This window comes from Magallana gigas, chromosome 10 (genome assembly GCF_963853765.1).
Source record: "Magallana gigas chromosome 10, xbMagGiga1.1, whole genome shotgun sequence".
In the NCBI taxonomy this organism is placed as follows: domain Eukaryota; kingdom Metazoa; phylum Mollusca; class Bivalvia; order Ostreida; family Ostreidae; genus Magallana; species Magallana gigas.
The window spans coordinates 12,581,025-12,653,113 of NC_088862.1; the positions used below are offsets into that span (position 1 = coordinate 12,581,025).

The 72,089-nt window shown below is 32.6% G+C and overlaps 3 protein-coding genes and 1 long non-coding RNA gene across 6 annotated transcripts; 2 read left to right on the forward strand and 2 right to left on the reverse strand.

The window, feature by feature from the left end:
- Positions 1–7,145: 7,145 nt before the first annotated feature.
- LOC117683956 (allene oxide synthase-lipoxygenase protein) lies at positions 7,146–15,481 on the forward strand. Its single transcript, XM_034454273.2, has 15 exons — positions 7,146–7,731; positions 7,969–8,013; positions 8,742–8,870; positions 8,962–9,059; positions 9,735–9,867; positions 10,104–10,199; positions 10,285–10,381; positions 11,164–11,281; positions 11,478–11,570; positions 11,760–11,820; positions 12,562–12,673; positions 13,054–13,145; positions 13,229–13,405; positions 13,629–13,792; positions 14,289–15,481. The coding sequence occupies exons 1-15, from the start codon at positions 7,270–7,272 to the stop codon at positions 14,401–14,403; spliced, it is 1,992 nt and encodes a 663-aa protein (XP_034310164.2). The 5' UTR covers positions 7,146–7,269; the 3' UTR covers positions 14,404–15,481.
- Positions 15,482–18,302: 2,821 nt separating this feature from the next.
- Positions 18,303–34,171, reverse strand: LOC105319593 (uncharacterized). The gene is made up of 15 exons (XM_066074181.1): positions 33,504–34,171; positions 32,773–32,978; positions 32,290–32,435; positions 30,128–30,275; positions 29,735–29,871; positions 26,716–26,851; positions 25,890–25,985; positions 25,011–25,150; positions 23,921–24,012; positions 23,421–23,505; positions 22,939–23,010; positions 22,569–22,664; positions 22,176–22,334; positions 21,423–21,518; positions 18,303–21,077 (listed from the first exon to the last, which is right to left on the reverse strand). The coding sequence occupies exons 2-15, from the start codon at positions 32,927–32,929 to the stop codon at positions 20,943–20,945; spliced, it is 1,695 nt and encodes a 564-aa protein (XP_065930253.1). The 5' UTR covers positions 32,930–32,978; positions 33,504–34,171; the 3' UTR covers positions 18,303–20,942.
- On the forward strand, positions 33,783–37,947 carry LOC136272515 (uncharacterized). The gene is made up of 2 exons (XR_010710523.1): positions 33,783–33,922; positions 37,668–37,947. It is a non-coding gene; the product is annotated as an uncharacterized lncRNA (long non-coding RNA).
- A 2,246-nt stretch (positions 37,948–40,193) lies between these two features.
- Positions 40,194–60,349, reverse strand: LOC136272508 (uncharacterized). Of its 3 annotated transcripts, none has more exons than XM_066074184.1 (15): positions 60,106–60,127; positions 50,473–50,688; positions 49,999–50,162; positions 48,944–49,091; positions 48,449–48,585; positions 48,042–48,177; positions 47,386–47,481; positions 43,919–44,058; positions 43,142–43,233; positions 42,567–42,651; positions 42,071–42,142; positions 41,593–41,688; positions 41,087–41,245; positions 40,723–40,818; positions 40,194–40,507 (listed from the first exon to the last, which is right to left on the reverse strand). In XM_066074184.1, the coding sequence occupies exons 2-15, from the start codon at positions 50,630–50,632 to the stop codon at positions 40,409–40,411; spliced, it is 1,680 nt and encodes a 559-aa protein (XP_065930256.1). In that variant the 5' UTR covers positions 50,633–50,688; positions 60,106–60,127; the 3' UTR covers positions 40,194–40,408. The 3 variants fall into 3 exon arrangements, with proteins under 3 accessions (XP_065930256.1, XP_065930257.1, XP_065930255.1); XM_066074185.1 differs by lacking the exon at positions 60,106–60,127 and adding an exon at positions 58,694–58,715; XM_066074183.1 differs by lacking the exon at positions 60,106–60,127 and adding an exon at positions 60,244–60,349 and having other exon boundaries at positions 40,195–40,507.
- Between the last annotated feature and the right edge of the window lie 11,740 nt (positions 60,350–72,089).

Consider the following 72,089-nt stretch of genomic DNA (forward strand, 5'->3'; position numbering starts at 1 on the left):
AAATATTGATTCTATGATTTTCTGCAATTGTCCGTATACACAGATCATACCAACATGTAACCCGTCATCGCTTCTCTTATCTGAACTAAGATCGCGTGTGTAGTCAACATATGACTATTAGTTTTTGTTTTTCCGTTAAACTATACATGTACATGTACAATGTAACATATTTCTTACGAAATGTACACAACTGGATATACACAACATGTCAATGATTTATATATATAATGGCGATATTTATCATTCTGTTGAACAAGTGTCCGCTCTTCACTGAATGCATGCGATTTAGCTGACGTTTTACAAATCCTGACTAACCGGTTTATATTTTATTTACCTTTTTACACACATACTTGTTGTAAACAGGACACGAAAAATTACCCGGTTATCAACAAATGAATGCTAAAAGTGATAAATATATAAGAATTTATCTAGTAACAAAAATAATACGGCAGCGAGGGAAAACGACTCAGTATATGAATTATAATCATGAAATCGGAAAGAAATTATTGTTGAATATAATTTAAAATAGGAACACTCTTTTCAATAGGGATTTAAGAAAACATAAAACAAAAACGTTTCATTCGATGATTTTTTTCTAGTCATATAGTAGGAGTCAAGTAGCACGCGGTGCATGGCGTGATCTGTACTGTTATACCTAAACTGATTGACAGGCGAAGCACGTAGAGTCCTGAGATAAAAAAGCTGTGTTTGTGCTTACATGTACTTGTTATCTCATTCAACTGTTTATGATGTAAAAAATCATATTTTGGTACATTAATGTATTCGGTAAATGATATTTTTATCGCAAGTTAATATGTAAAAATTCCTCATGTATAGAGTCGCTGTATTGTTCTACGGATTCTTGGACCGATAGTCTTACGTGTAATTGTTTGTGTCTATTTCTACAGACAGTTCTTTTGGGTTTTTTTTAGAGATTAAGAAAAGCCATGAAACTAACAAAGTAGAAGTAAGATATATTCAGACTATACACACGACAGATTGTAATGAGTTACCTAACAGGTGTCCGTGGAAAGGTGTGAATACCGGCATCTCGTGTACACCTGTTTAAGCGTCCAAATATACAGAGTTAGTTGTAAAGTACAGTAACTGCTAAAACAAAGAAAGACAATAACACCTGTTGTGTATAGAACCAAAGATCAGCTTCTGTACACGTATTTCGCACGAGTGATTTTTGTTCAGGTGAAATCACGACGCCATTACCAGCTATGCGGGAAGTAAAGTTGAAAGTTATTTTATGGAATGCGTGTACTTTTTTCCGTTCAATGCTTGCATTTAATTTACTAAGATTTTGTACATGTATATATTTACAATTTATCATATGAGTGATTTTTTGTTTATTTATTGGTACAAAAATAGCTCAAGAACAAATTACTCGAGTCACCGGTAATATGTAGTTGTCATTTACTACAGCACATATATCAAATTGGTTTAGAAAAAAAAGCGCATGTCTTAAATTGGTTTGAATTCTGATAATATATCAATTGACTAATAAATATATTTGGTAAATTAATTTGAATTTATCTAAGAACAAATTAATTAAAAGGTACCCATTTACGATTACAGATCACAACTTCGCGTTGAAAGGCCCGACAATTTTCTGGGTCTGCGTAACTTAAGTCGACATTTTTTCTTTTTTTAATTTAAAAAGGATATAAAATTATATATATATATATATATATATATATATATATATATATATATATATATATATATATATATATATATATATATATATATATATATATATATATTTCAACCCTTGTTTAGCCATAGTGTATTTATTTCTAAACATACCCTACTTTTTTAACGTCTCGGGTAACGATCTCTCTTTCTCTCTCTCTCTCTCTCTCTCTCTCTCTCTCTCTCTCTCTCTCTTCTGAAAATCACTTAAAGCTATGTAAAGTCCAGTATGTACCCATTGTTTCAAACATTTCATAAAAATAATCAAAATAGTATAACTACGAATTGTGTGAACGTTAATATTTTACAATGTTTAAGAAATCGGCGATGCAAGTTTTGTCGAAAAACAAAGAAATGATTTCGATCTAAGAAAGGAAATATTTTTGTGACTGTTTTAATAAGAATAACAGTTTTAAATCTTAGTATGTGTTATCTAATCCCGTATAAAAAATCTAGCAAAATATCAATCTTATCTGGTCAGCGATAATCGCAGCAATGTTAAGCCGTCCCGATGCTAAAATACGGCTGGAAAACGGTATTTTTTTAATCATCGTAAAAATACTTTGACCGGGAGTATTTCTTAAATCTATGATACATTTATTGACACCGATGTTAAACATAACATTTGATGCATTTTTGTAACGTCATATGTACTTTGTAATCACGTGACGGGCGAATCCTGATAATGCGTATGATCTATATAAATCGCATCGGCGCAGGTGATTAATGACATTAAATCATACATATTTTTAATAGAAATCCTTTGTTAAGTCATATACTTTGAAGTTCCTGCTTGGGAAAGAAATAGATATTTCGTTTATGGAGGATATTGAAACATTCCACAAAATCATCAAAATAATATAATGCACATTTTTACTAATCAAAAGCGATTTACATAAAATTGGGGTAAATCCGTAGGTTTGTTTCCCAAGCACGATTCACTTATATTCTCTACCAATATTACGTAAAATATTCTAAAATTGTGTTGATCTTTCACCTGCACCAAGCTGGTTTTACATGCATGGAAATTTCTTCATTCAGTTGTTTACACGTAGCAGGGAGAGTCTCTGGGACAAACCATAGTCTTTTACTTAAAACAAAGTTTTAAAACTGCCGATTATTTGATACTTACGGTGGCGTGGAAGGGCCAGATGAAAAAATAAAAAAATCTTCTTTGTTCGGACAAATAAGCTATTTGTTCGGACGAATAAGTTATTTGTTCGGACGAATTACGATTTGTTCGGACGAATTACGATTTGTTCGGACGAATGAGTTATTTGTTCTGACGAATTAGGATTTGTTCGGACGAATTACATATTTGTTCGGACAAATAAGTTATTTGTTCGGACAAATAAGTTATTTGTTCGGACGAATTAGGATTTGTTAGGACGAATTACGATTTGTTCGGACGAATAAGTTATTTGTTCGGACGAATTACGATTTGTTCGGACGAATTAGATATTTGTTCGGACGAATTACGATTTGTTCGGACAAATTAGGATTTGTTCGGACAAATAAGTTATTTGTTCGGACGATTTAGGATTTGTTCGGACGAATTAGGATTTGTTCGGACGAATTAGATATTTGTTCGGACAAATAACTTATTTTTTCGGACGAATTAGATATTTGTTAGGACGAATAAGTTATTAATAGTGGTACATGTATGAGAGAGAGAGAGAGAGAGAGAGAGAGAGAGAGATGTCATAATCATGGATACATAAATGTGAAAAGTCTAATCATTTTACATGATCATGCTTGGATCCAGAAACATTTACCGGGGTGGTGGTGGTGGGGGGGTCTGATAGATAGTTTTGTTTGCGGGGTGGGGGTCAAGGCCCCCCGACCACCCCGGCTCTAGATCCGAGTATAGATGTATGCCAACTCTAGGCAGCGCAGGTTTTTTCTTTGCTAACTATAAGTTTTATTTCGCGCAATGCCAGAAGAAATGATTCCAATAGTCATAATTATATGATTCCGCAGGTGGATTTCGATTGTTGATGTTTATTTTGAAAATGTAGTCATTCTCCTGTTTACTTGGGACACTGGACATACGAAATTATCTTTCGCCTTAACTTTATACATATACATGTATACGATCAAAGTTAACTGATATACTTCGTGAAATTGTGATAATCGCACAATTAGTTAAGTGACTTATAAAACAAACTAATTTTTACTTATACTTTATAATATAAAGACTACATGTATATTTAGACTACATGTATCTGCTCTGGTTATAATGTAGATGAAAGGGGGGGGGGGGTCAAGCCACCCCTTTCCTTCAAATAATAAATTGCTAATGATATAGACATTGGTGTTATACTATCTGACATGTATGCAATATCTGACATATTTTGCTGTCAAGCTCAATTTTCAAACTCTTTCTATCTAAAGGATTGTAGTTATATTATCATGGTGCCATGGGTTTCCGATAGTCTAAAACTAATGTTAACCTTAATGGTTGTCTCATTAGTCAACTTTGAATCTATTTCATTTTTAAAATCAGACATAGCATCAAAAATCGTCGATACAAAATCAAAGTTAGTCGTCATCATATGCAGTTTCTATCTATAAATAACCTGGATGCCACATTCGACCGATAAAAATAGGCGTCAGATGTTTCCGATAGTATGATTCATAAACAATATTTTTCAATAATAGTTAAGAAATATGAGATACAACCTTTTGAAAATATTGTATAAAATTGTCAATTGTTTTGTAAGCTTTTATTTCACCTTAAATCGTCCAATTATTTAAATTTTCCCCAGAACTTGATTCAATCAGTTATGATTATTCAATCAGTTATGATTATTGATAATGTTTTTATTTGCGCTCCTAAGATTCCAAACATAAGAAAACTTTACAAAGCCATATGATAATTTTAACATGCAAATACGTCATCAGAGGTCTATTTGACGGACAATAAGTATTTTTATCATTAAATTCTATTTTCATTACTTTTTTGCATTATAGTTAGGATGTTTGGTTATTTTGCTGACTTTATATTATAAAGTATAAGTAAAAATTAGTTTGTTTTATAAGTCACTTAAGTAACTGTGCGATTATCACAATTCCACGAAGCATATCAGTTAACTTTGATCGTATACATGTATATGTATAAAGTTAAGGCGAAAAATAATTTCGTATGTCCAGTGTCCCAAGTAAACAGGAGAATGACTACATTTTCAAAATAAACATCAACAATCGAAATCCACCTGCGGAATCATATAATTATGACTATTGGAATCATTTCTTCTGGCATTGCGCGAAATAAAACTTAGAGTTGGCATACATCTATACTCGGATCTAGAGCCGGGGTGGTCGGGGGGCCTTGACCCCCACCCCGAAAACAAAACTATCTATCAGACCCCCCCCCCCCCACCACCACCACCACCACCCGGTAAAATTTTCTGGATCCGCGCATGATCATGTAAACTGATTAGACTTTTCACATTTATGTATCCATGATTATGACATCTCTCTCTCTCTCTCTCTCTCTCTCTTTCTCTCTCTCTCTCTCATACATGTACCACTATTAATAACTTATTCGTCCGAACAAATCCTAATACGTTCGAACAAATCCTAATACGTCCGAACAAATAACTTATTTGTCCGAACAAATAGCTTATTTGTCCGAACAAATAGCTAATTCGTCCGAACAAATCCTAATTCGTCCGAACAAATCCTAATTCGTCCGAACAAATAATTCATTTGTCCGATCGAATCCTAATTCGTTCGAACAAATCCTAATTCGTCCGAGCAAATATCTAATTCGTCCGAACAAATAGCTAATTCGTCCGAACGAATAAGATTATTTTTTTTTTTCATCTGGCCCTTCCACGCCGCCGTAGATACTGGTTTTTAATATGAATGAATTTTGTAGGTCTCGCATTAACGGCAGCATCTATGTAAAGGAAACGTGCGGTATTATACTGGTTTGATATAATTCACTTTTAAGGTTAAGAAACATTCCCTGAGAACTATCCACAGGAATGCAGATCGTGACGTCAAAGTTAATTATAACGTCATATCGTATGCAGTACAGACAAGTGACTTTCTACATATCGCTGTAAAATCCATCGGGAAGCCTTAACATGCCCGCGATATCCGTCCGCATTCGTCGAAAGACATTAGGTCAATGAGCCGTATATGGAAGTTGCACGCTAATTGCACGGTACGATACGCTTTTTTGTCCGTCTGGAGGCGGGTCTTGCATAAATTATATTGCACGCTTTTTGCACGGTACGGTTCGTTTTGTGAACGGTACGGTACGCTTTGTGAACGGTACGTTTCGTTTTGTGAACGGTACGGTTCGTTTCTTGCACGGAACGGTACGGTTTGTTTTAGAGGTGAAGTAGCACGTTTCAGGGTCTAAAAAAACAACGAATTTTTCACCTCTCTCTCTCTCTCTCTCTCTCTCTCTCTCTCTCTCTCTCTCTCTCTCTCTCTCTCTCTCTCTCTCTCTCTTTTAGCTTGAACTCTAACTTCAAATTTGGGTCATTCATTCAAAATTCACAAGTACAACGGTGTATTCATTGTACAAAGTGATTCTTAACCGAGTCTTAGCCTGTTTAAAAATTTGAATAGTCTCAACTCATTGTCTACCCAAGTTCTACGAGTATTACCTGGGTTGGGGCAGTTTACGCTTTTTAATCCGTGAAGCGGATTACAAAAAAGCGTAAATTACTCCAACCCAGGTTAAACGAGTATATATATATATATATATATATATATATATATATATATATATATATATGTCTCGAGCTTTGTTTATAATTAAATAACAACAAATTCTTACCCTCCCCCTCTCTCTGTCTCTCTCTCTCTTTCTCTCTCTCTCTTCAAATTTGGATTATTCATTCAAAATGCACAAGTAAAACGGTTTATTCATTGGACAAAGTGATCTTAAACCGTGTCTAGGCCCGTTTAAAAGTTTGAATAGACTCATTATGTATATGTAATTTATTTTTTGAAGGATGTGAAACAAAGTTCAAATTAAACAAATATGCTGTCTCGCCAACCAATGTTTGAACTAGCTAACAGCAGGGGGCAGGAATCAAGCAAATGATAGTGTTATCCGGATCTCTCTCTCTCTCTCTCTCTCTCTCTCTCTTTCTCTCTCTCTCTCTTGCAGCATGAACTCTAACTCTTCAAATTTGGGTTATTCAATCAAAATACACAAGTAAAACGGTTTATTCATTGGACAAAGTGGTCTTAAACCATGTCTAGGCCAGTTTAAGGATTACGTTTACTCAGGGGCGAAAAATAATCATCTAATAGGAACGAAAAATTACTTATTCTACATTGTAGCCCCACTATTGTGGTGCTATTTATCAATTTCAAATAACCAGGTCAATGACCTACTTTTTCCTCTTTTTTTTTTAAAACAAAGTTCAAATTAAACAAATATGCTGTCTCGTCGACCTAGGTTTGAACTAGCTAACAGCGGGGGGCAGGAGGCAAGCAAATGATAGTGTTATCCGCATCTGTGTCATTTAAAGCATATGTCGTATATAAAAAGGCTAGTTCACACCAACAAATTTACTGAAAGAACATCCACGTTGAACAATGAGTACCTACGAAATCAAAGTCAAGACTGGGGACCGATTGGGAGCCGGGACTGATGCCAAAGTGGAAATAGTTCTACTTGATGGCTCTGGAAGACAAACTAAACCTGCCTATCTAGACAACTGGTTCAGGAACGATTTTGAGGCCAGACAGTTAGATGTTTTCACTATTAAAGATGACACAGATATACCTGATGTTACAGAAATCAAGATACGAAGAGATCAGGCCGGGTTGTTCAGCGATTGGTATGTTGAAAAGATAGAAGTGCTCAACAAGAGGATTGGAATTGCCTCGGTTTTTCCAATTCTTCGTTGGATTCGTCCTGATGTGGACTTGTACGTTGGGAAATTTGATACGCTTCTTCCCCAGTTTGACCCTAGAAGAGATCAGAGAAATGCTGAGCTTGAGCTGAAGAAAAAGCTCTATGAATATGAGGAAAAGGTTTCTGGCCTACCGGTTCAGGTTAATGTTTTACATAATTATTATTTAACATTAATTTTGCATAATATTGTCCGTTTGAAACCACTGTATTGACTTAACAACATACTAGTTTATTAGGTCGTATAAGATGACAGGTATGAATAACAGTATGATAATTTTTTGAAATTTTATGGTAAAGGTTTGACTTAATAAAAAAAATGCCAGTTTTAAATATTAGTAAAAGTATTTACTATTTAGTAATGCAGTTAATTTTATCAGGTTAAAAAGGTTCCCGAGGATGAGGAGTTTTCAATATCTGCAAAGGTAAGATGCATTAATATATTGATCAGCTTTTTTTCTACGGATATTGCTAAAGACCAATTAATTGTCGTATTTGCTAATTTGTAAATAACAATGTTATTATTCTTTAAAAATATTTTTTTCTAAGTGTTAAAAATTGGATTTCCTAATTTGGAAAATTAAATGTAATTGAACTGCGTATACTTTTTAACTTGATACATGTAATACCGGTATTCGATAAAAATTGTCTAGCGCTCTGAGTTTTTCTGATACGGACTTCTCGGTACAGGTAAATGTTCTAATGTCAGGCAACTACAGGACCTACTTACAATGACGTTTGTGAAGATTCACGTTTTTAAGTGCATTTTCCAAAAAGTAGTTTAAACATTTGAATAATTTTAACGTTCAAAAAGGAGGTATTCAGTTTACACAAAAAATAGGCGAACAGAAATGGGGAAGGGCGCTTCAATCACCTTTTGTTCATGCGTCGGTTTGAGTTGTCTGATGCATCATATCTTTTGGTAATCTTTCAGATTATTTGATGGAATAGCTTTAGATGTTCACATCTAATTTACATCAAGTTTGATTCCTATAAGACCTTCAAAAAAATACATATACTTCAAACAACAAAAATTATTATTATTTTTGAAAACGTATGAGGGGTCTTAGTTATAGAAAGCCACGTGTCTTTGGAGAAATAATAGAAGCAGATACTAAAAAGTCGTGTTTCAACTTTTTTTTCTTGAATTTAGTGGGATCTTCTTAAAAGGAAATTCAGCCTTCTGGCTGGAAAAAGCGTGGAAATGATTTTTGGAAGTGGCTCATGGGAAACATTAGAGGACTTGACTGGTGTCTATTCAAAAACATTCGGAGATCCAAAGGTAAACATCCTTTATGCTTCTATTGTTGTTGAATGTGTTATGGTGTCTATATAACATGCAAATTATGATTTACAAGTTTGTTGTTAAATAGGAAATGGAGAACTGGAAAAGTGATGAGCATTTTGGATGGCAGCGTTTAAACAGTGTCAATCCAAACCTCATTCGTCTTTGCACAGATATACCATCCAAGTAATAATTATATTTGAAAATATTTTACATTAATCATACGACTGTATCAATGGTATTTGATTTGCTACATATAAAACAATTATTGTGATTGGCTTCGGCCAATCACAATTGTGTCAGTATTGGGCATTCGACAGGTTTTAATATTTGCGCACGCATTGCGCCTCGCACTACTTTGTTTACCATGCGACGATGCGAAGACAGCTTCATGTCAATCTTAAATGACTTGTATTTGACTAAAGACCATTATTGTAATGCGTTTTCCTTGATATTAAAACAGTTATACAGTTGCATGATCATTCCAATCACGCTTTTCTTCACAACAACTAATGAATAGAAGTACATTTCGCCTACCAAGAGAAATTTTATTCATTCATTGCTACTCCGAAAATGAACAAAAAACAAAAAGATTTGTCCTATTGATCATGTTTATTGCTTTGAATGCTTTCGCATTACATTAACCTGAAGCTCACCAGTGATATCACATACCGATCATATTTTAAAAAGGACTATTTGTTAACACTTGAGCATGATTCTAAATAACAATAAGATTATATGTATACAAAGTTACATGTATACGCACTCGTTTTCAATACATTGCAAGAAATCATTAACTTATATTAGTTTTATATACTTTGATAGCGGCTTCAAATGACCAATCTATTTATTTACCACTAGGTTCGGGGTGACAGATGAATGTGTTAAAGAATGTCTCGATGGACTGACATTGTCGGAAGCCATGTCCAAGAAGCGATTGTTTATCGTTGATCTTGAAATACTTGATGGAATAACTTGTGTTGAAGGTTACATTGTGCGTATAAATTATCCAACAATTACTTGAACATGATTTCATTAAAGCATCTGCTTAAGATTTATTTTTTTAAGTTAACCATGATAACTATTTTATCATTTGCAGGTTTGTTGATAAACTTAACTATGCTTTTTAAATACTCTTCGTGAGTAAAGATGAGAAGAAATATTTACATCTTAGAATACAATAAAGATATTTACAATGTTCATTTATTTTTCTTTGCGTTTATTGTACAGTCCCCAGTTCCGACAGCCCTGCTCTTTGTTAACGGTACTGGGAAACTCATGCCCGTAGCCATCCAACTTTTTCAACAGAAAGGACCGGAAAACCCCGTAAGACTCTTGCATACATTTATTTTACATCATTTTGTAATACATGTTAAATGGGCTGTTCACTAATAAGATGATTTTCATTCAGGTTTTTGTACCGACTGATCCACCGTATACCTGGCTTTTTGCCAAAATGTGGTACAATGTTGCGGATGCAAATTATCACCAAGCCTTAACCCACTTAGGTATTGAATTTATCTAGATAAAAATAAACCTGTCGAGCTTTAAAGTACATGTAGTAGATAACAATTAACACTAGATAACACGATCTGTTTTCATATATCCGAGTCTCTTTCGGGACCAGACATAATTGTATTAATCCTTAAATTCTTTATGTATTGTTAATTGTTCGTCAGAGTCACGCATATGTTGATTGAACACGTTTAGTTTTTCTGACTAATCACAAGATAACTGGGACCAAAATTAGTAATACTGATCGTTACAGAAAGAAAAACATGAACTAGGGACTTCGTAATTCCCAAACAACAAATCGGATTTAATTCTTAAAAACATATAGCGATAAGATTAAATATAGTGCTATTATTAGGTGTTAAAGGTAAAACTATGTACACTACTGAGATTAAGAAAAAGTGAGACAAATATTTTCATTTTAAGGGCCATTGACTATTGATACATGTAATAGAGTCATTTTGCAAACATGAATATGAACGTATTGATTTGTTGATTATGTGTTTTTACAAACATTTATGTATTTTTAAACCATATTTTGCGCAAAAGTACGAAGAAATCGAAATACACGAAAATGGGATAAATGGGTGTAATATTCGTAACATATAGTCCACTTTGATAATACAGCAAACGTTTGAGTATTATTTGCATAGCCATTGTGTTCAATCCTATATTTAAGGCGTTAAGACTTATTATGAGGGGATATTGAAATATTTAAAATGCAAATGTTAACCCAAATATTACAAACAAAATCAACAACAATATAATTTTTTTGAAGGTTTCACACATTTATTAATGGAAGGGATATGTGTAGCAACAAATAGATGTCTCTCGCCATCACATCCAATGTTCAAATTGTTGGCGCCTCATTTTCTTTTTATTATCGCCATTAACAGGTAAGTGTACATAAATGTTACAGTATTAAATTATTTTAAAAAATATTTTGAAATCAGTATTTCTTTAGCATTTCAGAAATATTGCGAACGTACCGAAAAATGTATGAGGCATCATATGAATTATTTATACAAAAATTTAAAAAAAATTACATATAAGTCTATGAAATAAATTCTCTTTCTTTATGTTGTTTGGTAGTCGTGGTCTCAACTATTTGGTCTCACCAGGTGGATGGATTGATAAAACAATGGCGATTGGGGCTGTCGGCATTTTGGAACTTACTAAGAAAGGGTTAGTTCTTGTATTCACCTTTATATTCCGAAGATTCACTGACTTGCACTTGCGAACAGAGCTAATTCTTCCAACAATCGTACCACGTGGATTGGGGCTTGATCCAAAACACGCAAACATTTTTGTTCGTTTTATTTGACCCTTTATTCGAATTGAGATTTATTCTACACTTTGTTTTGAATAAAATAGTGCTGACTCCTGGAGGATGAACATCGAGGGAAACTACGCAGAGTTTCTAAAAAGCAGAGGAGTAAGTGTTTTTTTTCTTCCACAACAAAAATTGTTTGTGAATATTTATGTTTAACTGATATGGTGGTGTTCTGTTTGATACAATACAACTGAAGCCTTTGACAAAAAAATGAGAATTGCTATTTATTAAATAACATAATAAATGACAAAGTACAAAATGCCAAAAAAAAAACAGCAAAAATTTAAACTACAAAAATCACAATACTCTTAATCAAAGGAATAATCCTAATATAAAAAACTAAATAAATAACGCAGAATTGTAACTAGAATAAACAGAGAGCAAATGACAATGGAACATGGACATTTCTATTTACAAAAAAGATGGAGTATCTACACAGAACGTAAGACAATAAACCATGGCCATTTCATATACAAAAATGTGAAACTTTGCAGATTTTCTAATAGCAGAGGAGTAAGAGTTTATTTTGTCTACCATAACGAAACACATGTAAATTATATATATATATATATATATATATATATATATATATATATATATATATATATATATATATATGTATGTATATTCGTGGGATTCGTTGGTACCTCTCATCCACGAATTAACATCCTCCACGAATTAATAAATTAGGGTAATAAAGTCATATTTCCTTTGTAGGTTTAAGAGAATACACGAAATTACGTCCCCATGAACCTGTAAAATTTAGGCAATCCATGAAAATTGGCCCTCACGAAATTAAATGATTCCACAGTATTGTAATTAACTTTTTAAATATTTTGATAGGTGTATTGCAATGATGGGTCAATTTTGCCGACCTTTTATCAGCGGGATGACTCGATGATGTTATATGAAGCAATTCGTGACTACGTGACTAAATATGTCAACTTGTATTATGGTGAGTGTAGAAATGAACAGAAATATCAAATGAGTTCTATAGGTTTGTAAAAAGATTGAAAGTATATATTTTCACTGTATAATGTTTATTCCCTTACAATAATGATAATTAAAGGTTACTGTTCAAATGCCACGTTTTAATGTCTTGTTTTTTTTTAAATCAGATTTTTAAAATAGTTACCAAGAACCATCAAGTCAAAATGTTGTGTTGAGATTTTTACTCTTTTGAAATTAAATAATGTTAAATCCACATTTATTAAAAGAAAACAGTCATAACATATATAGTGAGTCACGTTCATCAATACTTTAAAATGCATCTTAAATGTCATTAGATCTTTTCTTCACTAAGTTTACGTGCATATATAATTATGTTGTCTTTAGACACTAATGACAAGATCATTCACGATGTGGAAATTCAGACGTTTGGACAAGAACTGACCAAGTCAAAGTCAGATGGAGGGTGTGGAATTCTGGTAAGTCATTATTTAATATTTGCACTATGTGGTTGACAGTTGCATTTGTTTTTAATTTCAATCATTTTATTTGTTTATTATAGGGCGTCCCTTTTGAAAACGGAAAGTTCAGCAAAGCGGATCAGCTGATAGAGGTTTTCACATCCGTGATATTTTCCAGCAGCGTTTTACATGCTGCTTCAAACTTTCCTCAGTATGATGCTTACGGATTTCCCCCCAACTATCCTACAAAAATTAGAGGAGTTCCGCCGAAGAATAAAGTACGTCAAAATGATAATAATAAATTTTATACTTTCAAATTGTCATAATAATCGTATAAATTTGCAGCGCTATTTCTAAAATATATCGGATAGTTCAAAATTATTTTCACTTTTTTTTTTTTACAAATTAAATAAAAATGCTTACAAATGAGCCTGAAATTCATGTTGATCCATAAAATATGAGCTTTTATTTTTTTTCTCAACCCGGTTAATATATGTTCAGAACCCACTGAAAGAGGAAGACATCGTAAAAAGGTTGATAGATAAGTCTACAACACTGGACGCAATGGTCATCACTCGAATCCTCAGTGAAAGAAGTACCAACGCTCTAGGAGACTTTGAAGTCACCTACACGTATGATCCCGCTGCAGTCAAAATTGTAGAGGAGTAAGTGTCATGGAATAATGTATGCAGGGTTATTTTCGGTCCGTGTTATTTTCGCCCTTCTTCCCTGCAAACGGCTTTGCCTCGTCTTAAAAACGACCAAACATGGGGCGCAAAAAATGGGAACGAGTATTGCCCTGCCTACATTACATGTATATATAAGTTTCAGCACTTATTGAACACGAAATGGGATTCTTTGACGTGATAGTCGAAAAAGTTTGATAAAAAGGGATATCTCGTTTTATTTTCAATTATTTCTTCTTATTAAGTTCATTACAATAAGGCGGTGCAAATGAACTTTTGTGATAGAGAATGAACTGTAAACAGACAAACATTGATGCTGATCATAAATCAACATTTATATGTTTCGTTACATCAACATTGTGTATGTATATGAATTTATAATTTTAAGTTCACCACCTGTTGGACACGTAAGTTACGAAAAAATCATCGTTTTATTACCTTTTTCATATTTACATTTTTTTAAAATTAATTTCAGATTTAGACAAAACTTAAAGGACATCAGTTTGAAAATGCATCAAAGAAATGAAAAATTGGTGCAAAAATATGAATATCTCTATCCGGAAGAAATTCCAAATTCCATCAGTACCTAACCTACAATTGAGAATCCAGAGGTGATTCACAAAACTGAAAACGAAATCATATGGAACATGATACGAATGAAGTTCACATTCTTTATTGCATGTATTAAAAACAAAAATAATATCTTTAGTTATCTGTTAGAGACTTTTTTTTAGATTTCTTTTTCTTTTGAGATTTGGTGATGGGAATATTAAAATATATTAAATTCAATTCATGTTATGGTACATGTATGGTATTATGATATTTTCGTTATTTTTAATTTTATGATATTCATGTTTGAGCATATTTTAATTTGTAATCAAAGGCTAATATTGAGCTTTGTATTTAATATGCTTGTGCAAGTTCATGTATGATAATATCAATAGCATATACTTATAATTTGAATGTACATGTGTTAATAAAGCAGAAAATAAAAAAAAGAATAGGAGAAAAAAATCTTCGTTCATATTTTTCAAAACCACCTTATAAAAATGTTGTACTTTTAAAAGTTATTTCAGTGCAAACCCACTTAAAGTACTAGATTTCTATAGAGCTGTTGTGTAACAATATTTTGTGTAACATTAACTGGACATCTAGGTCCCAAAATATAAACATTATTTTGCTAATCCTTTTGTGTAAATGTAAAGTTCGATCACAAGTAAGCTGCTGAATACTATAAATGTACAACTATAAAAACTGTATTCATAGATCATACAAATTAGAGTTTTGACTAAATCTAATTTTCGATTTCGACATTCCCATCAAAATAGGCTACATTGAACAAAATACACAATATTTTGATACTTCTTGACCATTTTATTAATAACTGATCCGGAAACTTTACTGGACTTTACATCCATTATTAAAATACAGAAATATATATTTAAAAAATAGCTATATGTAATTGTACACAATAATTCAATCAGTAAAGTGTTTTGAATCTCCTCAGTGATAAAAATATTAGTGCAACCCTTGGGTCTCCATACCTGTACTCGCTAATCTTTTAATGGAGATGCTCACGATTTTGGTCAAATTCCATTGTGCTATTCTTATTATTGTTAAGCTTTATGAATGTAAATCTAACGATCAAGTGATATTTTAGAGTCTGTCATGGAGTTATGAGCAAGGTACAAGTCTCACAACTCTTTGTCATGTAAACAAGGATCGTGCCCTGTTTCTGTTTACATAGTTTTAATATACCAGGACAAAAACAATTGAAGCTGATTTGTCTATCTTCTTATTCATTTTAAGCATAAATAAACAGTTTTTACCGTTAAACACATTTCTTTTAGGTCTAAAACTGGAATTTTCCCTTCAACATTCAAAATGTAAAAAAAAAGCTTTGTTTACATAGCAAAGATTTGTAAGCTCTGTAACTCGCTTAAAACTCAACAAATGATACTCACAATTTAATTGCCTATTAAAATGCCTTACTGAAGCATTGTAAATATTAAAATCTGAAAAATAATGTTTGACTAAAATCATGGTTATGCCCCTTTAAAATGTTCTTCAGTGAAAGTAAAACAGGTTTAGAATATGGCAAGCATATTTTTAAATTTTACTATTGCTTTGAAAATTGTCATTGTTGGATTCTTTGTACTCGTAGATAATAATAAAACAACATATATTATATGTAAATCCATTTATGCTATGGATTGTTCGTCAAAGTACCTTTATTTATAAAACTTTGAATATTCTTAATTTCTCAATTATTGATTTCACTTTAGAAAGTAAGCTTAACAATTTCCGTCTCCTTTTGATTTTTTTTGTGAACAAAACATGAGATATTTTACAAAAGTTCACGTTCGTTGATGTGTTTTTGGTACTTGTGATAAAGTCCCTATATTTTCAATCTACTTTTATCAATCAGATATCATTTTAAACTAAAGCTTATGGTCCCTTTCCACCTAAATATTTTTGTTTAAGTAATTGATTGGGCCAAATAAATCTCATTTCAAGATTCTCAATAATTTATTGTATACTTGCTGCACTGCCTTCACGTCAAAATTCAATATTCCGTCGTAGTCAAACTGTTAAAGCTTAGTTAATAGACTTACATTATTTCCGTATCTTAACTCGAACAAAATTGAAACTTGTGCCAAGGTAAGTCAAAATTAATTAGAGTACAATTTCTTTTTCGAATTAAGCTCTACAGAAAATTTGTATGTAGACAATTAACGTTTATACTTATCACCAGCCATCGACTATTTCATGTACTGTCAAACACAACATCCTAATTATTTTTAAATACTACTTTTTTAATTATATGTTTGGGTTTGCTCAAAGTCTAAGCCTAAACTCAATAACATCCGTCACTTAGAAAACAAAAATATATGGACTATCTCAATAATCTCCGAAAACCTACGTACAACCTTCTGTTGAGAAAAAGGTCGTCCATTTAAGTTCTAGCTTTGTCTCAAAATAGGGTACCTTATTCTTAAAATAAGTCTCAGAAACTATCAGTTGGCACGATATATATATTTGTGTCTATGGAGGTACATTAAAGAAGTATTTTAAGGGGGAAATATATGTATTTTTTTTTCTTATTTACGGCAAATATTTTTATACCCTTCCCCCACTTCAAAAAATAATTTTGATTTATAGAACTGAAAAAGAAATTGGAACTAGTATAAAGAAATGTGTCGTATTCAACAATGACTGTTTTGAATTGACATCAATTTGTCTATGAACATACAACGTCAATATACCTTCATGGAAACAGGAGTTCTAAGTATGGACTGAATATTTTTCTGTTCCAAATATAGACCCCATGCCGACTGATAAAAATGAGGTACCATATTTTGAGACAAAGCTACATCATTAACGTGCAAGATTCAATCTTTTTCTCAACAAATGGTTCTTCAGTGGACACCAATCAACCCCTTTTATATATTGTACCAATTTTTAAGTCTTCAAGATAATTCTCAAGCTGTGCAGTTCTAAAGTTGTTCTAAGTGATTAAAATTGCATTATTCTGGTCTTGTGTAGGCAATTTGCATTTTAAAACAAGAGGCCCATGGGCCACATCGCTCACCTGAACAGCAGTTCCTTGTAACATTACATTTCGTAGCATATGCTTTTTCTATTTTAAACATTGAACCCCTTTCTGGGGACCCAGTTATGGTCCGAGGTTTATGGTTGGCTTGAACAACATAAACAGTAACATAGGAATGAAAATGTGTAGCACTGCGGTAGGACCGCACGTACACAACCTGAAAAACTGAACGTAGCAGAGTTCCACTTCAAGAGAAATAACTCTCAGACTGTACAGAACATCAAGAAAGATAACTATTGGTTCCACTACATTAGAGTTTACACAATTTGAGGATCCTTGCATAATAATCTCACAAACTGTAGCATTATAGTTCTCGAGAAAAACTTTTTAAAAACATTTTCAATATATCTTTCTATGTTAATCTTTGAACCCCTCTTGGGGCCACAGTATTAGTCCAGGGCTAAAGTTTTAATTATTTGGAATCTACATTATTTAAGGATGCTTGCATAGTTATCTCACAAGCTGAAGCATTATAGTTCCCTAGAAAAAGATTTTTCAACATTTTCCCTCTATATTTCTATGCTAAACTTTGAACACCTCTTGGGGCCCCAGTATTAGATTGAGGTCACAGCTTTTATAATTTCGAATCTACACTATTTGAGGGTGCTTACGTAGTTATCTGACAAATTGATGCATTGTAGTTCTCGAAAAGAAGATTTTTAAACATTTTCCATATATACCGGTACTTCTACATTTAACTTTAAACCCATCTTGGGTCCCTAGTATTAGTCCAGGGGTCACTATTTTAAAACTGTCGAACCTTCATTATCCAAGGTTGTATGCATGATAGTAATCTCACAAATTGAGGCATTGTAGTTCTCGAGAAGAAGATATTTTAACGTTACCTTTATATTTCTATAATAAACTTTGACCCCATCTTGGGGCCCCAGTATTGGTCCGGGGGTCACGATTTTACCAATTAGGAATCTACATGAGCGAAGGCATAGAAATTCCACAAACTAAAACATTGTAGTTCTTGAGAAGAAAATTTTTAAACTTTTCCTTTATGTTTTTTAAAATGTTTAAATTTTGAACCCCTCTTGGTGCCCATCAATTGTCCGGGAGTTACAATTTTTTGAATCTACATTATTTAAGGATGTACATGTATGCATAGTAATATCCCAAACAGTTGCACTATAGTTCTTGAGAAGAAGATTTTAAAACATTTTCCTATATATGTTAAAATCTAAACCCCTACTGGGGCCCCACTTTTTGTTCAGGGGTCACTATTTTTACAATCTTCACTATATATACAACCGTTTGTGTATGTATTGGCATTTTTGGTGAAGTGGTTTTTGAGAAGAAAATTTTTAAACATTTTTCATATGTAGTTCTATGTTAAACTTTGAACCCCGCCTGGGGCTGCAGTTTTGATTTGAGGGTCACGATTTCTACAATTTAGATTCTTCATTATACATACAAGCTTTTGTGTAAATATTGGCATTTCTGGTGCAGTGGTTCTTGAGAAGAAGATTTTTTAAACATTTTCCTAAGGTATATCTATGTTAAACTTTGAACCCCGCCTGGGGCCCCAGTTTTGGTCCGAGGGTCACGATTGTTACAATTTAGAATCTTCACTATATATACAAGCTTTTGTGTAAATATTGGCATTTCTGGTGCAGTGGTTCTTGAGAAGAAGATTTTTTAAACATTTTCCTAAGGTATATCTATGTTAAATTTGAACCCCGCCTGGGGCCCCAGTTTTGGTCCGAGGGTCACGATTTTTACAATTTAGAATCTTCACTATGTATACAAGCTTATGTGTAAATATTGGCATTTCTGGTGCAGTGGTTCTTGAGAAGACGATTTTTAAAAAATTTTCCTATGTATTTCTATGTTAAACTTTGAACCCCGCCTGGGGCCCCAGTTTTGGTCCGAGGGTCACGATTTTTACAATTTAGAATCTTCACTATATATACAAGTTTTTGTGTAAATATTGGCATTTCTGGTGCAGTGGTTCTTGAAAAGAAGATTTTTAAAACATTTTCCTATGTATTTCTATGTTAAACTTTGAACCCCGTCTGGGGCCCCAGTTTTGGTCCGAGGGTCACGATTTTTACAATTTAGAATCTTCACTATATATATAAGCTTTTGTGTAAATATTGGCATTTCTGGTGCAGTGGATCTTGAGAAGAAGATTTTTAAAGACATGCATCCTATACTTACTGTTTCGCAATTATCTCCCTTTTGAAAAGGGCTGTGCCCTTTATTTTTACAATTTATAACCCCCTTTCCATAAGGATGCTTTGTACCAAATTTGGTTAAATTTGGCCCAGTGGTTTTTGAGAAGAAGTTGAAAATGTGAAAAGTTTACAGACGGACGGACAGACAGACAGACGGACGGACGGACGGACGGACGGACGGACGGACAACGGGTGATCAGAAAAGCTCACTTGAACCTTCGGTTCAGGTGAGCTAAAAACACGTAACATTTCAAATTCATTGCTTTTTAATAACTTTGACAACCGATTTGATCTGTTTTCTTTTTTAAAAGTCAATTAAAGAAATGTTACATATTTATTCAAATGTGTACATATAAGATTGCCAAACATCCCCATTAATAAAAAGAAAGTTTGATTTTCAATTACATTAAGAGATAATGTACAATTTTGTGATATAAATATATATGTTTTTAATTTCCTTTAAATACAATTCAAACTAAATGATTTAAATAAAATAGATTTGAACACAATGAATAAACAGTTCAACAATTAACTGCACACATTTTATGCTATCATGTTAGATCGACATTATACATTTCATACTTATGGTTTTCTCTCTCAATTAGATTTTCAAAGATTATTAATGTTTATTAAATCTCGTTTGTTTTATGTCATCTAAGTCACTCATGTTATTTATTCCAGTTAGTCTTCGTCCATCGTCGTGCGTCGTTCGTTAACAATTTTACAGTTTTAATTTCTTCAAAACTACAACGCGAATTAATGCCATTTTGGTGTGAAGTATTTTTATGGTAAGAGGATCTTAATTGTAAAAAACATGGCTTTATTCCCCCCGGGCTTCATAGACGGGCCCAAATAGGCATTAAAAGGTCAAGTTTCAAATAATCTTCTTCTCTACTCCCACACATGTTAGGGAAACACTAAATGCATGCATATGGTTATGCTATTCATGAAACTATCTACCTAAATCCATGGCCCCTGGAACAGGGGTTTAGGAGTGTCTTATTGTGAAGTAGTTAAAAGTTTTGTTATGCGATATAAATGCATATCTTAAGCCAATCAAATAAGGTAATATAACCAGAAATAAATCATACCCGTATAAATTGGGTAGATATTGATTCAGAAACAATTATCTAAATAGCGAACTTTTCTAAATGAGTAAACGTCATCCGAAACCAAAAATCTTTTTGGGGTAAAAATAAGCCAGTCAAATGAATCCTTCTTTATGTTACACACTATTATGACCTATATTACTAGCGTTAGCAACGGTACCATCCTTAGCATCTAACTCGGTTCCCTTAATGAAGTCATCATGTGTGTCGTTTTCAATTTCCTCCTAATCTTTGACTTCATATTCCAAAGTGCTAGATTTAGACTGGATTCGTTTTTGAAGTGATTCGTCAGCATTCTTCAGAAGTTCTTCTTTGGCGGCAAAGTATTTCAAAAAAGTCATTGTCGATTTGTAACCTTGCTGTAAAAATGATTAATAGATTAATGTTCAGTATGTTTGATAATTAAATGTAACTTAAAGCTGACATGAATTGATAAAAGCATTAAGAGGCCATATTAGTCTCTATCGCTCAACTGCCACTGGAGTATATATAGCAATCGAGCAAGTTAGAGTCTACTAGTAGGATGTACTAGTAAAAGCGCTTATATGATTTTTTTATGTTTTTGCAAAAAAAACTTTAAAAGTTTAATCGCTTTACTGTGATTTCATGGGAAATCTTCCAATTTAAGTAGCTTGGACCCAACTATTTTTATTCACAAGGTTAAGGAAACCAAATGAATATTATTTTAGTCGAAATCAACTAACATCAATAACAAATCTCATATCTTCTTCTTCCAATTTAAAATCAGTGAGTCCCACGTGGCCAGTATTAATGCCAACAGTTCTATCCAAGTCTTGAGGCTGTAAATCAAATATGAATTATAAATTTCGAATCAATCAACATGTTTGAAGTTCTAAATAAAGCAAGTTTTATTTAAAAAGCATAAGACGCGGGGTTTGTGGATAAACTGTCGGACAATATTGGTAATATCTGCTGTATATAGGGAAACATTTGCCACTGGTTTATTTCACCGCTTTTGCCGTTTTGTCAGCGGCCTTTTCAACGGCCGAATTTAAGACTGAGTGAATTCCAATGTCTCAAACGATCTCTCTTTAATCACGAGTTTGCCCGGTCGAATTCATGATGGGGTAAACTCGTTTGCAAGTAAAGAAGGACGAAATTAACACTGGGTGAAAATAACACTGTACACATTATTTCACTATATAATACAATGTATCAGAATAAATCATAATCGTTATCAACATGTATACTGTGAAATCATTTTATTTCGTGGGGTCAATTTTCGTGGATTGTGGGTTTTTTGTTTATTCGTGGGGATGTAATTTCATGGATGTTTCAGTTTTTAGTTTAAGTAGGTAAACTAACTCTTTTATAATTAGTTTATGTGAGGATATAAATTCATGGGTGAGGGCTACCCACGAATACCACGAAAATTGAGCCACCACGAATTCTATGACCCAAATATGAAGGTACATGTAACACGAAGAGGACCTTACAGTGACAAATGCCCGTTGAACGTTTGTTTTGAAGGCGCTTTGAATCGTTCCAAAGAAGTCAAAAAACCCATCAACGTTTTTCCTCTGGTAGCCAAGAAAACGCTCTATAAGTTGTACACCTGTGCCATGCATAAAGTTTAATAACTCCCGAAAGTCTATCTGTAATAAGAAATCAGTGTAAATTCCTGAAACTTGCTATGATACCTCTTGGCTATCCAATATATTGTTTGGACATATTTTGTATTGATCATTCCAAATTCGTTATTTCGAATTATTAATACTTTTCTGATATTTCTTTTAATTTTGAATAAATACTAAGTTACTCTCTATCTGTGCTTGAAAATACCTTGCACTTTTGAAAAAAAATTAATGCGAAACATTTAATTTTCCAACCTCGCCAGGTTTATCTCTTTCCAGAAGATCAAAGGCATTCTGCACTGTGCAATCTTTTCCAAACAGAATTTCACTGCTCGTTGTAGAAAATTCCTCCTACAAAAATTAACGGAATATATAATTACAGTTTATGAAAAAAGATATGTTCATCAAGATTGAAAACTAAAACAACATGATAATGAGTGTTTTCCCCAGGAGGATAGCTGCGTTAAAAGAAGGTTATAACTTTTTAAAACGTAATGTAGTTTCATCAATATTCGCTAGTAACCAATTTTCGTGGATTTTGTTGTTGAGAATATACACGAAAATGTATCTTTATTAAAGTGAAATTTCTAACACTCAATAGTACATTGTGATAGTTTGTACTTACAGATTTAAAAGCAGCTTCTAGCTCTGTCCTGTTGATTGTGTGGTTTTTATCCAAATTGTGTTTCTTCAAAACCTCAAAATAAAAATGACTGTATACTTTGCATCAAAATAATGTTTTATTTATTTGTTGTCAAAGTTCTGTTTCCATGTGGAGATATGTTCAGTTGATTTATGTCGGTATTTTTTGTTTTATCATAAGTTATTTTGTGTCCCTCAAGTATACCTTTTTGGTGGCTTAGTTATAGTGATATACTGTTCAAAATTAATGGAACCGTTAATTCCGAGTATCAGCAATTGCCTGCTATACCTCTATTTATCTTTTGGACTATACTGCTTTACCTTTAAGCACTATGCAACAGAAACCAAATGAATGCAATTTTCTCTTGAATCTTATTGAGTGTTGATAAAAGTGGAATAGTAATTCGTAATTGTGTCAATTCATATGTTACATATTCCTTAATTATAGACAATATTGCAATTCACTTTTAAAAACTCATCCACTGCCATTACAACTCGTCTGTCTTCTCTCTTAGCCTTTTCTTGATCCATTTTTTGTTTTAGTTTTATCCTGTAACATTGAATCGCAAAGTGAGTTTATTGCAAACTTGAAATATACATGGGAAACTTCCTTACATTATCTTCAATGGCATGCACATAAAGAATGCTATCCTATTTCTAATGTGCAGGACAAGTTCCATGAATAAAAAGAAGCTGTTCTGTTTTAGCATACTAGACTTACAAGCATCTTTTGGATACAAAACTAAAGATACTTGATAGTCAACATATTAGCCATCAGATTTCACTTTAAATTTTGAGAAATAGTTTGCCAAGCTTCAAACGACATGCATTATCTAACAAAATAATGTTAATATTTTCCTATATCTTTTCTATACAGCTTCATTTACAATATATTAATTTAGTCTTAATATGGTTAGGGAAACAGTGATAAATGCATGTTATTTTAAAATGCCTTCCGTTCTTACTTTCCTAGTTTAGTATTGGGAATTGGATCAAGTTGAACACCTATTCTCTTCTCACACATAAATCTGAACATATCTGTCTCAGAGTCTGCGTACTAGAGCACAAGAAAAAAGATAAATGAAAAACAAATGATCAATATTTACATTCTACTGTGTTTTTCCATTAAATTCCGTGATGTTTAAATGCCTCTAAATGCAACAAGTAGTCAAAGGTCAAATTGACGAGTTTTATTATGACGTCGCAAACGTTGAACGCTGTAAACTGCAACGTCACAAGCGAAAATCAAAGTTCACGCTTGTGGCTGTTACTGTGGCTCTTCCATTAATATTAACTTACCCTTAGGATAAGATAGGAATTTTAAGGTATGAATCACCTTTGCAGACAAGGCAAGAAGTTAAAAAAATGTAAATATAAGCATTAAATCATGATTTTTTGAAGTATACACTCTCATAACTGCAGCGGTGTGTGCATACAAATTTTCATAACGCGCTAACGCGCGTTACTCAATTTGTATGCACACACCGCTGCAGTTATGAGAGAGTATACTTCAAAAAATCATGATTCAATGCTATATTAAAAATGCCAAACATTATATATAAATGTACATACCGTTTTAAATATGCTAGTAGAAAGACTGTCGTGGCTTTTTTCTATGAACGTTGTCAACGTTATAGTTTTGGAGTGTTAGTTTTAATTGGGTTTTTATATACGTGTTTTATTTGTTTTTGCTTGTTTTTTTAATAGAGATACCTGGTATATTGGTTTCAAAAAAATATATGAAATATTGGGATCAATGCGAAAATTTTAAACAAATGTTTATAAATCAATAAATACAGTTTTTATTAATGAATATTCTGATTTTCAAAAGTTTTGATTTGAGGAATAACACTACAGAGCATCTTGAACAAGTGTGTGTTTGTGTGTTTAATAGTTCTAGGTTAAGCGTTTATTTTTTGAAGCGATAAATGATTCCTTCGATGTTAAAAAAAATAATGCGAAATGGTATACATTTGGTTTTATAAAAAATATAATTTTTTTGTTGTTGCAATTATAGAACATGAAACTAAAATGAAGTATGTCAACAATTCATACCAGTACAAATCCCAACGTCTTTGCTGGATCTTTCTGGTCAAGGACAAACCTTTGCCGTTGGTCTAATAAGTTTTGTAGATCATCTAAAGGTTTGAGTTTTTCTAAGAAACTATCTTTTGAATCCATCGAGAGCCACCATCCTGTAAGTAAAGTACCTGAATTATAACTGCATTATCGCTGTTCTATAATATTATTTGTTTTATGTACTGTGAATTCCTAATTAAATGCAAGAAATTAATATCCGCCTAAAACCGTGATAATCACATCCCTCGGATTTTAAAATTTTGCTTTAATTTTTATATACATGTAAACTATTTTGAAATTTGATAAAAAATATGTGTTCGCGTTATCATATTCTCGCTATTTGATGCTAAACCGTTGAATCGTGGAATTAAGTACTCGCATAAAATAAGGAATCTACAGTAAACACTTGTCAGAAGAGTAATTGGAGCCGTTATCATTTTTAATTAGGCCATGCATTGTTTATTAAAACATATGAATATAGGAATCACCATGATAATTAATCTATTGTATGTTTTTAAAGTATCGATGCTGGAGTCACTATACAATACTCTTGGAATATATGGTACAACTCTAATATGAATAAATGATTATTAGTTTTAAGAAAAACATGATTTATATGGAGTAATAACCTAAATTATTTCACAGTTTGCTATGATAATCTTTTTCTCTGTGTTTCTTTTTATTAAGTGAAAAATAGGTACTTTGTACTTCTACAGAATTGTCAGCTCTCTCATATTTTCTATTCTATGTCAACCTAGGCATTACTTTCAAGCAGTGTTTAAATAACAGCTTTATGATTTACCTACATTCTTACAGTACAACGTGTGTTAATGGAATCTATGTAAACCAACTCACCGTCGTAGCAGTGGATGGGATAGTTACAAATTAATCCGCCGTCAACATACACGTTTGTTTCTCCGTTGTATGTGTAATGTGTTGGTTGAAAGAGCCCTATAACACAAAAATGATACTTATTTTGTTTACTTGTAACCACATGTACATGCATACTGGCTTTTTATGAATTGTATTATTGTATCTGTTTTAAAGGTTTTTCGCAATTTCTTCATTTCTATCAATAAGCTCCATAGGGTAATACATCTGCTTAAGAAAATACGTATATCTATCTATCTATATATCTATCTATCTATCTTTCTATCACATATCGTATTGTCATATTCTTTCATATATAGATATATATATATATATATATATATATATATATATATATATATATATATATATATATATATATATATATATATATATATATATATATATATTAAATAAAACAACATAAAGATCATATGGATGCAACGATATTGAAAAATAAAAATATAACCGAATGATTAAGCACGATCGTTCAAAATCAGTTATTTCAACACTTGGTGTTGTTATTTGGAAAACCCATAAATTGTTATATTCATAAATATATTTAAAAAATTGTTTTTCTACATGTTTTCTTCTAATACCTGAATGTTTCAAACATTTTTTTTATTAAAACAATATTATTTTTCTTGTGCCATAATATCATCATCAACATCCCCTTTCTAACTCTTAAATGTTAAAAGACAACAATCGAATTTTAATTCGTTTAAATTCATATATATCACCACAACGATCCAAAACAAAAATAAAAAAAAATACAAAAAAATACAGTGAATGACATTATACTGAGTATTACCTGGTAGTGCCATAGACATCCGTACGGCGGTTCTTATGGACATAGACGGTGTAGTCTTTACGTGACAATATTCCTCTCTCATAAGGTTAACATTACTCACAATGATACACAGCTCTCGCCCAGTCTTTCTATAATGCTTAGAAAAATTAATATAAATGTAATGAAATGCTAGTTTTGCAAAAAATTAAATTAAAGAAAAATGCTACAGTTCAATCTAAACACAAGAAATATCAATATAACTTTCAGCCATGTCTGATATATATATATATATATATATATATATATATATATATATATATATATATATATATATATATATATATATATATATATATATATATATATATATATATATATATATATATATATATATATATATATATATACAGACCCTGAAACGTGCTACTACACCAGTTGCACGGTTCGGTTCGTTACGCTTTATGAACGGTACGGTTCGCTTTGTGAACGGTACGGTTCGTTTTGTGAACGGTACGGTTCGCTTTGTGAACGGTACGGTACGCTTTGTGAACGGAACGGTTTGCATCTTGCACGGTACGCTTTGCTAAAAATAGCTGCACGCTTTGTGAACGGTTTGCGCGCTTTACTAATGAGGTAGGCGTGGCCTGAACGCTTTGAGTTTTCTCCATATAATTTTGTTTAGTTTTTGCCCAATCTACTTCAGCAAGGTTGTAATTATGACAAGAATTTTTTTTTTATATGATATATTACAAAAGAATTTCAATCGATCTATTTAAAATCAGAACGTCCATCCGTTCCCCCGTTTTTGATACGTTGCGTGAACCGTGTACTCAGTGACAACTGGGAAGCGGGGGTAATTTTAATTTTGATCAGTCTGTTATTATTTGTATTTAATTTAGATTAATGTAATCATTCAGATAGATTAAAAGAACTGTTTGACTTTAATCCGATATATTTTTGTTAATTCAGCGAGCTGTCGATAATTTTACAAAGCATCTTGAGTTTTTATTTCTATACATGTACTTGAGTTGAAGTCATTAAATACTTCTAATCCATTTAAAATTGCTATAACAAATTGCCCCGACTTTATTCCGATATTTTTTTTAGTTTAGTTTCCTTTATCGTTGTCTTGATTGTCGGCTAATTTTTATTATTCATAATTCATATGATCATTCTTTATTGCGTACTACTGTAGTACTATTGCCGATCGCCGATTGCCTTAGTGAATAGACGATGTAAAATTAATGGATAGATAAGAAATCTTGAAATCAACTGTTATATAGTTTTTGGACACGAATTTTTATTCATTTAAATATTAATTCTATGATTTTCTGCACTTGTTTGTATACATAAATCATACCTACATATAACCCGTCATCGCCTCTCTTATCTGAACTAAGATCGCGTGTATAGTCAAAATATGACTATTAGTTTTTGTTTTTCCGTTAAACTATACAGTCATGTTCATGTAACATATTTCATACGATATGTACACAACTGGATATACACAACAAGTCAATAACTCTTATTTATACAATGGCGATATTTATCATTCTGTTGAACAAGTGTCCGCTCTTCACTGTATGCATGCGATTTAGCTGACGTTTTACAAATGCTGACTAACCTGTTTATATTTCATTTACCTTTTTACACACATACTTGTTGTCAACAGGACACTAAAAAATACCCGGTATTCAACAAATGAATGTTAAAAGTTATAGATATATAAGAATGTATCTAGTAACAAAAATAATACGACAGCGAGGGAAAACTACTCGGATCGCCAGTACATGAATAATAATCATAAAATCGGAGAGAAATTATTGTTGAATAATTCAAAATAGGAACACTCTTTTCAATAGGGATATAAGAAAACATAAAACAAAAACGTTTCATTCGATAATTTTCTTCTAGCCATATAGGAGGAGCCAAGTAGCACGCGACGCGTGGCGTGATCTGTACTGTAATACTTAAACTGATTGACAGGCGAAGCACGTGGAGTCCTGAGGTTAAATCCCGCTCAAATGACCAACTATAGAAACCTAAAGCGAAATTTCAAATAATAAAGTTCAGTGATAAAATTTTAATTTAAGTATTATAATCAACACACAAGTTCTCTCTTTCTCTCTCTCTCTCTCTCTCTCTCTCTCTCTCTCTCTCTCTCTCTCTCTCTCTCTCTCTCTCTCTCTCTCTCTCCCGAGAATCACTTAAAGCTATGTAAAGTCCAGTATGTACCCAATGTTTCAAACATTTCATAAAAATAATCAAAATAGTATAACCACGGATTGTGAGAACGTTAATAGTTTACAATGTTTAAGAAATCGGCGATGCAAGTTTTGTCGAAAAACAGAGAAATGGTTACGGTCTAAGAAAGGAAATATTTTTGTGACTGTTTTAATATGAATAACAGTTTTAAATCTTAGTATGTGTTATCTAATCCTGTATAAAAAATATAGCAAAATATTGAACTTATCTGGTCAGCGATTTTCTCCGTCCGTATTCATCGAAAGACATTAGGTCAATAAGCCATATATGGAGGTGGCACGCTTATTGCACGGTACGGTACGCTTTTTTGTCCGCCTGGAGGCGGGTCTTGCATAAATTATCTTGCACGCTTTTTGCACGGTACGGTTCGCTTTGTGAACGGTATGGTTCGTATTGTGAACGGTACGGTACGCTTTGTGAACGGTACGTTTCGTTTTGTGAACGGTACGGTTCGTTTCTTGCACGGAACGGTACGGTTCGTTTTAGAGGTGTAGTAGCACGTTTCATGGTCTGTATATATATATATATATATATATATATATATATATATATATATATATATATATATATAATGAAATGTTAGTATTGCATATATTTATACACTTAGAAATAATAATGAAAGAAAAATGCTACAATTTAAAGTAAACGTAAGGAATATCAATATTACTTATTGACTTTGCGGTTCCTTGTCGTATTTGTGACGTCTCTGTATTGAATTATTGAAAACACAAGTTTAATGTTCAATATACAATTGATGAAAACAAAAGCAAAGAACCTTGTCAAAAGTTACGTCTTTGTTGCCCATCTTTTTCTCCAACAGTTCCCCGAACCAGTTGTAAAATCTATTACCAGGATGCCACCCGTATCTAGTCAGTAGATTCGGCAGAAGACTAAGTATTCCACACTTGGCATCTAACAAATATATTCTATAAAACTATAACGTGTCCTAGAAAATTAGGGGAACAGGGCATATCATATCCAATCGTTAGGTAAGGAAGAAGAATAGATCTCCCATAATATAATTTCATATTTTTTTAAAACATTGAATCTGTGACAACTTTGAAATATCTGTAACATCAAAATAAATGATTAATTACAAAATGTTCTTGCATCAATTCTTTCATCTGACATGGAGAAAATATTCGATAGTTAATAGATCTCTTTTTACCTAGTACTATTGAAGATAAATCTTGACCCATTATGTCTTGGAATTCTTCCAAATCGTATCCCACGGCCAAAAGGGAAGCTGTCATTGCGCCTGCGCTAACTCCAGCAAATCTTCTGATCTGACTGACTAGTCCAAGTTCCTCCAAAGCCTACAAAATGAAGACAAACATCCTGTATGTACAAATATTTAATGCAGTTTAATTTATGCACAAAGGACAACATATACAAAACATTTCGGTGAAAAATTCACATTGTGCAATTTAAAAAACACATTCAGTTTTAGAATATGCCTGTGCTACTGACGTACTATTGAATACATGTATAATACGACAACAACACTTTTTTTAATCAATCTCATTTTCTTAAAAAATCTTTGATCTACCCCAGTAGATCGTTACACAGGGGTTATTCGGGGCCTATTCAATATGCTACGTCGTATAAGTGCATCATTACTATGAGCAAGGTAAAATATGTTTTGATCACCTGCTACATCTTTGCACAGATTGAAGCATTACATTTTTTTTAACTACAGTATCTCTATTCTTCTTGTTTGTTGCTGTTACATGTAAACTGACACGGTGACTCAAAACAAATGTTTCACTTTTTTACTATGACAACTGAATTAAGAAGAAATATTCATCATATGAAAGGATTCACGCATTATGTCATCATCTATCGTTCACAAGAACTTACACATGTAAACAAACCAAACTGTTTTGGACAATAATTTGAGTGTCACGCGATTGCAATTGCTATCTAAAAAGGTTATAGTAGGATTGACACACTGACAAGAAAAAATAGTTTGAAATTATTTGATGTCTGCAGTATGAAATATGCACTTTTAAAGAGTGCATCTTTAGATATAATTCTTGAAGACATCAGGTTTCACAGAGAGCCACTGGCTCATGCGCGGGGGTGTTAAGGAAGCATTTGGAATCTGAGTTACATGTAATTCCGTGAAATCACAAATCTTAGTTATTATGTACATATTCAAATATATAAGCAACGAAACGTAGACCAAAAACAAATAAAAAATACTGAAGACAATTTTTGCCAGAAATTAGTTTGTATTACGTAGATTACCCATTGATGACGTCATGACTAAAAGTTGAATGTCGTGTGAATTTGATCGGAAAGCATTGTAAACATATTCAAAATATAACTAATCTAAGAACTCTAATAAAGTATTGTGGTGTGATTTATTGAGAATTGAACATACGAATACTGGGGGAGATTTTAGTTTTATCAATCATTCGCTAAAAGGTATGTAAATTTGCTTTTATTTCTCGGCCAGGCTTTCCTCTGTCGTTGTTTACGATATAAATATCCGACTAGAACAACACTACCCCGCGTATATTGAACTTGAAATTTTATACGTATCGTTAGTTTGATCAATGCTTAAAATGAAAAGTGCTGCTAGAATCCCTTGTTGTGTGTTGTTTTAATGCAATTTGCCGTTTTCCGTGCAATCTTCATAAAAGTTGGGAAGGTTTTACGAGAACAGGATGAATAACTTTTTAATAAGGAAAAACATGGGATTCTAGCAGCGGTTTTGATTAAACTGAGATGTTTTGCCTTCACTTGGTATGTTTATTTTATTTTGGAAACCGCGGGGTAGTGTTGTTCTATCTCATTTTATGTTAAGGAATATACGTAAGCTATTTATAGATGTCACGTGATAATGCACCAAAGTGGCAGTGATGTACTACCCGATTTTATTGCACTGACATCTATTTTAAAGGATAATACTAAGTTTTTGATCTTATTCAAAATAATTATTTAATTTCACGATTTTGTATACAACAGTCAAAATAAGACGGCATATTGGCCATATGCTTCCTTAACACCCCCGCGTGATCTATGCCAAGCTGCATTTTTTTTATTTCCCTGCGCTGTGTGGCTATATGTAACGGAAGAAAAACTCAATTTACATGTATTGGTCCAACGCTTAATTCCCCTTTTCATCTGATACATAAAATATGTTGAAATTGGTAAAAATTCTATATTTGGTAAATTATTAGTTTAAGTCATTATACACACTGTATCTTTTAAAGCGTTGTTTGATAGGTCTGCGAAACTTTTGAATAGCAACTGAGCAAGGCAAAAATGTTGATACACCATAAGAATAGTGTTGCAATGCAAATTCACAATATATTCTTGTACCTTGATAGCGCCTGAGTACGCATATCCCTTGGCACCACCTCCTTCAAAAACAAGGTTCTCAAAAGGGTAACTATGGTCTTTAGGATTAATACTCATGGCTTTTATTTCAATCTCGTTTAAAATAGATGGCGATTTGCGATTGACACCTAAAAAAACAGAACAAATGAAAATAACAGTGTGTTGAGGAATAGAATTTTTAAAACAAAGTTAGAAAAAGACAGATTAGCACTTCCAAAAAAAAAAACAAGAAAAGGGACAAAATAATTTTATTGTGAAGTTTCTCCATTAAATGATAAGTAGATTTTTCATTTTATATAAGATAAATCATGGACATATTTTATTGTATAATACTTAGGAGACTGATCGCCTCTATTTTTTATTTACGGCTTTATGCATTATCCTATAATCATAATGTGTGTTAAGGGTAGTTAATACATGTAAAATGAATAGGTAACACTATCGAAGAAAGCAAACAAAAATGACCTGTGTTTCCAGTGTCATCAGGTGTCGCTTTTTCTAGTTCGTCTTCGACATCTTGTATGAACTGTTCGTCAAGATAACGCTTTCTAGCCTCCAAAATTTCTTTGTATTGAATATCTCTTGGATCCGTTTCGATTTTTTTCCCAAAGACGTTCCCCATTTTCTTTAGCGGTCAATAAATTTAAAAGGCCTTCTGACAACTTTAAAATCTGAAATTGAACCATATTCTAAGTTAGTTATTCTACAAGAAACACGAATAAAACTATACTAGCAGCTAAAGTACTACTTCATAATTTGAGGATCATAAGGTGAAATGCATTACCTAATTGTGAATATCATTGGTCTAGAATATACACTAGTATTTACATTTAATAGTGTTCTTTCCCACAAACATCAATTAATTAAAAGGATAAAAAAAATTCTACATTGGAAAGTAATAGTACGAGATTATCTCAGAAACAACAAAATTATGTCGTCTAATTTTTCATCGCTGAATTCTTGTAAAATGGATCTTTTTCTTCTCATAAGCACGTTTTTTTGACACATTTGCTTTGAAAAATAAATAGAAAAAGATTAGTCGAACATTGAAGTACATGCATTAATTTTAAAAAAAAAAACGAAGTTTGATTGATCACTACTAAAACTTGTCAACATTAGTTTTTCATATAAATACATGTACATTGTACAAACAAACTTCTTGACATAAACTTTATATCAATAAATTTAAATCTTACCTCAAAGAATTTGTCATTTGTATTGTTACGCTCACAAACATGTGATCTGAAAAGACTTGTATGAAATATAGGAATGCGGAATTTGTAAAGTAATTGGGAAAACAGCTGTCCTGCACTGTTCACCTACATAATTATGTACCTTATCTGCTGACCAAGCTAGGTCTCATTTGACAAAATATCCGGTTTTTGTCATAGTACATTATGAATAACAAGTACTTCCCGTAAGTAAATGTTGGTCGTATTCCGGCTGCACTCGGGGTGACTTAAGACGTAGCCCAGTTTAAATGGAACTGTAACTAGGAGTATCAAAGGCGGATACGGAAAACACTTAGCATTTTAGACTGATTCCATCTTATTATCGCTGGAACTTGCCTCAAATCGTCGACGTATTTTCAACATCTAGCCGATTTCTATGGAAGGTAATTGTGTTAAAAAAATCCAGACATGTAATCTTGTAAATCCGAATATGCAATCGTGTTGATGTGCGAGTCTATATATATATATGTGTGTGTGTAATTAAAATTGTGTAATCTATAAAGCTCGGGCACAAACACTGTTGGCCTAGATCTAGAGTTGACTCAAGAGATCTTCACTCCAATTCGTCCTACAAAAGCACATTTCCAGCTTTAAATTAATGTTTGTTATTTAAGTGATAAACACCGTTATTTAGTGAACATGGTGTTGTGAATAACAATTGCTTTGCTGGCATATTTCATGATGCGCGGCAGCGCCGCATCATGGATAATATGCCAGCAGAATAGTTGCTATTTATAACGCCATGTTCACTAAATAATCATTGCTTAATACTTATATTTTTATTTTTGTATATTAATCCTTGCAGATCCCCCCTGTTTTAGAGCTTGCCACTTAGATATTGTATCAAATATTAACAAATCACATAGATTTGTTAGCATAATAAACAATATGTAATAAAGTAGTTCCTTTAAAATGTTGATATAGAATATGTTTTAAATGCACTAGTTTTATGGAATTGGGATCATATAGTGGTTAAAGGAGGCTGACTTTCGTTTTCATATTGCATGTTTTTGCGCATTTTTGTATAACACATTGGATTTATACTTCTTATGAAATTGTTTCGATGTCATTTATAAAATTGAACGCAATACACAAAATACAGATAATTTTTTGTTATGACGTTGTGATAAAATGAAGCTTATTAGGAGTACGTTATAAGAAATAACATAAAAGAACGAGAGGCCCATGGGGCCACATCGCTCACCTGAGCAACAATGGGCGTTCAAAAGATATTGTGCCATATGGTCCCTCGGTAGAATTACAAAAAATAAATATTGTAAAGTATTCGAATTTAACATTAACTACTTATTAGTTATTGTATTTTCAAAAAAAAATATAATAGTTAGTTTTTTATTTAAAAAATCCTACATGTATAGATGTGAAAAAAAATTGTACCTCAATGTGCTCAATTTCTCAAATTAAAAACATTCAACAATTTAATTTGTCTTCTCCATTATAAATTAATTGACTGTTATTTACCTCGCGTACAAACCAAGATAATTTTCCACTGTGATATTTTCTTAGGAATAGCAATAATTACTTTATCCCCGCAACAGAAATGTGTCAGAACTATGGAAACTGTTTTAAAGATGTCGTTTTTATTTACTCGTGTCTGATAAACTATCAAAATTGATGTAGATTTCACATTATTTATTGTATAAAGAGGGGGCCCAAGAGAGTAGGTATATACAGAATATCATTCTTTTATTTTGTTTATACAAGTATTTAACATATTCTAATTCATATAGAATTTCTAATGTTCAACCAAAATTTCAGCGTCAATCGTAGAATTATAAGCAAGATACAGAGCTCACAGTTCGCCTAGGTTTGAGTAATATTTTGTTCACATGAGTTTATTACATTCAGCTTAAGATTTTTAACTAGGTATAACCTATTCAGCATTTAAAATGGAAAAATAGAATGGCCTAAAATTTTCAATTCTTTTATTCACTCAAGACCAGGTCACTGGTATTTGAGGTTCAAAATCAGTTTATACAAATGTACACACACACAGTCAAGGATCCCATGTACAGTAGGAGTAATAATTACGAAAAAAGGTTAAGTTTACAATACAATAAGTTGTTAAAGTTGGTTTCTGGAAGAACAGACTTTGAAAATTTTCTTTAAAAATATTGACAATTTTTTTTTTGTTTTAATCTTTAGTTTTTAAGATCTGTGTACAAACATAGAATTGTGAGCCAATCTCTGTATCTTGCTTATAATTCGAAGCTTAACACTCAAATATGGTTAGTAAATAGAATTTGTAAACAATTAAACACAAGAAACATGCACTATAAAAAATAAAGAACACAATTTATTTTTTTGAAATGAATCATATATATACATGAATATATACCTACATATTTCCGTCAGCGGTATCAAACTGTATTTAAACTGAATTAACTCGAGAAAATGCCGAGCATCTTAACAAAACCTATTGCATTAATCTACCATTACGCAAAAGATAATGCCGAATTACCGATAGAATGAATTGTATTTCAGTACTTTTTTGATACATCAGATTTTGCTTCATTTGCGCAGGTAAACCGTTAACTGTTTGATTTACCGAAGTCTCTGTTTGATTTGATACGTAAAAATCACGAAATACAGACGATAGTTCCCTGGTTACAAAGCATAAATAATGAAAACGAAACGAAAATCAGAACAAGCTAACACCAACGTCCTGTGTGAAAACTGTCAACGCATTGAAATATTTAGCCTCAATTTACTTCACAAAATCGGCACCAATATAGTTTGCATGTTTCCAAAATTTCCCTTCATACGCGAACTGTTGCACAACAAGCAAATTCATCATAGTCAGATCGACCTTTTTTCGTATAATGTCATGGCTGCTTTAAACAAAGAACCTCGTTTTAGAAGTATGGAATACGAGTCTTGGTAAAATGGATATGCTAACCCGGGCCGTGGCAAAATAAAGGCCGGGCAGATCGACAATCGTCAATTCCAAATACGCATTATTTTGCAGCAATATTTACAGCGAATACAAATATACTGGTCCATCAAATATCCTGAAATTTTAATAAGATTGGCAAATTAATAACTGTCAATCTTATGTTTTGCCCAGGCCAAGTCTTGCCTACCCATTTTACCGGATGCCGAACCCGAAGCTATTAAACTGATTGAAACACGCCTTTCCTTTATTATTATTTTCGTAATAACTCAGATTTGAATCAGAATTATCACTTAATTTTTGCAATTTATATTTTCCTTCCCATAAGGATAATTTATGCTAAACTACGTTGAATTGGATTCAGTAGTTCTTGAGAAGAAGATTTTTAAAAATGCACCCCCCTTTTTCTACAGTTTCAAGGTTTTCTCCGCTTTGAATACAGATCGGACTTTTATTTCTGCAATTTATATTTGCCCTACCATTAGGATGATTTGTGCCAAATTTGGTTGAAATTGGATAAGCGGTTTTAGAGAAGAAGTTCAAAATGTAAAAAGTTTACAGACGGACAGATAGACAGACGGACGACGGACAAAATGTGATCAGAATAGCTCACTTGAGCTTTCAGCTCAGGTGAGCTAAAAAGTAAAAGTTGTACGCTGTTGGAATTTGATACACAGAATGATGCTATTCTCGAGGACATTTTCCTAGACTTTTAAATGAATACATTATACCAATCATAATTTGTAATGCTCAAAATATATAGCAAAATTTGGTGCATTTTAATATTTTGAGATGGCCCCCTCTAAAAACCAGACGGTTGAACTTAGTATTTTTTACATATACATGTAAGACAGGAAATCATATCATTAATCATATATAACAATTTGAGAAATAAAATATTGTAGTATTTTTTAATCTGCTTCGAATTGCGGAGGCCAACACATTTCTATATATTTCTATAGTAAATGTGCTTCTATTTACATTGTAAGATGGTCCCTAAAAAGAACCAGACAGTCGATTTTCTTGAAACTTCGCAAATAAACTAGAGTTGGTTTTAGTGACATATAGTTAAAAGTTAAAGAGTTTTGCAAATGTATTTTTTTTTTGCAAAAAAACCCAATCGGCCTCCTTAAACTCTGACTTATCTATACATTTTTTTTTTAAAATTCAAATTGCATGTTCATTTCATGATTTGTTTTATTGTTTTAATATCTCAGATATACTTGGAGATGGTACAATTCATCCAGTGGATTTGATTAAGGGCCCTGCCTTCCTGATTGGTTATAATGCTAACGACCTGGGCCGATTGAACAGAAGACTGCGATTTGAGGGAAGATATCTCGCTGATAATTTCCCTTCCGAACTGGAGAAAATTTTAAAACGAATCAAGTTTTTGAGAAAAAAAATACAATTACAAGAGAGGAAAACGAGTCAGAAAGAGGTTCAAGTATCGATAGAAGATGTAAAATTAGTAATCAAAATTTCATATGAAAATAAGTTGTCTTTTATTTTGATTTATTACTAAAGTTATTGTGTTTTCACTTGTATTTTTCAAAACCATCAAAAGATTTTATGTCATATTTTTACCATTGCTTAAAATTTGACTTATTAAATTAGTATTGTAAACTTTCTTTTCCAAAACTACTTCGCATAATAAAAAAGGAGTCCTTTGTTATCAACAATGAAACAAACAACAAGAGAAAATTCAGTTACTGTTATAATAAATCTAAAGGGACATAAAGAGACTATTAATAATCATTTATCATAAATCGTTATTCGTTTTTCAAGTAACCAGTTCTTAACTGCATGCAACTAGCAAAACATCATTACATTGTACCACTACTCGCCGTGATTAATCTATACAAAATCATAGGCGTAGTCATTTTTCTATATCCTACTGTTTTTGAGATATAGGAAAGGGGAGGGATTGAAAAATAAAAACCTTAGGAATTTTAAAAGACACACTATTTAAAAAGAAGTAATAAACATATGTTTCAAGTTTTAATAAGAACTATTTACTACTTCCGGTTTTATGAACCAACGCTCAACAAAGACCTGGAGTTACCCAAATAAAGTTCTCCAAAATGAGTGTATACCTATTAATTAGCACTTATGGAACTCTCTAACCAGTGAAGATAAGAAAATAAATCCAATTGTTTTTTTTTATTTATATATCCATGACATGACCGGAGGTCACTTAAGATCATAAATCAATGTCGTAATATATTTGATGGACGGACGTACGGCAGACAAAAAGTAAGGTGAGCTTATATGTGAGAACTTAAATATATCACAACATAATGTACATTTAATTACAACAACAATAATATATAATTTACTGATTAAATGCCAAATTTGAATTCGTGTTAGTCTTTAGATCGTGTTTAATAGCTGCAATGAACCATTAAATCAAAACAAAGTGTTGGTGTTTTCCTCTTTTGAGGTTAAATGTTATGTTAAATTCACATTCAAGTTACAAACAATCATAGCATATTGAGGCGCATTTACTAATAACCTCTTGGACATTCTAACACAATGAATTTGTTTTACGAAAGTTGACATGCATGTACCATTGTGTTGTCTTTACACACTTCAAATAAGGTTATTTATGATGCGGAAGTTCAGATGTTTGGACTAGAGCTGACTAGGTAAGAATTAGATGGAGGGTTAGGTGTTGAATTATGGTAAGATGTCTTGATTTAAAGGGTTTATCTCGTAAGGATAAATCAGGTTATCCTTCGTTATGAATCATTGTTAATAATTTATGAGGAAAGGCAATAACTCTGAGTAGTCGGTCAATTTTTTAATTAACCCCTAAAACATCCCTCATTTATTATATTCAGAATTTTGTAGAACACAATGTTAATTTGTGAGCATGATTTACTCTTCCTTTTTCTTCATCAACCGCTGCAAGAAACATTGCAACCACCATCCAACAACCAACGTCCTTAAATTAAGTAGTTTAAATTGTTTATAGTTATATTTCGTTGCTGTTTTTTTTCTTTCTTATTTTATAATTTCAACTTCATGACCAGGAGTTACTCCAGAGGAATTGACAGCGCCGATCGGTCCATGTAATTGCATTTGGTGATAAAGGACATTGCATAATTTTACATGGAATGCCATCTCATGGAAAGTTGTTCCAACAATTGATCAACCTCACCATCTCAATGTTTAACAAGGAGATCTAAGGCTTTCTGTACTATACAGATTTTTCAGTAAGTTAATGACTGCTGTTATTGGAAATTTCTCCTGAAAGTAGGATTTTTCGTTCTGAAGTTTGCTGTGTTTGTCATAAAATAAAAGTTGTTTTAATCTTTTATTTTATATTTTTTTTCTTGGAAATTGTATGCTTGTTTAAATAATGTACTTTAATTATCATAAAGGTCGCATTTCAACGAGGAATGTTCCTAACAGCAACGCTGAAAAAATACCGACAAATTTCGATTCTTTCATAAATATCATTCCCTTGAAACGGCTTGTGGTCGTTCGTTTTAACAAACTTGAATTCCCTTAATCCAATAATACTCTTTGTAAATGTTGGTTAAAATTAACTCAGTAATTCTGAGACAGCCAAACATTGAGGAGTTTATTATAATACTCTAAGGACACAATCTTCAGAAGATAGTGTTTGACTGAGGTTTTTGAAAGTTAACAACTGAATAATAGTTCTTAATCGTACAAATTGACTTTTTATTCATCATTTTCAGAAAAAAAATGAACTGATTACATGTACATATAAACGTCATCCTATACTAAAGCTTCAAAAATTACATTCTAGAAAAGAAAACAGTCCGTCAAACAAATCCTTCCTTACGGTACATACTATCAGGATTTATATTGCTAGTCTTGGCAAGGGCGCCGACTTTGGCGTCTCATTCATCATTCCCCTAGAGACGTTACTTTGTGCGACGTCATCATTTTCATATTCTTCTCTAGCGTCATTCCTAAAACTGCTTTACATGGAACTGTTACTTTCCGGAAGTGATTCAACATCCTTCAGAAGTTTCTTGGCGACAAAGTATTTCAAAAAAACCATGGTCGATTTGTAACCTTGCTGTAAAAATGTTAAGTGAACCAATGTTAAACATTTAACCAATGGCATGTAAATGTTACTTTACCAGAAGATACAAATACACTTAAAAGGCATACGTCGCTTTTGCAAAGATAAGATATCAATAAAAATATTCATTTTTAAGTAGCTTAAAAGCCCACATTTTCACTTGCTTGTGTTAAATTGACCCAATATTATTTCAGAAGAAGTCAGCTTACAGCAACAGCGAAGCTCCTATCTCCATCTTCCAATGTAAAATCAGATGTCCCAACGTGTCCAGTATTAATGCCCACAGTTCTATCCACATCTTGGCGCTGTAATTTAAAGATGTTAAAAAAAAAACAATAACTGTTTTTTAGATAACAAGCTTTATCAATCAGCCAACATAATTGGAGCAAATGTATTAAAAATGCAAGTTATTAAAATCTAGAAAGCACAACACGAATTTCTGGTGAATGCATGTAAATGATTAGAAAGTCGTTAATGGAACCATATAAATATACCTTTATTTCAAAACCATACCTATCCTCATGCATAAGAGCCGAATTGGAAAAGAAAAAGGGTACGACAATGTACACTTACATCGACAAATGCCCGTTGTACGTTCGTCATGATAGCGTTTTCAAGCGTTAAAGCGTAATTGAAAAGTCCATCAATGTCTTTTCTCTGGTAGCCAAGAAAACGTTGCTGTAAATTTACACCTGCTCCTTCTATAAAGTTTATTAACTCCTGGAAGTTTATCTGCAATTGGAAGCAAGAGTAAATTTTTGAAATTTACTATACCTTTTATTATCGAATATAATATTTCGTAATGTCTTGTTTTCGTCATTCCAAATTCTGCATTCTTCTTAATTCAGGGACTTTGCAACCGTTTTGGTGTTTTTACCCTGTTTTTTGCTTGAACTATACTGAATATATGTGTATTTGAACCATCTTGCGTCTTTGGTAAATAAAATTCCAAGAAGAATATTTTTCTGAGGACATGAAAGGCTGTTTTTTTCATGAAAGACAGTGTCCTAATTACATTAACATCTAACACAATTATTGAAATAATAAAAAAAGATAATGCTAATCAGAAAATTTTAAACCTCGCCATTTTTATTGCTGTCCAGAATGTTAAAGGCATTCTCCACCGTACAGTCTTTTCCAAAAAGCAATTCACTGCTCTTTGTAGAAAATTCCTCCTACAGAAAATAAAAAAATTAATTTCGTTTAAAAATGATATAATCTATTCTTTAAATTTGGAAATTCAATAAATATACTAATGAGTGCCCCCTACGGTAAATATTTTGGTTAATAAATGCTTTTTTATATAAATCTTTATAAAACGTCTTTGGTACATCAATATTCGTTAAATATCACTTTTTGAATTTCGTAGTTGAGTGGATCCACGAAATGAAATGTTCACCAAAATTGCAATTTTTAATAACACATTGTATTGATTTGATCATTGTACAATGTTTTACAGATCCCTAAAACTGTGAAATCAAATCCACGAAAATTGATGACCACGAATATTAATGAAACCAAAGAAATAAACACTTGACCATTACAGTTCTGACTTACACATTCGAATGCTTCCTCTAATACCTTCCGACTTATTGTATGGTTTCTATGTAGCTCGTGTTTCCTCAAAACCTAAAAAAGAAAGTATTATTGTATATTATTTCCAAGAACATTCTCCATTTTCATTAAAGTAAACCAAAGTAGATCAAAACAGTATCATTTTTTGTATATAGTTAGAAATCTGTTTCATTGCAATTCAGAAATGTTGAGATATCGAAAGATCTTTTTTGTACTTCAGATATACCTTATATTTGATAGCTAAGATACAAATATGGTAATATACTGTTAAAAATAAATGATCGCGTGTATTCCGAGTCTATAAAAGCACTTGCAACAGTTCTACAACCTTCGGCGTATAATGTTGGAAATGAATAGGTTTTAGACAACAGCAGACCCAATTGAAAGCGGCGTCTCGTTAAAAGTGAAATGGCCATTCATAAATTTGTTAAACAATTTGTAAAATATGTATTAAATACATAATCAGAATTGTAATTACTTTCATAAATTCCGTAACTGCCATAATAACTCGTCTGTGTTCTCGCTTAGCTATTTCTTGGTCTCTTTGCAGTTTCATTTTTTCTCTGTAATGTACATGTATCATAACAAAATCATTAACTCTGGACCTAGGATCATGAAGCAATCTACGACTTAAGTCAAAAATAGTACACTACCTTAATGTTTCTTGATTTATATCACTGTCAAAATTGAAATGCTTTTAAAAGATCTTGGTTTAACGTCGTTCATTACAAGTCTTAATTGTTTTTTATGATGAACAATCAGTTCATGAAATACTGAAATATTGACTTAAGTGTGAAATTGCCTCATGATCCTGAAGCCTGTAATAACCTTGTACATGTGCAGCGTGCTTATAATATACTACATACTACGCAATGAAATTTATAAACAAATAATGAAAATGTTAGTTTTACTCAGAGTGAAAAATAGGTTTCTAAACATAAACACTGTGTTTCTTCAATTTGGTGCATATTTTGCAACATGCATAGTAATGTATATATTGAATACAGGATCAAGGTGATAAATGAATTATCTTATTACGCTTTCTGTTCTAACCTTCCTAGTTTAGTATTGGGGGTTGGATCAAGCTGAACTCCTAATCGTTGCTCACAGATGTATCGGAACAAGTCAGTTTCAGCGTCAGCGTACTGGAATACAAGAAAAAGATAAATGAAAATATTCCTGTGGAAATGTCCCTTTTTTTCTCTACATGTTATTATTGTATTTTGAGTTTTTTTGCTGGGTTTTTCTTTTCTTTCCTTATTTTTTTTAAATTAATTTTTGTTGTTGTTGTTGTTGTTGGTGTAAATTGGCATTATACGTGTTTTGATTTGTTTGTTGTACTTTTTGTATTAAAATATCTATATTTATATCAACTATAAATAATAACAGTAATTGTTATACGTAAACAAGATGATTCTTTAAATCTATGCCCTAATATGTACATGTAATAGATGTTTAAAACTTAAGAAAATAAAGATGCTCTACCTTACGTAATTGTGTGAATAAAGTTATGTTTTGCCCTTTTATTCTATTTTGAAAAGAAAAATAAAAGAGAAATATTATGCTTTAAAAAAATTTTTTAAATGTAGTTAGAAATAATGAAAAATAGCACATTATGTCACAGTTTTTTTCAGACAGAATGAATGCCCGTAACCGTCGTCAAAAACTAAATAACTATAAGTAATACATTTAATGTCAAAATGTATAATTAAGGTCAGTATATAATGTGAATTTGATCTTGAGCGATGGTTTTGTATACAGTTTTACATTTCATTTATTTTGCGATTACATGTAACAAAAACTGAAATAGAGGTTTGTTAACAGTCTTACCAGAATAAAGCCCAACGTTTTTTCTGGATCTTTATAGTCCCGAGCAAATCTGTGTCGCTTGTCTAACACGTTCGGAAGATCATGTAATGGCTGAAGTTTTTCTAAAAAACTATCTTTTGAATCCATTGAGAGCCACCATCCTGTAAGTAGAGAACTTGTTCTATAGCTGTTTAATCGATCTCATACAGTGAAAAAATGACAATAAAAAACCGTGAACTCAAGTGTCTCAACAATGTCTCAACAATCCATAAAACAAAATATAAATCCAAAGCAGAGCAACACAGACCTCCAAATAGAGGTACGATCAGGTGCCAAGGAGGAGTAAGCATCCTCTGCTTACCGGTCACACCTGGCGTGCGCCCAGTGTCATTTCGGTAAAAATGGTATTATGGGGGAAAATGTCGAATATTGGGGAAAATATCATGATCGGGAAAAACGGAGAAAAATCAAACAGTGGACAATTCGGTATTCAATCAACAGTCCATAGCAGAGCAATCACGAACTTCTAGAAAACCCAGAGGCAGGATCAGATGCCTAGGAGGAGTGAGCATCCTCTGTTGACCGGTCACACCAACCTTGTCCTCTTTGTCGTAATCGGGAAAAAACGGAAAAGTCCGTAGACAAGTAGGTGATTAATTATGGTCTAACAATTAGTATAAGAAGCGTCAATCAGCATGCGACCCAGTGGGAGATTGTATTTGCTGACAAGGTTGTTGTATCGACCATAGAGCTAACGAAAAGATGACTTCAAACGAGACTGTAAATAGTCCTGTTTTTTTCAACTTGTTTGTCAGTAGCTTGCTTCGCCTTAGAAACTGTTCATACGAAGAGCATGCCCTTGCGTATCGAATTAACTGAGAGACAAAAACACCATATGCAGGTGATTAAGGTATATTGTTTCATTTTCATGCATATTAGCTTGAACGGTATATATGTAAGGAAATAGGTTATATATTTGCAATGATGTTTTTAGCACATATAGTTCAAAACATGAAGAATTAATCTTTTCTCCACTATCAATAACTGGTAATGTTGATTTTCTGTTCTGTGATTCCATTTGAACAGCTGACTGATAATCACTTTTATTGCACTGTAAAAATCAAAGTACAATTGAAGGAAACATTAGTATATCTTGGTTTATCGGTTGATAGAATTGCTCACATCATATTTAGATTTAATGTGATGTGTTCATTATTGTTACAAATTATTATTTTACCCCATTATTTTCAAATCATGTAAAATAAGATTTTGTAAATATACACAGTCATATACATGTAAGATTTGAAATTGTCAAGTAAAGTAATATTAATTTAAATTTTCAAGATTATAATAAAATGTTGACAAGTTTCACCTGATATCAAATTTTGATATAGAATATTCCATTTATATATGAGCTTCTGTCTGTCTATGTTGCATACATTTTCACAATATGCCCATATGAATTTTATTTTTCTACCTGTAGCTTCTTCAAATCATCCTTTTATATGGGTCATTCTTATATGTATTAAGTAATAGTACCAGTAATATCATTTTGTTTTTTTAATACAGATTTTTCAAACCTCCAAGAGATGAGAACATCACTGGTATGTGTTAACGAGGTCATTCCTAATACAAGACACAATGCGTAGAAATATAAGAATTATGTAAAAAAAAAACAGAAAGTATGAGTGATGAAGAGAATTAAGTGCTGATTGTCGTTTCTCTTATGTTCATTATGATAAAGCCTTTCCCGATTGATAACTTGGATCATTTATTTTGTAATTTAAGGACAACAATATTTATTTGAACATTTATGATATAATATTAAGACAATTAATAAGCAACACAACATATCCTGAAATATGAAGCTGGACCACACCAGTGATGATCTACCATTTATTATTTATTACATTTACTTGGATTTTAAAAAACCATTTATGAAACTCCAAAAGTCATGAATAATTTAGACATATAATGCATACAATTAAGAATAATTTTCGTAAAAGAATATATATTATGATAAATGCATATGCTATAAGAAATACATTTGATAGATATCAAAAATTGTTTATACTGACCAAGTGCAGTAATGAAGTTTGTAATGGCTATATACTGTTTACTGTTCATGTGGAGTAACTGATATTTAAAATATATGTCTTATCTTTATAATTATGTTTAATTTTATGATTTTATAGTATAGCAAATCATCATTTCTGTCTATCACTGTTTGTCTGTCCATCCATTTATCTGTCTGAAGTCTGTTTTATTTTATAACCCTGATGAGGTTACTGATGTGGATCAAGTTCAGATCATCATTATAACGTTTATATACAACAAGCCTCACAGAAAATATTAGTCCTTTTAAATGACGGAGTTTTTGAATGAGTTTTGAATGTATTGTTGAGTAAATTTTGTATTTTAAATACTTTTTGAAATGATTTTTGTGAATAAGAATATGTGTTGTTTTATATACTTGCATAAATACCTTATCCAAATTTTTATCATTTTTACATGAAAAAAATATACATACTAGTTAGCCCACACCAATATAATTTCTTGCTCGTCGGACATTAAGTGGAAAAGGGTACGAACGGGCGTGCGATTAGATAATAAGATTATTATTTTTTGTGGCCGAAATTTTTACCAAAACCGAATCGAATAGTTTTAAACACGTTCGGTTGCATTGGATTTCTTATAAACCTTAGAATGATTTTGTGGTATTTTTAGGAAACCCAAGCTATCAGTTATGGATATTATGAAAGAACGTGAAATACCCTAATGTAGCGGTCTTGTTGACGTTTCGTTACATGACATTTTGTTTGTAATTGTAGGTCTTAAACGTATCCGGTTGAATTGCTTTTTTGGATAAGAATTAAATGAGTTTGTGGTGTTTGTGAAAATCTCTTGCAATCTGTGATGAATAGTATAAGTTAAGAATAGGTGTTTTGCGGTTTACGTGTCGGACATCATTTTTTCAAGGTTATAAGTAGATAATGCAAATATTGTGAAAGGAAATAAAGCCTATTTTAAACCGGACTCTGCTTGGATCACGTCTACTGAACTTGAAGGTTCTTTGGCAGATATTCTAGTCAATAGGATTTATGGTTTTCTAAAGCAGCTAAAGACAGGGAACCGATGGAATCGAGTCGTTTTAAAAAACACATCCGAAAAACATTTGCTCTACGCTTTTCAACAAATACGGTCATGGTCGAGTATTTACTTACTACCACAGAATGAAGCTCTGCCATTCAGTCAACTGAATGGTAACTGAATGGTCTGGAAAGGTGACTGAATGGCATAGCTATGCCATTCAGCCACCTTTTAGTAACATTTTAGTTGACTGAATGGCAGGGATTCATCCTGTGTACATTACACTTTTTTGACATGAACAGCTGAACATCTTAAACACGGTGATGTCAACGACTTAAATACTGATGTTGAAGTTTCTTATAATAGAGAATATAAAAACAGTATATAAACCAACTAACCGTCAAAGCAGTGAATTGGATAGTTACAAAGTACTCCCCCATCAACATACAAGTTTGTTTCTCCGTACGATTTGTAATTTGTTGCTTGGAAAAGTCCTATAACACGAAAATGATAATTAATGTAAAAGCATGTTGATACTTGTAACTACATTATCTATTTTATCTATCTATCTATCTATTTATCTATCTATCTATCTATCTATCTATCTATCTATCTATCTATCTATCTATCTATCTATCTATCTATCTATCTATCATATTTTTTTAAATGTTTTACAGACACACGCAGACACACTCATATATATATATATATATATATATATATATATATATATATATATATATATATATATATATATATATATATATATATATATATATATATATATATATATATATATATATAGTCTGACAAATAAATTTCATATGTATAATCTGAATATGGAACTATATCATTTTTAATAAAAAAAAAAAACACCAAAGTCAAACAATAATATAATTATGTTTTCTCCTTGGTTATAAACATAATTCAATGATTTTGGGTGTTATTATACTCGTTTTCAAATAAGAATTAACAATTATCATCACCATCCCAGCAAGAAACAAAAAAAAAAAAAGAAACCAAATAAAGAAAAGTCAAAATAGCATCAAATTACCTGGCAATGACATAGACATCCGTACGGCTAATCTTATTGGCATATCAGGTGTAGTCTTCACGTGACAATATTCTTCTTTCATACGGTTTACATTAGTCACGATAACACACAACTCTATTCCAGTCTTTTTAAAATGCTAAAAATTATAAATGCACACATGAAAGCTTGCTGTTAACAAAAGCAAAATAATACTTAGTTGATTAAAACAAAGTAGAACTGTCCAAAAAGAAAAAAAATGCATATTCAGACATGTTAGCTTTAAATTTTAAAAATCATTATTTTAGATTTTATGCATACTTTTCTACTTCAATAAGTTTGTTTAAATTGATGTCTTTTGTCATGTTTATGCAGTATATACTTTTAATTAAACTCTCATAAAACCATAAACAACAACTAAATCAAAGAACCTCTTCAAAGGTAACGTCTATGTTTCCCATCTTTTTTTCCAACAGTTCCCCGAACCACTTGTAGAATTTTTTAGCAGGATTACAGCCGTATCCCGACAGAAGATTTGGCAGATAACTGAGTCTTCCAAACCTGGAATCTGACAAGAAAATGTTTTATAAAATATATCATTAAGTCAATTGTCTCAGGTTAAAAAACAAGGGTGAACACACTATCCCATTAACAGGTAGGGGAGAACTATTCATTATTATATAAAAATACTTTTATTCATTATTTGGCTTTACGTTACTTAAAACTATTTTCTTAAAGTTTATTGTTGGAAATGGCTGCCGCGAAATTAAAAACAAATACATGATTGTATACTAATCTTTGATATTCTAAGAATGTATGATCTATGACAATTATTCGAAGATAACTAACCGATTAAGATATTTCACATGTATTTGCATTATATTTTATTTGAAGTAAAGTTAAACTAATTTAAAATCAATATTTACCTAACAAAATTAGAGACAGGTCTTGAGTTAAGAAGTCTTGGAGATCTTTTGAATTGTATCCCACGGCCAAAAGGGCAGCTGTCATTGCGCCTGCACTTGCTCCGGCATACCGTTTGATCTGTTTGATAAGTCCAAGTTCTTCCAAAGCCTACAGAACGAATTGAGAACACAGTGTATGGTTTAACAGTAATTAATACAGTTTTATGCAATATGCACTATAGAAAGAACCGTTATAAATTTACATTAGGCAAATGATAAAACCCTTCACTGTCGTAGAACTCAATATCGTATCCCCTGCTCAATTAAATTCTAACAGCAGCCACGTGGAGGTCATGTAAGTTTAATAGATAATACGAAATAGTCATCCCTTTGAGCACTATAACGTCATTTTTATAGTAATATAACGTCAGGTTTTTTATCATTTGGAAACTTGTAAATTTTTTATGGAACGTTGATTTCTATTGTTATATAAATGGTTTGCCATTCATAAAAAGACTATCTATGATATAGAATCATTACAATGTTTGTATTTGATCTGATTTGGTTTATCCGTAATCAGTGTATTCCATCTGGAGAGAGAGCGGAGTTCAAGCCCCATATAGAATTTATTGATCACATATAAACCATATTAGGTCAACTTCAAACAATGTACCTAATCATATAACGAGGTATCAACATTTGATAACCAAACAAAAATGACTTTTGTCCCCATGAATATTATTTTTAGTATCTTTTTTTTTTCGTATCAATCTTATAAAACAAATATCCTTGATCCGCTCACGTACATCGTTAAAAAAGAGTTATTTAGGATCTTAATGGATATGTTAGGTCGTGTATCATTACTGCAAGGCAAAATATTTGGTGACTTTCTGCCAGGTGATAAAATATTTTTTTCTTAACTACATCTTTATTATCTAATTTTTGTAAAGAATAGTGTAATAAACCTATAAAACACGCTTATATCCTTTTTAAATACAAATTGAGTATGACTGAAATGTGGATACATGTACACAATAGGAACATCATTACAAAGCAAAATACCGATATTCTCTTACCTTTATAGCTCCCGCGTACGCATGACCCTTGCTACCACCTCCTTCAAAGACAAGGTTCTCGAATGGGTAGCTATGGTCTTTCGGATCAATACTCATGACTTTCAATTCTATTCCACATAGAACGGATGGCTTTCTGTCCGTATTTCGATCGAAATTGGATATGGCTAGAAAAAAAGAAACTAGTATTTTAAATTAGTGACAAGATTTGAAAAAAAAATAGTGACGAGTGAGAAATAAGTAGAACTTTGAAAATGACAAAGATATATTTCATTAAAAAGTGATCTTGAAAAGGAAATGTGGGATTATTATAAATATTTACTTATTTTTTAGGATAGCAATGAAAAAAGTCTTCTTTGATTAACAACGTTTTGCAGAATTTTTACGGCCGAACGAAACTTTTTTACCTTGTTCTAACGGTACTGAACATGTATTACATGTTAAAGCAATAATCGTGAAAATGTGACAACAAATAACCTGGCTCTCTGGTAGAATCGGTAGAATCATCATCATTTTCCGCCTTTTCCTCATTTCTCTCAAACTGTTCCTGGAGATAACGCTCCCTAGCTTCTATAATTTCTTTGTTTCGTACATCTACGGGATTTGTCTCGATTTGACTTCCAAAGTAGTTCCCCATTTTCTTTAGATGTCACACCAACTTTAATAGTTTTGTGTTCTAAATTTGATCCATATCTTAAATAAACAAGAAATATGAAAAAAAAAACTGTTGATGGGGTACGGTATCACAGTGCCGACAAGACCTTTTCTTTAGAGGTCACACCAACTTCAATATTTCTGTGTTCTAGATCTAATTCATATTATAAATTAACCAAAAATATGAAAAAAGTGTTGGTGGGGTTACAGTATTACAGTGCAGTGCAGCACAACCTAACACCAGAACAGACACCAAGTAAACCTCGGGTTTAATTTCGGAACTTACACGGGGTTTACTCTGGGTCTGCTTGTTGAAAATGTGCGTCAACTCTGAGTTTACTTTGGGTTCACTTGTGGTTTACTTTAGGTTTGTCTTGAGTATTTTGGGGGGTCCACTTTACGCGCAAAAGTGTGACACAGACCCGTCTTTACTTACCATCTCACCACCTGTAATTCCCACCCCTTGTATATTACAAATATACATATAGTGTCTGCTTTCAGAGGCATACTTCTAATCGAGGTTTAATATAGGTCCACTCTGGGTCTACATTGGGTCTACTCGGGTTTAACTCCGGATCTGCTCTAGTCAATCCGGAGTAAACCTCCAAGCAGAACCCGAAAGTAACTGAAGGTTTAGTTTGGGTCTACTTTCTGTTAGGTTGGGTCTGATTGGTTCTTCATCATTTGAGGATGTAAAGCCTTAATACATTTTGCATTAAGTGAAGCATTGGCCATGGATATTTAATTGTACTTATCGTTTAATCTACTAAATATTATGCCACTGCATGTTGATAAACACGGTCCACCGAATCAATAAAAGAGAAAAAATCTTCATTGGAAATTAACAGTCTAAAATCATCTTTTTTCAGTTTGCATTGGGCCATTGTTATTCATCGGTTCAATGTAAAAGAATTTTATAAAGTGTACATAACAATCCTCAGAAATACCCTGGGGATAGCTTTAACTGCACATAAGTCATCATGGGTAGATTCGGGGAGGTGAAGGAAAATCAGTTTCTTAAATTGTTTATTGAAATTGCTAAAAGCCCACGCTGTGTTAATAAAATACTTATTCAACAACAAAAAAGAAACACACACAATACACACATGAATTTATCTCTAGCTTAAACCCTCACAGAAATAATGACTCCCTTTTTTGACTTCCGTGAATAAAAAAAATAATTTAATTAAGGTTTATTTTATAGTACATGTATAGATTCATAATCTGTTCATTCAGCTAGGGATAACATTGGTCACTACCATTAGAATAGCAATCATTGCTGCAATCTGCGCATTGTTTTAGTTTGGAAATTGCATACCCAAATGTATGTATATGCGCGAGAGGTTGATAATTGGAATTGTGGTTTAAAGCAATAGAAAAGGACATACCGGTAATATTTCAAATAAAAAAATAAAAATGTATGGATAATAATGAATAGAAATTTATGATATTCATATCAGAATATTCAAAACAATATGTAGTGACGAGAGGGGAAACCACGCAATATAGTTTTATCAAAGTGCCAAAATATGTAAATAAGTACACTTTTAAAAAGCTGCATGACCGAAAGGGCAAGTGTTCTCTTTAAAAAGCTTCTAAAAAATTGAACTAGACCATCAGTCCTATAGTTACTCCAAAACCATATTCCCAGATTAAGGGGAAATTGCAGAAATGAATATGTATTACATGGACATTAATAAATAGTATTCATGCATAACAAGTTTCATCTATATAAATTTCCTATTAACTATGTATATCATAAATATCCTTTTATTTCCAGATCGCATGATTTTGGTAATAGCTTCTTAACTCATTTTCTCAAATCATGCCCATTGTACTTTTTTGAATATAAATAACACAAAGTTTTGTAAAATTTTCCTTAATTATTAAGCACACTCCTCCTTTTAAGTAGAGGGGTGTTTTAAAGACATCCAAGCCAAACGCAGTGATACGTGTCTAATCCTGTGGGAAATGTATGAACGTAATTTGAGAAGTCAAGAGTGTTAACACGAGCTCTCATGGGGATCTAGCAGGTGTAAAGTGTGTGGCACTCAACTGACTGGCCTTATCTTTCTATGGTATTAGATTTTACAGTCTAGTTAAATGAAGCAAAATTTATAGTTAATAAACAGATAATTTTTAATAGTAAAAACAGACTGCCCTGGTCTGGAATGTGAATTGAGACAAAAAAACAGATAAAAAAATATGTTCCCCCCAAAAATATAGATTCTGTAAACTGATGCGTCCGGATATCTGAAGCCCTACTGTATTTTGATATGAATGAAAAAGTAATATAATTTTATATTACAATTTAAATTTTAAAAAAAATGTCTCATTCATTAACTGTACTGTATACAGGAAAACATTCGCCCCGACTTTTCGGCCCTTTCGCCCTCTTGACAGCGGGCGAATTTAAGACTGGGCAAATACCAATGTTTCAAGTTACATATGTATCTCTTTAGTACACAATCTTGTCTGGGCAAATTTAAGTCGGGGCGAAACCATTTGCAAGTGCTGAAGGACGATAATAATACGGGGCAAAATAACCCTGTATACAGTATTTCTTGTGTCAAATTTATGACAAAACAAGCGAAAATCAATGTTTAATCACTGGTCAAAAGACTTAACCCAGCTCCGCAGAATAGTTAACTTAAGCCAAAAGTTAACTCCTGGTTAAGCAATTTACCCAGTGGTTATCTTTTGAGAACAAGTGTTTAACCACTGGTCAAAATTTAATCACTGGATAAAAGATTTGACCAGTGGTTAAAGTCAATTTAATTTAATGTTTTGGGCAACCCGGTCTAGGTATAATTTATTTTTTAAAAAAAGATTATTATTACCTTTTTAGGGAAATCTGCTTACACTTTCAATTTTGTCAATATATTTCTGATAACTTTGTGTCAGGTTGAGACAAAAGTTAAAGGACATAAATTTAAAAACCCGTGAATGAAATGGAAAAAAAATAGAACAAAATTATGAATATTTTTTCTCTGAAAAATCTCGGTTTCCATCATAGTGAAACGGAATAGGGGTAGTGACAAGCAGAGAAACACACCCATGAAGTTTAAGTAATAAAGCATACCCGTACACGTAATAGAGTACACCCATTGAAATGGAATGACCTGGTCCCCCCTTGGAAGTAAACTCTCCCAAGGGTATATAAACAGACACATTTAGCAGATTAGGCAGGGTAGGTCTGAAACGCACAGCTCTCAGAAGAACCCGCAAGACCTGGAAGGTAATAGAAACCTGATAGAAGTAATTTGTGAGGTTGTAAGTAGACAGACTAGGGGAAGGAATACTCCTCAGCGGTAATTGGAATTGGAATCTTAATTGGTTGTCGGGAGGTAGTAAGTCTATATGACTGAGGCGCCTGACTTCCTGTAATATTAAGAACCCTTTACCAAGGCACGCGGGGATAAGTATCCCAGTTAAGCAATAATAAGTGATTTAAATACACCTCCAATCAATTGTAAATCAAGTTTAATCATTGTACTCAGGAAGAGTAGAAGTAAAATTAATATATTTATATCCCTTAAAAAGAACCCGATATTTTGTTTAGGTAAAACACGTTACATTTTGGTGGCAGCTGGTTAAGGGATAGGAACTGATTAAATTGTTGATTTATTTTGGTTTTGTTGTTTTATGTAGATTTGTTTTACCAGGTTAATATTTTACCAAGTAATTTTTGACGGGTATAGTGGACCGTGTATTTGTGACTTGGAAAGTATATTAGAGCTTGTGTATAGTTATCCAAAGGTCGGTTGCGTCGCGTGTGTACAGTGTGCGTACAGCGTTACTTCGTGTATTGTTAGGCTTGGGGTTTTTATATTTTATCTCCGGGTAATGAGTATTACTTGGTGAAGTTTACCAAGTGCAAAGTTTACCGAGTGCAAGGTTAACCAAGTGCGTTTATAGGAAATTGTAACCCAGTTAGAATATAATACCAGAATGAGTGAAGACGATTTGTTAGCCGACCTCAGTGCCATAGATGCCAGAAGGGAAAAGCTCCGAGCAGAAATTGAAAGATTACGATCAACTCCACAGTTTGCCAAACATTCGCCAATACCGGACTCCGGAGTAGACATAGGCTACAAAAGCAATCGCAACCCTGACGACAGTTTTGAAATAAATTTCAAAACACCGAAGAACACAGGGTATGCACCTGGTCACTTTGAATACCCAACGCCTGGGTACACATTGTACGAAGATGAGAATGATCGTACACTGCCAAAGGTTACAGATACTGAAAACAGGCTGCCGCGTTTAGGAACCATAAGCCAACCAGTGTTTACTGAGACATATTTGACACCAAACCCTTACCTAAGTACTCGGTGTGCGATGTCATCATCAGATTCGTCTACGGTTACGTGGTCAAATAATTGGAATCCAGTGCAGGAATCCGTTTACCGATCGTTGCCTACTATTACTACAACTAAAAATATTTCGAATGAACGGTCTCAGGATTATGGTAAAACAGTGATGAAACCGGCAACATATGACGGCACTGCATCATGGATTGATTATAAAGCGCATTTTGAGGCCTGTAGCGATATCAATTCATGGAACTCTCAGCAGCAAAGCTTGTACCTGGCAGCTTCTTTAAGAGGACAGGCCCAGACCGTCCTCGGTAACACGAGATCAGGAGTGAATAGGACCTATGCAGAGTTATGTGAAGCTTTGGAATCGAGATTTGCACCCGCGAATCAAACTGAACTCTACCGGGCAATGCTCAGAGAGAAGCGCCAAAGACCAAATGAATCTTTACCAGAACTTGGTGAAAGTATTCGACGTCTAGCGCATCTGGCATATCCAACTGCTCCCCGAGAAGTTACAGAGATGATCGCCAAAGATCAGTTCATAGATGCTTTGACAGAATTTGATATGCGTCTACGCATTCAGCAATCTCGACCAAAGTCACTCAATGAAGCAATACGTTGTGCAGTGGAGATTGAGGCATTCTGTAGAGCAGAACGTCAAAGAAGAGAAAATGGTGGATATGTCAGGACCACGAGCAATAACCAAGTTATACCTGATGCACAAGATCCTACTGTTAGGGAGGAACTCCGGCAATTAAGAGATGAGATACAGGCGTCTCTTAAAGATTTAGAAAAGAAAATTGTTAATGTCTCGGTAAAAGAATCATCTGCTGCTGCAGATACAGGTAATATAGCTAAGGAAGGTAGATTTCCTTTTAAATGCCACCATTGTGGAAAGAAAGGCCACATGATCAAAGATTGTTTTTTGAGAAACAATAAAGGTGGCACTAGAATGCAAAAACCAGAGGTAAAGGATTCAACCAGTGTCAAAGGGAATACAGATTCCAATAAGAGGAATGATTCAAGAGTTTCCAGTACAACGGCCATGAAAGTTGACCAAGACAGCCATGAATCTGGGTTGTTTGTTAAGGCAAAGGTAAATGGCACTCAGTGTAATTTACTGTTAGACACGGGAGCCACTCTGACTATTTTGTCAGATCAACTGTATGCAGAAATAGACAAAATCAGCAGAACTTCCCTTTTACCGATATCACAGAGAATTGTAGGGGCTGATGGTGCGCCTCTTACGGTACAAGGAAAAGGAGTATTTGGCATTAAACTTGGTTCTCAAGAATTTGAGACTCAGGCAGTGATAGCAAACATAAAGGCAGATGGCATTATTGGATTAGATTTCTTACAAACGAATGAATGCCTCGTTGACGTATGCAAGACCAAGATGTATGTACGTGGGATAGAACATGAATTAAAAATGCAAGGAAATATTGGCTGCTTTCGGGTGAGCCTATGTGAAACCATATCCATTCCTCCTAAAAGCGAAATGGTATGCCCGGGTCAAGTGTTAGACCTACCGAAATTCCCACAGATACCGTTGTTAATTGAACCTTGTGCCAAGTTTCAGGACAGCGGAAGAGCATTGGTAGCTCGATCTGTAGTCAATTCATCTGAGAAAATACCAGTTAGACTGATGAACGTGTCCGGTCAGTCCCAGACAATTTTTAAGAACACAGTCGTAGGAATGACATTCCCGGTAAAAGAAATCATTATGCTAGAAACAGAAGGCAGTGTTAAACACGTCATGCCTGGGGAACGAGAAGAGGTCCTTCCGGAGCATTTGCAAGAATTATTCGATAGGACAAGACCTGAGCTATCAGCGGAGCAGACGGCACAGGTGAAAAACATCCTTATTAAGTTTAGCAGCATTTTCTCAAGGAATAAAGATGACCTTGGTAGAACCTCGTTGATAAAGCACCATATCAATACAGAAGGAGAAAAGCCAACCAAGCAACCTCCAAGAAGGTTATCACATCATGCCGCGGAGTTTGTTGACAAGTGGAGTGAACACCTGCTAAAATGTGGAATGGCAAATATTCAGAAGAGAAGATTTGAATGTAATTTTTGCGACCATGCCTTTGGTAGGAAGATTGTGTTGGTGAAACATATGCAACGATTGCACCCTGGTCAGGACCATTGTATTACCCCACTGGAGTCTACTGAACCTGAGAAATCTCCACCAAGACGCGTGGAAGATGAAGAGGATTGGCAGGAGGATCCAGGAGAACTCTTGTTTGAGGAGGAGAAGGACAGAGAAGCCGGTAGAACGTACAGGAAGAAGACGTCTCCAGTTTTACCAGGGGTGAAAAGAAGAAACACGGAGACATCAGAAACGGTGACCATAGACTTGCCTACTAATGAAGAGATAGAGATAGAGGAACCTAGCAACAGTGCTTTGGTGGTACAGAAGGCGCCCTTGGATGGCCAACACTGCTCATGCTGTTCTAAGAAGAGCAAGAAAGCTGACGCTGAAACACAGACTGATACAAATCTCAAGGCAGGAAAGAGTCACCAGAAAATAATAAGAGTCACCAGAAAATTTCAGAAAGATGGTGAGACAGTGGAGCGTTTCGAGGAAGATATCTGGAATGACTGAGATTTGTGATGTTCTTAATGAATGTGCTTTTTACACGCAAATGGTGTTTTGCTGAAAAGAAGATTCTTTTGTTTTACCTAGTAACAGTTGGTTACTTTAACTATGTAAATTCACATGTAGATGTTCTTTAAATTGTTTGATGGCTGTCAAGTTTCATGCATATGGTAACAATTAGTTACTATGAACTATACTTTGAACTATGTCTCCTTATGTAAAATAAAAAAAAAAAAAAATATTTGATTCTCATTGATTTAGCGTGCGGGACGCACGGTGTAAGAGGCGTGGGTAGTGAAACGGAATAGGGGTAGTGACAAGCAGAGAAACACACCCATGAAGTTTAAGTAATAAAGCATACCCGTACACGTAATAGAGTACACCCATTGAAATGGAATGACCTGGTCCCCCCTTGGAAGTAAACTCTCCCAAGGGTATATAAACAGACACATTTAGCAGATTAGGCAGGGTAGGTCTGAAACGCACAGCTCTCAGAAGAACCCGCAAGACCTGGAAGGTAATAGAAACCTGATAGAAGTAATTTGTGAGGTTGTAAGTAGACAGACTAGGGGAAGGAATACTCCTCAGCGGTAATTGGAATTGGAATCTTAATTGGTTGTCGGGAGGTAGTAAGTCTATATGACTGAGGCGCCTGACTTCCTGTAATATTAAGAACCCTTTACCAAGGCACGCGGGGATAAGTATCCCAGTTAAGCAATAATAAGTGATTTAAATACACCTCCAATCAATTGTAAATCAAGTTTAATCATTGTACTCAGGAAGAGTAGAAGTAAAATTAATATATTTATATCCCTTAAAAAGAACCCGATATTTTGTTTAGGTAAAACACGTTACAATAGTGTATCTTATAATTTAGGCCAGTGAAAAACAAAACTGAAAAGGAAGTAAAATCAAACATGATAAAGACTGTTAACATAAAATTCAAAGGTTACACTAAAAATATACTCAAATCATACAAGTGCATGAACAAGCAACGCTGCTGGATTTTACACAGAAACAAATAAACGAGAGAAAAATATACTCTAAAAGTAGCTTTTTATACACATATTAATTAATTATTTAAACAGTAAAGTGGTTTGAATCAACCTATCGGTCAACATACCAGACGAATGTAGCCTTAAGTATTAAGCACTGTCTCTGAATTTTTACTTCCTAATCTGCCTAAATCTCCTGACGGATTACGTCTATATGTATCAAACGACCTATATTTTTTACATGATAGCTTATCACGTCTACGTTGGCCTTTTGAAAATCATTGTGTGAGAAAAATTTAATGTATTTTATATATTCTCTATCGATTTTCTAAATTCTATTTATTTTTGGGCAAACATTACAGCAAAAAGAAAAAAAAACCAGACAAAGGACGGAACAATAGCAAAAAAAAAAAATGTTAAAATTTAATTTTTAATTTCCTTTATTCTGAATATTCTCCCCCAATTTTCTCAATTGTACATACTTTTGATCAAATTTTACACAAAAACCCATATCGCAACTTATCGGGTGTTCCTGACGTGCTCGGGGATACACCTCAAATGGAATATTTTTATATTACCGGATGTTATAATTTTATACAAAATGGAGTCGCTTACAATTAAAATAAGTATATCAGTGTATGAAAATAATAAAAAAAAGTATCGTCTAGACAGGCGTGTTTTCTAAAGTCTGGTTAATAGTGGTATTATTTATGCTTCATCGAATTTTTAATGTAAAATATTGAGTTAGTAGCAAGATACAGAGTTTTTAATTTCTTGTTTTGTTTTAAACAAAGCTCGATTCATGTTATTGTATACTTATGTGTTGCAATGTTTAACAGAGTGGTGTTTTTGTTGATAATATTATTCAAGAACACATTAAATCAGTTTATCTTAATTCCCACAATTCAATTTGTCAAAGAAATCGAAACACCTCACTTTGCAATTTTTGGAAACAATTAAAAGACTCGAGCTTTCTTTGTTTATAATTGCCTAAAACGAATTCGTTCCTCTTTCTCTTTAAAGCATGACTTCAAATCGTAACTTGGTTCCTTTAAAATATGAAGAAACTAAGTGCAATGGTTTTTAAGTATGTGGCATATGAATAGACTCTATATAATTGTTTTGAAGCATACCACAAAACATGCTTTTGAACAATAATGCTGTCTCGCCGACCAAGGTTAAATTGATTTTGTGTCTTGTTTCGAACAATGATCCAGACTTTAACACACGGTTAGTACTACAATACTGTAAATATAAAAAGGTGAGGCTTGAGAGGGAAAACCGGACTAGCATAAGAATAAAAATAATGAATGTGTAACCGAGCACTAAGGAAATCCAAAAGACAACCGTTTGGTTTGACAGATTTATTAAATATTTTAAAGCATTGTCCTATAAACAAAGAAAAATATAATTGACAAAATACAATTTTGCATGTACTTTTAATATGTTTTAGTTTCAATTTTTCGTTGACAATAAACAACCGTTACTACAGTATTCATTTATAAGGAATGTTTTGTAACAATTTATTATTAGAACTTACAAACAAGTTTTAGAAATCACTATGGCAAGTTTACCTGCCAAAAATACGATAAATTCTAAACCTTGCAATTAAAATAATATGCCCTATTCGCTAGCATGGTAGTAAAGAAATATATAACCAAATATAATAATAACATACCACAAGATGCAGCTTATATACGCTGGATTGTCCGACGTCGTTAAAAATAAAATACTGCCCAATTTAACTTAGTTTAAACGGTTAATTATACTTACAGAGATTGGATGATAATACGAGCCAATGAAATTAAAGAATTTAGAAGAATAATATTTAAGAATATACTGCACAAAACGAAAATAAAAAATTCAAAAACGAATCAATACATAGGAAATAGATAGTAATAAATCCGTTCTGTTCTACCACATATGTCTTGTGTTAAGTTTTAACGAGTTGACAGCAGGAGGAAGGGAGCAAGCAAAGGATTGTGTCATCCGGATTTAGGTCGTTTTGAACACTGCCCGGTACCACCACATACAGTGGTAACAACGTTATTGTTGACAAACGACACGCACGATTCTGATACACGAACGATCACGCACGATACACGAACGATCACGCACGATACACGGACGATCACTAACTTACTGAATTTTCACGGTACTTTAACAAAAACGATAAAACACGCAACCGAACGATTCTACACCATTAAACACCATTAAACATGCAAAATCAAAATTAATTTTTAAGATTAGAATTAAGGAAACGTATTGCTTTTAATTTGCATTGCTTTATGTTTTTGTTTTATTGAAAAGCAGCATGTACTTTAGTCATGCACTGTTTTATATTTAACGAGTAAACAGCACATTCATACACACAAATAGATAGGATTCACACACAAATCAATTTTTTTTTCTCCATAACAAATATTACTTTCTATCATAATTTTAAAAAAAATTGAGTGTAAAGGAAATGAAAATAATGCATAAACTACACGTAATTTTTTACATATGAGTTGACTTTTTATGTAATCCAATTCCTTTACGTACGATTTAATTATGCGGGATATAGGTAAAATTGTTACCTTGTTCCATAGAATTTCGATTTTTCACATGCATTATTTTCATAATTTATTGTACATGATTGATTCATATCTATATATTCTAAATTTTATAGCGTCTAAAAAAAAATGTTTCAAACAAATACTTATACAATGTACCAGATAGGAATGCGTATCGTATTCTCATTTGCAAGAAAAACGTTGGGAATAATCATTTACTTTAAAACGGGGCGTGGGTAAGCTTGACCGCTTTCATTCAACGTGTCGCTCTTGCTAATATGATTAAAATTATGTGTCAAGACACAATAAATGCTTGATAGGCTGATTGTGTCAAGATACAATAAATACTTTGAAGGCTGATTATAAAATTATGCAAAACTAACTCGACCGAACGAAGGATTGAATGAGCTAAGGAAATACTTACTGAATGTATTTAACGACGTAAGAGAGAATGAATGTTTTTCTATAAAAAAAGAAAGAAAGAGAGAATCAGTTTTCTTCTATAAAAAAAAGTTTTAAATTTACATTATTTTAAAAAAAACTACTTGTCGTTGTTTTCAGAATAAATCATGTCATTCCGTAAAAAAGGTTACAAAACGAAAAAAACCGCACGATCACGCACGAACACGCGCGGTAAAAAACGCAAACCAATATTCCGGATGCACACACGATCCCGCACGTTACACGAACGATCACCCACGTTACAAGAACTATCTAACACGATAAGCTTGTCAACAATAATGTCGTTACCACTGTATCATTCGTACATAGTTTTGTAAAGGTTAACCTTAGAAAACTGGTTCACACCAAAAAAAATTGCTGGAAGAGCATGCACGTTGAACAATGACTACCTACGAAATCAGAGTCAAGACTGGGGATCGAATGGGATCCGATACTGATGCCAGTGTGGAAATAGTTCTACTTGATGGCTCTGGAAGACAAACTAAACCTGCCTTTCTAGACAACTGGTTAAGGAACGATTTTAAGACCAACAAGTTTGACGTCTTTACAATAAATGACGACACATATATATACCTGAAGTTACAGAAATCAAGATATGAAGGGATCAGGCCGGTTTGTGTTTGGTATGTTGAAAAGAAAGAAGTGCTAAACCAGAAGAGTGGAGCTGCCCCGGTTTTTCCTATTCTTCGTTGGATTCGTCCTTCTGTGTTCTTCCCCAGTGAAGAGATCAGAGATATTCAGAGCATAAACTGAAGAAAACGGTGTATGGATATAAGTAAAAGGTTCCCGGTTTACCGGTTCAGGTTAATATTTAATAATTTTCGTTAATATTGATTTTGCATAATATTTTTAACGGAAACTAATTCATTGACCTAACAATAAACTGATTCGCTAGATCGAATAAAATGTTCGGTATGAATAATGGAATAATACTTTTTTGAATTCTGTTGGTTTACTCTTGGCTTCTTCAAAATATTTTGAATAGCTATTCAGTATCATTTAACATGTGTATTAACTTTTAGTTCGAATTCATTCGATTGTTTTTGTCTGATTAAAAAGGTCCCTGAGGATGATAAATTTTCAAATTCTGGAAAGGTAAGGTACATTTTTGAAGAATATTGCTAGGGTAATAAGTATTTGTATTTGCTAAATTCTAAAGCATTGAATCATTATTTTTTGAAAGATATAGTCTCATAACTGCAGCGGTGCGTGCATATAAATTGAATAACGCGCGCTAGCGCGTTATGAAAATTCGTATTTGTATTTGTTTTGTATTTACATTTTTTAAAACTTCTTTCCTTGTCTGCAAATGTATTTTTTACGTCAAAATTTCTGTTTTATCCTAAGGGTAAGTTCAAATTAATGGAAGAGCCACTGTTAGAGCCACAAGCGTGAACTTTGATTCTCGCCTGTGACGTTGCATTTTACAGCGTTCAGCGTTTGTGACGTCATAATAAAACTAGTCATTTTAACTTTTGAGTACCCTGTGTGTCTTACAGTCTTATAACTGCAGTATCTTTTCACACACTTTACATGCAAAAGATATTTAGAATGTAAATATTGTATATTATAGACCATTTTAATATCCATTTAATGACTTTTGTTTGTTGGTTTTGAAAGCTTGAATTGCTATATGAATATTATATATCATATTATTGAAACGCATATCAAATTTCATAACGTAATATTATATATATATATAGCACAAACATTGCAATAACTCTCAAATTGACATATACCTACCCATAGTGAATGATAGAGTTATACATAGAGCACAGAGAAATTCACCTATTTGGAGCTCCACCTCCGCCCCGGCCGGGGCTTGAACTCACGACCTCTGGAACCCATTCTCCTACCAGTGAGCGGCACCGCGCTAACCACTGGGCCATCTAGGCAAGACAAAAATCTTGCTTTCGATGACGAAGGGAAACTAGCACGCTGGTCGCTCACTACACGGTCGTTTGAGATACAGGTGGAATGCAGTTGAACGACAATTTTAGAGGATCGGGGCGATACACATTGCATGTATGCGGAGGCGGGCAATTTAAAGTGTTTCCATTTTATAAACTTTTTACAGAGAGTGCAACGAAAAGAAGAGAAAAAGAAAAACATTTTATTCAAACTTTAAAACCTTGCCTCAACAGACTGCTATAACTTAACTTTTTTATGTATTGTGTATATATTTCATTGAATTACCCTACCTTACGCGGCAATATCCCTCTACTACGTTAACTTTAACTATGACGTCATTGTATTGTAGACGTCACCAAGTAACGTAATTGGTATTTTAAAAACGTCTGAAGATTGAATGAAAGCGCTAACGTTTTACTCTGTGTTGTCTTTCGTTTTTCAAATTTTATATATATATATATATATATATATATATATATATATATATATATATATATATATATATATATATATATATATATATATATATATATATATATATATATATATATATATATATATATATATATATATATATATTCTAGCGCTCTGAGTGTCTTCCTGTACATTGCATCTGGTACAGGAAGTTTTAAACAGATATGTGATTATATGAGCTATCTCATTTTATTATCAAGCAATTGCAAGACTTGCAAGTAATGACTTAAGTTTGTTTAGAAAAAAACAGGTTACGATCTACACATATTTGCAGTATAGCATACTTGTTAAGTGCGTTTGATAGATGTTAGACGTGCAAAACGATACACGTTGCGACAAAGATGCCAAAGATGGCTTACATATTTTTAATAAACTGAAAGACGGTATTTTTCTAAAGGAGAGGAAGTACATGTTGTTAACAAATTAGGGTAATCGCAAACACCTTAACATTAATGAAATAATCGTTTATTATGAATTTCTTTAACTTAGAGGTACTTAATGTATCCTTGATGTCTCCCTTTTATTTTGAAGATGCGCAGTGCATTTTGAATACGATTTTACAAATTATAAAGCATTTGCAATCATCTGAAAACCCCTCTTAAATGGTAATGTGGTATGGTGATTTAAAATTTAAAGACAATGGCTTTAGGTCTTAACCACTTCAACATCCAAATGTATTTTTTATCACGACGTCATATTGTTTGAAACATCTACCTATACTACATCTACGCTTGATTAGTCCGTCCTTTACGTCCTTAATGAAATTTATAAAATTAAAAACATGTACTGCCAAATTTAATTTATAGTATCATCACAAACAAAGCCTCTAGAAAACGTAGATATGTCACTGTGAGTACTAATGAGTATTCGGTTTGACACATTCTTAGTTGCAAGGTATACCTAGTTTATCAAAAGGGTTGTCTCCTGTAAATACTCAAAAAATAGGCGAACAGAAATGGGATGGCCGCTTCGATCACCTTTTGTTCATGTGCCGGTTTTGAGTTGTCTGAAGCATCTTATCTTTTAGTCACCTTTCAATTGATTTTAATGGCTTAGCTTTAGAAGTTCTCATAAAAATCATAAAAGTATGCTTCGTGTTAACTAAAGAGCCACATAAAGTTTACTCTGAAAAACATAACCTCATATTTAAAACGTATGTTTGGTCTTGGTTATAGAAAGCGACGTGAGAAATGATGGAGGCAGATGATAAAAAGTCGTGTAATTTAATTTTGATTCTTTTATCTTTAAATAGCTTTTGATATCGGTCATTTACGAAATAGATACATCGACACGCCGTATTATTGATATTTACATAACCAAGCTTTAAACCTAAAATAATTCTATTAATTTCATTACTCTCTACTTAGTAAGTATAATCTAACTGTGTCTCGGGACAGGCCTTTACCACAGTAAAAATGCCTCCCATATACCCGTAATGAAGCAAAAACTTGAATTAAGAATCGCTCCGAAACGATTTTGGAGAAAATTAATGAATCTGCATTGGAAATAACAGTCAAATTGTTAATAACAAACCATTCTGAGGCTGTAAATACATTTCATCTAAAAATTCAATTTATATTAATAAAGAATTCAACACTCTTTCGCCAACGTTTTTTACTCGCTTCGAATTTACACATCATGTTGACATTCGGAACTCTCGGGATTTTTCATATTAAATGCACTGAGTTAGAGTTATCCTCCGTATTTCCATTGATAAACATAACATATGACAACTTTTCAATGAAAATTTACACGTATTTGTAATATCGTTTCTGAGTTTATCAATGCAAATTGTGGAAACCTAAACTAAAGAGCCTCTCGTGATTTAGCCTGAATGTAATGCGCATGTGCAAGATTGTAAAATCCTAAGAATCAAGATGATTTCCGGATTTTTTAAACGAATTTTCGTTGATTATTAATTAGCGAAGCTTGATTGAGAAAAAATAAAAACAAATTGGTAATCTTCAAGTAACAGTGATGTTTGAAATATATATATAAAACAAAAGACAGTACTCTTCTGATTTATTGGTATTAAAGCCCAAAATTTCGAGTCTATTGTTTTAATATAGTAGTATAGATTTTAGGACTTTACTGGTGACTATTCAGAAACATTTGGAGATCCAAAAATAAGCATCTTAAATATCTATTGTTTGTTGAATGTGTCATGACATGTAGAATACATATTTAATTTGATCTTTTATTAAAATCATAATCTACAAATTTGCTGTTGAATAGGAAATGCAGCACTGGAAAAGTAACGAGAATTCATTTGGCAGTGTTTAAACAGTGTCATTTTAATTTTCATTTATCTTTGCACAGAAATACCCTCCAAGTAATAATTGCACTTTAAAAGTTATTATTTAATCATTATTCTATTAACCAGACGACGCTATACATTGCACTTTTATTGTGATCGGCTTCGGTCGATCACAGTTTTCTCCCGACGAGGCATCTTGGATATTTTACTATTGGCACACGCATTGCGCCTCGCACTACTTTGTTAACTATGCAATGACAGTGCCATTTATATCTCGATCTTCAATTTCATGTAGATTACTAAACTATATCATTCAAATTCGATTTATACAGTTACAACAGAATACAACCAATCATGTTTGCAATGCTATTTTTGTCTTTGCAATCATTGTACAGTCCCACGTGCCGATATGCCGACGGTGCTGTGAAACAAATCCCCGTAGTTATCCAACTTTTCCAACAGACAGGACTAGAAATTTCCATAAGATTTCGTCAAACCTTTGTTTCGCATCGTATTGTAATGCATGTACATGTACAAATGAACACCCACGTAAATGATAATTTTTTCCAGGTTTTTTTTATCAACTGATCCACCGTACACCTGGCTTTTTGCCAAAATGCGGTACAATGTTGCGGATTCAAATTATCATCAAGTTTTAACCCACTTAGGTACTGATTTTAATATCAAAATAAAATATCTAGAAAAAAAATCGGACTATCGATGTTTAATCCAGTAAATAACACTAAAACACTATGCGCACGTAAAAGCATTTTGTTTTCTTGTATTCAGGTCGCATGTCTTGAGTGAACAAATGCAATTCATCCTACCTTTTGTAAAGTTAATTGCTCGACAACAGTCACACATATATATTGTTTTAAACACACCTTTTTTTCTGACCAATCACTATTCAGCTGTGAACAAAATTAGTAATATTTATTATTACAGGAAGGAAAATTTACACTGAAGACTTTATAATCCTTTAAACCTTCTCAAGCAACAAATCTAAATACAATTTGTAAAAAAAAAATAGTTTGTATTACGTAGATTTACATATTGATGACGTCATGACTAAAAGTTGAATGTCGTGTGAATTTGATCGGAAAGCATTGTAAACATATTCAAAATACATGTATAACTAATCTAAGAACTCTAATAAAGAATTGTGGTGTGATTTATTGAGAATTGAACGTAAGAATACTGGGAGAGATGTTAGTTTTATCAATCATTCGCTTAAAGGTATGTAAATTTCCTTCAATTTCTCGGCCAGGCTTTCCTCTGTCGTTGTTTACGATTTAAAAATCCGACTAGAACAACACTAACCCGTATATATTGAACTTGAAATTTTATACGGTTCGTTAGTTTGATCAATGCTTAAATTGAAAAGTGCTGCTATAATTCCATGGTGTGTGCTGTTTTGATGCAACATACCGTTTTCCGTGCAAACTTTATAAAAGTTGGGAAGGTTTTACGAGAGCCGGATGAATAACTATTTAATTAAGAAGAACATAAAATTCTAGCAGCGGTTTTGATTAAACTGAGGTGTTTTGCCTTCACGTGGTATGTTTATTTTATTTTGGAAACCGCGGGGTAGTGTTGTTCTATCTCATTTATGTTAGGGAATATGTGCTACCCGATTATATTGCACTGACATCTATTTTAAAGCTGCTTGGTCCGATTTTATATCAAATTTTATGCACGCTTTTAATTGACGGTTATGCTAAGTATATATATAATAATAGACATTGCAGTTGTTTTCAAAGTCAATTAAGCAATATTTCAATGAAGGAAAATACGTACAAAATTTGCTAACAAAACAAACGACATAAAAGGGTACCGCGTCATTTCGCCGCATGTTAAATTTCACCCCTGACGACGAGACGGGTATGGTTGTATTACGACTTTGACATCGCTTTAGATAAAGGTCAAAATGATCAGACAAATTACAAATAAACATTTGTACGTTTTGTTCGCTAATATTTCTGAAGTTCACACTTTGCTTTCTTTACAATCGATGCATAGCATGCGGGTTGAATAACCCAAATCATTCGGGGGACGAAACCAAATGGTTTCTTTTTCTAAACATTCCCGTGATGCATTTTGGTTTGTTTTTTCGTTTGCCCTAAAAGAAATTATTTTTAATTACTTTGAATACTTCTAACTTTGAAAGGAGACTGATTCTGCTGGTGTTAATAGGAGAAAGTCCATAACTTTCTAAGATAAATGATTTGTATGGGAAAAATTTTGATACTGTAATAACGAAAAAAATCGGACCAAGCAGCTTTAAAGGATAATACTAAGTTTTTGATCTTATACAAAATAGTTATTTAATTTCACGATTTTGAATATGACAGTCAAAATAAGACGCCAAATTGCCCATATGCTTCCTTAACACCCCCGCGAAACCACCAATAGAGCAAGAAGTTATAAACTTTGACTTAGATTTTACTTTTGAAGTCACTACATGTGTTCAACTTCATTCTATATTAAAATGATAACTAAATAATAATTCAAACCATAAATATTTGTTTGATTTCTTCAAATAATTAATTTCCATGTCAAATTTTAGCAAGAATTTTAGGAAAATTATCAATACCTATATTTCCAAAGAAATGGCATGTGATATGGGTCACAAATAAAATAAATGAACATTTTAAGCTCTCATCTTTATATCCAAGTAGTTTTCGGATGATTGACATTACTATGATTTCAGGAGCAAACCTCCTTAAGAACTATAATAGAGCTAACGCCGAGGTACTATAGAACGGATTGTAAACTGCGTCTAAACCACTCAGATTCTAATATTTAACATTAGTCATGAGAGTATAATAATATTAAATAATATAATAATGTTTATTATACATCTGTGAATATTTTCTATGTAAAATTACGACAAAAAGCATGCAATTCTATCTAACCGTGAAATAATTTTCATGCTATCTACCCATGGTGAATAGTCATCGAAACTCTACCCTGACCGCATTCGAATTTCCTCGTTTTCAAACTTGGAACACCTCTGGTGTAATCCGAGTCGCTACGTTTAATTCAATTACGATAACTTTATTTTGTTTACCAACAAGAACATCAGCATCGCTGACCAATAAAGGTGTCTCTGAAAAAATTATAGATACCTATCTACTCCTTGACTTTTTCTCTCGGCTTTGCGTTGCGGAATTGTTGCTGTCTCGGGGACAATAAACTTGCTATTGTCCTTAAATGTGCATGGTCATGATTTTGCTCAAATTCTATTTTTCTGTTTTTATTATTTACAATGTTTTAGGAATGCAAATAAAATTTGAAAGTCATTCGAAGAGTTATAAGCAAGATACAGGGCTCACACTCCTTTGTCATGTAAACAAGGCTCGTTGCCTGGTTCAATATACAAGTACAAAAAATCAAGCTCATTTCTCTATCTTGGTATTCATTTTAAGCATTAATAAACAGTTCTTAACGTTTAACACATTCATCTTAGGTCTTAAATTGATTTGTACCTTAGCATTAAAAATATGAACAAGCACTTTGTTTACACAACAAGCCCTGTAACTCGCGTATACATGTATCTCAGTGAATGGCACTAAAATTTAAGTTGCCTTTTAAAAATGCCCTAATGAAGCATTGTATGCATTAAAATTGGAAAAATAATTTTTGGCCAATATCGTGACCATTCCCCTTTAAAGCCTGTAAATAAATATAAAATAACAAGCAGCTACCAGTGAATATAATGATAATACTTCTGCACATACAAGATATACCAATTCATATCGTATGAAATTAACCATAACCCAGCTCTGGCGTTCCATAAGCGGTTCAAATCTGTTTTTTTTTAAGATGAATTCCGTTGTCTTCTTAAATATTGTAGAACTCTATCAACATTTCAGGGTTTTGCTTTTTTTTAAATGCATTCATTGTTCTTTGTCTATAAAAAAAATCAGATAATCGTGTACAGTAGGTAATATTTCAGTAGTCTTTTTTTCCATGTAAATCTCTTGAGATGATGTTATTATGTTTAAGCTTTCTCTTAAATATAACAAAACTTTAAAAATATGGTGACATACTTTTGAAAAAGATATTGGTAACCACTTCACTTTCGTAAAAAGAAGATAAAGTGGTGGTCAAACAAAACATATTTTCAAATAGAAACTCATTATATATATTGCGCCAAAAACATATGAAATATAGGTGATAGTCTATAGAAAGCACATTGATAGCCGTAATTAGTACATAAACAGGTAATATATGAAATATGTATAGATAACAAGATTTTTACTAATTACGGCTATCAATGTGCTTTCTATAGACTCTCACCTATATTTCATGTTTTTGGCGCAATATTTTTGTATGACGTCACTTGCCAGACTGTATTCATATTGTGACGTCATAGTATATGTTCTACTTTGTGTTGCTATAGACAATAAACACCGACTGATGAAAACCGGTAACACGGTCGAAATATTTTGAAACAACAGTGTTTTAAAGTTTTTTGTTATTCATTGAAAAAGAGACTTTGGATATATATATATATATATATATATATATATATATATATATATATATATATATATATATATATATATATATATATATATATATATATATATATATATATACACCACCCTATCGTTAACTTGAATCAATAGAATCTGAATAGGCCTCCACGCAACTGACAGTTTTTCTTTTTTTTCTGGCCAATTAGTTTTTAAAAATATATTTTCCCTAAAAAAATCCCTTTGTAAAACTTCAATTCCACTTCCAGTGGACCCCCCCCCTCCCCCGAAGAGCATGATTTTAATAAAACTTAAATCTACACTACCTGCGGATGCTACCACAAAAGTTTCAACTTTTCAGGCCGATTGGTTATTGAGAAAAAAATTTATTCCTCTTTAAAACATTTTTACTCCCCCCCCCCCCCCCCCTCGTGGCACCACTCTTCCCCCGGAGATCATGGTGCGAAAAAAAACATGAATCTACACTATCTGGTGATGTTTTCAAACAAGTTACAACTTTTTTGACTTATAATTTTTCCAAAAAGATAATAAGGTATTAATTTTCATATATAAACTTCGACCTTCAATTGTGGCCTCATCCTTCTCCAGAAAATAACATTTTAAGCAAACTTGTATCTAATCTACCTGAGGATAATTCCAGACAAGTTTTAGCTTGTCCGTCTCAACAGTTTTTGAGAAAAATATTATTGAAAAATATCGACAGATTTTTAATCATTCTTAGATATCTCCCCCTTGAAACAGGGCGTGGTCCTTCATTTTGACAAACTTGAATTCTCCTTATCCAATAATACTTTTTGTAAAGTTTGGTTGAAATTGGTCCAGTAGTTCTATGGCAGCCGAAAATGTAAAATACAATTATGGACAGACGAGCAAACAGACAAACAGACTGACTAACGGCAGACAAAAAGTGATTACAAAAACATGAGCTTTCAGCTTAGATTAGCTAAAAAACTAACTGAAAGTTTATTGAACAAAATCTTAATAATATATGTTGCAACACATTCCTTTTGTCAATTAGTTGATTATTTTTTTCCTGTATATCATCTTCATCATGAAAAAAATTGTCATAGTGAACCTTTTTAAGAAGTTTATGATAATATTCTCAGAACACAAGCTTCAAAAATTTTTGTGTGACCCAGTTCTTTGAAAGTCTTTTTTTTTTTTTTACCAATAATAGAACGAAACGAAAATAAAAAAATGTAAAGGTAGCTTACGATATAAAAGTTGCAACATTAATACCTCGTGCGTTTTCCATTTGCACATGTCATTGAAATCCCACAATTAAATAAAACTATTTGTGGAAGATTATTCTTTTTCATTTGATCCAGGTTTGATACATTCTGATGCAGAGGAATATTAATAT

Excerpts from the sequence above, each read along its gene's own strand:
- LOC117683956 (XM_034454273.2), top strand. The coding sequence starts at position 7,270 with ATGAGTACCTACGAAATCAAAGTCAAGACTGGGGACCGATTGGGAGCC. Across the intron at positions 13,406-13,628 it reads GAGTTCCGCCGAAGAATAAA|AACCCACTGAAAGAGGAAGA; the intron begins GTACGTCAAAAT and ends ATATATGTTCAG. Across the intron at positions 13,793-14,288 it reads GCAGTCAAAATTGTAGAGGA|ATTTAGACAAAACTTAAAGG; the intron begins GTAAGTGTCATG and ends AATTAATTTCAG.
- LOC105319593 (XM_066074181.1), bottom strand. The coding sequence starts at position 32,929 with ATGGGGAACGTCTTTGGGAAAAAAATCGAAACGGATCCAAGAGATATT. Across the intron at positions 26,852-29,734 it reads AAGACGTAACTTTTGACAAG|CATTATAGAAAGACTGGGCG; the intron begins GTTCTTTGCTTT and ends AATTTTTCTAAG. Across the intron at positions 22,665-22,938 it reads TAGAAGCTGCTTTTAAATCT|GAGGAATTTTCTACAACGAG; the intron begins GTAAGTACAAAC and ends TAATTTTTGTAG.
- LOC136272508 (XM_066074184.1), bottom strand. The coding sequence starts at position 50,632 with ATGGGGAACTACTTTGGAAGTCAAATCGAGACAAATCCCGTAGATGTA. Across the intron at positions 44,059-47,385 it reads TCCAATTCACTGCTTTGACG|GATGGTGGCTCTCAATGGAT; the intron begins GTTAGTTGGTTT and ends CTCTACTTACAG. Across the intron at positions 40,819-41,086 it reads TACAACGGGCATTTGTCGAT|CGCCAAGATGTGGATAGAAC; the intron begins GTAAGTGTACAT and ends TTTAAATTACAG.